The following is a 72,089-nucleotide window of genomic DNA, read 5'->3' on the forward strand; positions in this document are numbered from 1 at the left end:
ACATCAAGATCCCTCCTATGAGTCATAATATGCAAGCCCAAGCAAATATTTTAGCCTTTTCCTCAGAACAGTCGTTGCTCAACTGTCAAAATTTGTAGCCAACCATGATAACGGTATTCGACCACCGTTGAAATTAGATGGGATACCTCCAAGATACTCATCGCACAAGGAATGCCAATCACCATCCTCCACACCAAAAATGACATCCCCGTCTACCGAAAGCCCCAAATATAAGGAAACATCCTCCAATGTAATAGTTAACACTCCCTACATGGTAGATGGAATGTGTGTTTTTGGTCTCAATCTCTCGACTAGTGCAGAAATAAGGTTTGATTCAAGGTTACAATGCCCTTCATATCTAGCTATGTAATCGAATCCAATCTCGGTTAAATACGACCAAACATGATTTGGTATCTCTAACTTAGCGTTACGAATAAATGAATATAATATACAATCATTCCACTAATTAAATAAATAGTATATAAATTAAAATATAAACTAATACTAAAAAATAAATAAATAAAACATTCAAAATAATTAACATAACATAATTTCAAATTGTTATCGTATCCGTAAAATGGCTCGAGATATGATTCATATCTAAACGTAGCAACCGTCTTTCATTTTATAACTACAAAACATAAAAAAAATAGCATATTCAAATATAATAAAATAATACACTATTTAATGATTATAATCTAATAAAAATAATTTTACTGTCTAAAAGCAATAACATAACCCACTTGAAACTTGTTAGAATGAATGATAAAAGTAAGAAGGATAGTGTTTTTTTTGTTGTGGTTTGAGAGTTGTATGAGGTGGTATTTATAGGAGGAGTATGTGGTAATTAAGGGGAGCGACAGATGGTTCGGGGTATTTATGGAAGGCACGGATGGTGATATGCGACTTCTGTCGCATGTCAGTTTTCCCTTCAAAGGCACGGATGGTGATCCGTATTTTGCCTGCGTGGCGCCAGCTTGGACGAAAACCTAGGGAAGTTGCGGTCAACAAATGGGTGTTAGATCGGTAAAATTTGGTCAATGAGTGTCTGACAGGTAATTATTAATTGTTTGGGTGATTTTTGGGTAAAAATGCCTTTCATGTGCCGTTCAATACAATAATGGATTAAAATAAAATCAATATACAAAAAATAATTTTGTTTTGAAAAGTATAGTCGGAAAATAAAACGTTATCTTTAAAATTATGCTTTATACTTTATGTTTAAAGAATTTTTTTTTGTTAACAATAAGTGTCTAACGCTTTATTCTTTACACACTTAGGTGTCTACAGTTTTGTCCGTTATACTTTCAGGTGTATATCGTTATATTTTTTTAAATTTTTTTAATAATAAAAATTTTTATTTTTAAAAAAAATTAAAAAAACAAACCCCCTACACCGTTCCTCTCCCTCCCATCCCCCATCGTCGACGATGAAGGGTCATTGCCGATTATGTTTTATTCGGAGCATGACGAGAAACTCAGTGATGATGAGCGTGTAATGTACGGACGACTGTTGTTTTCAAAATCGTCGAAAAATAACAACAAAAAACCTAAAATTCTAGACCTTCGCAACATTTTCACAATGAGCATCACATTTCATGGTGGGGGACTGAGTTTTTGTCATGGCGCGAGGCGATTCTGATGGTATTAATGGTCACGGACCGACGGTGACAGATTGACAACTAGGGACAGAGCTCTGTTGGGGCCCTAACCCAATAAAAATTTTATATGTTCGATAGATTTTGGTCTAATCGTATTTTTGATTCATGTAAAAGTATTCAAATTTGAAAATACAAGAATTCATTTAATATTTAATTATGGGCAAAACTGAAGAATGATAATTTCATGTTCTCAAATTTTTGGTTTAATAACAATTTATGTCATTGTAAGTTTAAATATTAGACAAATTAGATTTTATCTTCTGAATTTTGAGTTTAAATACCTAATAAGTCATTATATTTTCTTAAAAAGTTCAATATTTCAGTCTATGTCAATATTTAGTCCTAACACGTCCTTGTCGGCAACAAAAGATGCAAAATTTGAGGGTTTTTTAATTATAATATTTAGTTTTTAAATAAAATAATTTTTAAAATTTTAAATGTGTGACACGTGTCAGATAATAGTCAAATTTAACGACTGTCACGGTCCAGACACCTAAAATTATAACATTGGAAAAGTTAGACACCTATAGTTAGCAAATAATTCTTTAGGCACCTAATTTATTTTAGGTATAATTTAGGTACTAAAATGAGTATTAAGTCTTAAAATTAATATAATTTTTTCATATTAATATATTCGAGTGAAAGAAGTTAAAATTTAAAAGATTATTTTTGCACGAATCAAAGACCTTAGTGATTAAAGGGATAGTTATTATCTCTAGAGATCTTAGATTCGAACACCATTAATTGTAGAATATTTCAACGTTCATTGACAAAAGATTGAGAGTCTTTACAATAGATAAACCACTTGAAATCACTTTAAATTAATAAAAAAAATATAATTTCTTTTATGAAAAATGAAATTACATGAAAAACGAGGTGAAGCAAATCGTTTTTTAAGTATGTAAAATCATGCATGTAAATGAACATCACTCTCAATAAAGTATTCGTATAACATTCATTTATATTTATTTATTAGATCCAATAAATAAATATTAACAATTTTTTTATTTATTTAATAAACAAAAGAACACGAATATAGGAGTATTTGATTTGTTTCTTTCCACGAATAAATTTATTTAAAAATTGTTTATTACTCTTTTCTAAATTCATTTATTGACTCTTTTATTTAATAATAATATTTTTTATTAAAATATTAAAATATATAATTTTTTATTTTTATATATGAATTTCAACTCATTAGTTTAGTTATACATAATTACATCAATGTATGTGATTTTTCTTGGTACATCGGGATAGTGGTAGATGTATCTATTTACACTGGTGTAAATATATATTTGTTTCTAAGTACCAAGATAATGGATGTACATCTCTCGAATATGTTTACGATCGTTAAATACTTGGTCACGAATATTAAATGAATATGTTAATGAGCGCTAAACAAATCAAATCTGAACATACCAAATAATAAATGGATCGACTTCTAAAGCGATATTAAAAATTTTGTTAAATATAAATAACTTTTAAAATAAATAAATAAATACGAATATAATCTTATTAGTTTGAGTCAAATATTGATATCTTTTTTATAGTTATGCCGGCGATGATAGGTGGATCTAGTAATTGGTTTGTTCCTCTGATAGATGCACCTGACATGGCATTTCCGCGATTAAATAATATTTCATTCTGGTTGTTGCCACCAAGTCTCTTGCTCCTATTAAGCTCAGCCTTAATAGAGGTGGGTAGCGGCTCTGAACGGACGGTCTATCCACCCTTAAGCAGTATTACCAGCCATTCTGGAGGAGCAGTTGATTCAGCAATTTCTAGTATTCATCTATCTGGTGTCAAGAATATACTTATTAGTTTGAGTCAAATATTGATATAAGTCAAGAAAGAATAGATAAGATAATAAATAATACAATGACAAATTTTAAAAGATAAAAAATAGCATAAATTCTCTCACGAAAACGTTAAGAAACACACTAGACGAGGTATTATTTTTTGTACCAAATTCATCTACGTCAATGATTACCTAATTTTTTCTATTAAACTAAAATGATTATAAAATAGTATTTATTTTAAATAATCTCAATTATTTGATAATGAATGTTCAATCATCTGTTGCAGTCGTTGCTGTTTAAACTATAACGTCTAGGAACGAGAATGATTCCTTTAACAACTGAAGTAAATTGATTCGTGTTGCTCACCAAATTTCTTAGAAGGGATGATTCCCTATGTGTCGTAATCGTCTTTCGGATGAGCCCAGAATTAGGCTTCGACTTTAATAAAATGTTAGAGCCATTATTTTTAAAAAATTTGGTTTATCGGACACCATCTTACATGATCTGGGTTTTACCAGAAATGTGTCGGATTCGGGAGTCGGTTACAGTCAAAGAAGGATTAGCACCCTTGTACTGCCCTTTCGGTACCATTTTAATTTGCCGGTTGTCTTAATTGTAAATATTTAAATTTAAATTGAAATTGAAAAATTCAATTCAAACTGATTACCTTTGATCGATTGAAATTATCCCTAAAAGGTTAAAAAGATTAGATTGAAAAATAAATATTAAATAAATCGAATAGAAAGGGAGAAAAAAATAAATAAATTGAGAAAATAACAAAAAAATGTTAAGAAAAATAAAAAAAAATAAAAATGAAGAAAATGTTTAGTCCTAAATATAATAATAAAATAAAAGAGTGTAAATATATATATATATATAACAATGTTTAAAAAATAATAAAAAATGAAAAAACATATTAAAATTAAAATAATAAAAAAATAAATAAAAATGTAAAGGATCTAATTGAAACAAATCAAAATTTTATGGATCAAATTGATGCTAAAAATAAATTGCAAGAGAAAAAACAAAAATTAGGGGGTTAATTTGCAAAATATAAAAAAATATAAACAAGGATTAAATTGAATAAATTTGAAATTTAAGGGTAAATTTATAACTGGTGACCAAAATGAATTAAGCATCAAAACTGTAGGGACTACGAAAATAATTTAAGAATTTCATATTTTCACTTTAGTCCCTTGCTTATAAATACCCAAACCCCAAAACAAATATCATTTTAAACCAAACCCCCCAAAAAAACCATTCTCTGCCTAAAAAACTCTCAACCCATTCCCCCGAAAAACCATCCACCTTCCTCGGTCACACTCCACCGCCCGACTGCCGCTCCGGCCACCACCACTGGTGGCCGAAAAAACCAAACTCGTCCGAAATGTTCTTTTCCTCATGGTGAGTCCAAAACCAAATCTCCTAAAAACCCTTACACCGGCGTAGATCTAAGCTCAAAGGTCGAGACTTTACCTTTTCCGACGATGGTATTTTCGCTTTCCTCGACAGTTGTTCTTCCTCCGACGCTTGATTTCCTTTTATGTTTTCTTGTATTGCTTGCTTTTTTGCTTTGCTTGAGTGGGGTTTTATAGTCCTAGAATCCTTCTTTATCGTTCGATTTAGTGTTTCACTAGAATTAAAATACATTCCTTCGGTTGTTATTGAATCCCATGAAATCATGTTTTTTGAGTGGTGATTGTGCCTAGAAAACGGGCTGTGGGTTATAGCTGGAATAAGGAATATTCAAACCATCTAGACCGTCGAATGGTGAGTTGATCCGACAGTTCAGGATATGAGGTGCCAAAAGAGAATGAGGATGTAAACCCTAATCCCTAGAGCAGGCCTGGTCTGTTGGGCCTAATGGGTTGACTTTCGGGTTAAGCCTGATCATAAAGTAAAAAAATAAAATAAAAATAAAATAAAAAAATAATTATAAATATAGGTTTAATAATAATATGTAAACTATATATATATAATGACATAATATACGTACTGTAAATATAAATAATATATGTATCATATATATAAATATAATGTATATGCATGCTATATAATGTAAATATACTATATAATATAAATATACTATAAGATATATAATCTATCATAATACTATACAGAGGGTCGGACAAAAATGTGTGTCTACAGTTGTCCCTTTTTTACCATAGTCGTATAACGAAAATGGAGCAAAGATTAAAAGACACTATTTTCGTCCATCATAAATGGATCATTGAGCTTAACATTCTCCATTATGGGGGTCAATTCCCATCTTATCGAATATCCTCCATCGTAAAGTTGAAATTCGATGTTAGTTAATATGGACTGAATTACGGATGACTCCCTCGTTGTGAAGTTGAGTCAATCTGGAAAATCTTGAGCACGATATCCCTCGTTGTGAAGTTAAAATCATGAATGTCTTGAGTGCGATAACTTTCGTTGTGTAGTTGAAATCGATGATGTCTTGAGCGCGATAATTTTTGTTGTGAAGTTGAAATCGAGCTCAAAGTATTAACTGGAAAGTAGCTCATGAATAGTCTTCTAGCTCAATACTCTTTGTATTGAAGTTGAAATTTGACCTGAAGACTTTGGTATGAAAATGGTTATGCATTGCTGAGTTGATTTGTGGTACATATGACCCCCATCGTCGTGAATTTGGGTCAACCTTTTGGGTACGATATCCTTTGTTATAAATTTGAAATTGTAGGTGACTCATTCGGTGCCAATCTTAGTCAACCTTGGTTTTTTTCTTGGTTTAAAGATCTTGGTATGAAAATTTGACCTGAAAGTAGTTCATTGTTGGTACCTTACGGTAAGTACGCCCTAGAGCTGAATGGACTCAAACTTGAAGGTTTTTGTTGACATATAGCCCTTATTGCCTTGAACTATGCTGTAAATTTGACAGAGATATAGTTCCTTGTTGCTAAATCGACCCATATCTTCTTCTTGACTTAAAGACCTCAGTTTAAGTTTCAACCGGAAAGTAGTTCCTCGCTGCTACCATGCGGTTGATATGTCATCGAGCTGAATGGAATCAAACTCAAAAGTTTTTTGTTGACATATAGCCCTTCTCACCTTGAGCTATGTTGTGCTAGGCTGGGAGATGACCCCCTGTTGTAGGTGACTCATTTTCTGTGAAATTAAGTCGATCCATTAGGCATGACATCCTTCTTCGTGAAGTTGAAATCATGGATGGCTCCTTCATTGTGAAGTTGAGCTTTGAGTTGGATATCATTCATTGTGAAGTTGAAATCCATTTTTGTGTAGTTGTATTGTTTCGAGTTCAATATCCTTCGCTGTGAAGTTGAGATCGACTCTAGCAAGAATCTGTAAAATTATGCATATATGCGATGCTATAGATGTAATGCTCTTATGTGTGCCTAAAATACATATGTGAAATATGTTATTTTAGGATTTGGAGGGAAATCTTCAATCTATGGTTGTCGGTCCTGATGAATCTTGGTTCTGGAATCTTAAATTTCTGATCTTGATCTTGGATTCTTCACTATGTTTAAATTCGATGTATAGAATTTTATTTCTAGTCTTGGTTTGGGAAACGCCTTTCAGTTATCTCAAGTATAGTGCATAAGCCCTTATCGGCTTCTGAATACCTGTACCTTTCAAGAAAATCTTTGTGCAGTAATATACAATTATCTTTTCAAGAGTGAATAAATCATTAAGTTTAAATTCAATCCAAGATGCTTAAAAGGAATTGGCTTAGAGAAATGGCCATATTTATTTATATGGAAAAAGGAACAAAGTATATGACAAACATTTTGGAAAGTCAAAAATAAATATAAGTAGATGCCTTAGATCTCAATAAAGCGGGCGCCTTTGAACTGATACACCGTTAGATGACTTTTGAGTACAACCTTTGTCAAGGGGATTTTGAAAATACGACAATGTTCGTAAGTGCCATATTTCCCTGAATTGTTAAGTCTGCAGAAAGATTTGGATGTCTTGACATAGAAATTTTCTTGAATCATCATCCAAATTGCCCTTTTGTGTTTTCAACTTGGATCCATCCTTGGTTTCAAGATGCCCTTTGTGGGTTTTCATCTTGGACCCATTTTTTTTAATTTAAGGCGCCCATTCGGGTTTTCACCCTAAATGTTTTTTTTTCAACTTAGGTCACTCTTTCGAGTTTTTACCCTAAGCGAAATATTTTTTGACTGCATCTGAATTAACGGGATTTGGTAATTTCGGCCTATCCATTTCAGCTAGAATCAGTGCTCCTTTGAAGAAAGCCTTTTTATGACATAAGGTCCTTCCCAATTTGGCATCCATTTTCCTCTAAAATCTTTATAGATTGGCCAAATCCTCTTTAGTAAAAGATCCCCTTCATGTAATACTCTTGGGCGCACCTTTTTATTATGTGCTCGAATCATTCGTTTTTGGTAGAGTTAACCATGGTGAATGGCTTCCAACCTCTTTTCCTCTATAAGGTTCAACTGATCATATCGAGTTTGGACCCATTTTGCATCATCCAGTTTAACTTCTGACAAGACTCGGAGTGATGGAATCTCTACCTCAATGGGCAATACTGCTTCCATCCCTTATGCTAATGAGAACGGGGTTGTCTCAGTCGAAGTTCGTACCAAGGATCGGTAAGCAAACAGAGCAATAGGTAATTTCTTGTGCCAATCCTTGTATGTCTTATTTGTTTTCTCCACTTTCTTCTTGATGTTTTTGTTTGATGCTTCTACTGCTCCATTCATCTTGGGTTTATAAATAGTAAAATTATGATGCTTTATATTAAATTGTTCACAAGCAGTGTCCATCATCTTATTATTCAGGTTCTTGGCATTATTGATAATGATTCTTTTAGGTAAACCATACCGATATATAATCTCTTTTTTCAGGAACTTGCAAATTATAGACTGAGTGACAGTGGCATACGATACAGCCTCTACCCATTTCATGAAATAGTCAATTGCGAAAAGAATGAAATGATGACCATTTGAAGCATTTAGATGAATTTTCCCGATAACATCCATGCCCCACATAGAGAATGGCCATGGTGCTATTATTACATGAAGGGGTTGAGGTGGAACATTGATTTTATCCCTATAAATTTGACATTTGTGACATCTTCTAGCATAATTGATGCAGTCGCTTTCTAATATGGTCCAGAAATATATGCATCTCATAATTTGCCTCGACATCATATGTCCATTCGCATGCATTCCGTAAACTCCGTTATATACCTTTTCTAATATCATATTTGCCTCTTATGCATCTACATATCTCTACAGGATCTGATCATGGCTTTTCTTATACAAGACTTCTCCATCAAAAACATATCTAGCTTATATCCTTCTAATAGTTCTTTTATCAGTTTCGATGGCTTATTCTGGATAACTTTTGTTTTTGATGTATTATAGAACATCATGATACCAGGGCTTAATGTCTCTTACTTTCTCGATTTGATAACAATGAGCTGGATACTCATATGACTACATTTTAATTAGCTTCATATCAAACTCCCTGCCAACCTTGAATGCAGCTGCCAAGGTAGCTTAAGCATTGGCCATTTGGTTTTCTTCTCTAGGCACATAATGGAAGGATACTTCATCAAATTCTTCGAGTAGATCCAATATTAGCTTTTGGTATTCCACCAGTTTTACATCATTTGTTTCCCATTCTCTGCGGAGCTGATAGATCACTAAAGCTGAATCTCCATATACCCGTAAGGTTTTTATATTTTGTCCAACAGCAGCTCGAATTCCTAAAACACAAGCCTCATATTCTGCCATGTTGTTGGTGCAATCGAAATTCAGTCTGCTGGTGAATGGGTAATGATTTCCTTCAAGGGAGATCAATATTGCCCCAATGTCATGTCCTAATGCATTTGATACACCATCAAAATGAATTTTCCAGGAATTACATGTGGAAATACTTGATTCTTCTAAGGATATGGCTATCAAGTCTTCGTCTGGGAAGTCAAATTCCAGCAGCTCGTAATTTTTAGCATTTCTGCTTGCAAAGAAATCTGATATGGCACTTCCCTTAATAGTTTTTTGGCTCACGTACTCGATTTCAAATTCAGACAACAGCACCTGCCATCGGGCTAATCTTCCACAGAGAGTAGGTACACCCATCATATACTTTAGTGGGTCTAACTTGGAAATCAACCAAGTGGTGTGGTACATCATGTATTGTCTGAGTCTACGCGTAGCCCAGACAAAAGCATAACAAACCTTTTCGATGAGAGGATATCTGATCTTACAATCAGTGAAGTTCTTACTCGGGTAGTAAATGACCCTTTCCTTTCTCCCGGATTCATCATACTGACCCAGAACACAACCAATTGAATTCTCGAATATGGATAAATACAAGAATAGAGGTTTGCCTTGGATGGGGGACATTAAGATATGAGTGTGAGATAAGTATTCTTTTATTTTATTTTTGAATGCAATATGACACTCCTTATCCCATGTTTCAGAGTTATTTTTTCGAAGAAGGCAGAAAATTGGGTCGCAGTTGTCGGTCAGTTGAGATATGAACCGCGCTATGTAATTTAACATGCCCAGAAAGCCTCGAACATCTTTGTATGTTTGTGAGGGAGGTAAATTCTGGATGGCTTTGACTTTATCTGGATCGACTTTGATATCTCTCTTACTGACCACGAAGCCTAACAGCTTTCCAGATATTACCCCGAAGGTTCATTTATTGGGATTCAATTTCAGCTGGAACTTTCTTAATCTTTGAAGAAGCTTTCTCATATTTTCGACATGTTTATTTTTGGTTTGTGATTTGACAATCATGTCATCAACATAAACCTCGATCTCTTTGTGCATCATGTCATGAACAATGTCACCATGGCTCTTTGATATGTTGCCCCAACATTCTTTAATCTGAAGGGTATCACCTTGTAGCATAAAATTCCCCACATTGTGACAAATGTAGGTTTTTCCATGTCCTCAAAATGCATCTTAATCTGGTTATATCCTGAGAATTCATCTATGAATAAGGAAAATGCATTCTCGGTAGTATTATCCACCAAAGTGTCTATGTGCGGTAGAGGAAAGTTATATTCGGGACTCGCCTTGTTAAGGTCTCGGTAATTGACACACATGCATATTTTTCCATCTTTCTTTAGAACTGGCACTATGTTAGCCACCCATTCTGGATACTCGACCACTTGAAGGAAGCCGCATCGAATTGTTTCTTGACTTCTTCCTTGATCTTAAGGAGCATTTCAGGTCTCATTCTTCTTAGCTTTTGTTTCACATGTTTGCATTCTAGCTTGATAGGCAGTTTGTGGACTACCATATTTGTATCTAGCCTTGGCATATCTTGATATGACCATACAAACACATCTTTGTATTCTTGAAGTAAGAATATTAAGTTTTGTCTTGCTTCAGTCGAGAGAGTTGTGCCAATTTTGATTTTTTTCTTTCTTCTTTTGTACACAGATTGAGGGTTTCAATTTTCTCTTCATGTGATAATATTTGCTTGTCTTCTCTTTCTACCATCCTTAATAATTTAGAGGGTAAACTGTACTCGCCTTCACTGTCACATTCATAAACTTCCCCAAGACAAATGAACTATTCAAAATTCACTTCCGAGTCAGTATCATTAGCGCCTGCATTACCATTATCTTAAAACCTAAAAGAGAAACAAAATATGTATGTGTGAGAGGAAAATATCCCACACAGAATGGACAAAGATTAAATTTAAAAGAGGATAAAATGAAGTACTGAATGAAAGAAAATTGAATTCAAAAGAAAAGTATTGAATGAAAGAAAATTGAGTTAAAAAAGAAATAAGAAAAATGTTTGTCGTGAAAGAAACTGTATCTTTTATTGAACTTAAAAAAACATTTATTCACCCATAAAAAAGATCACCTATTTCCCTATGTGTAGGAGAATAGGGATAATTTGAGTATTACTCTGAAAGAAATTTGAAAACCACATGTAATTCTTCATCCGTCCAGTTGCTGAGCACCGACCCATGCGGCCAAGGGCAGATTCCTGACTCATCCATATTTTGGCATTTTCTGTGGTTATAGTGTTAATACTCCAATCTTTCAAAGCATCCTTTTAATTTGGTGAGGTGGTCCCAAACTCATAACCATCGGATTTAAATGTTTCAAAAAGAGATGGAAAAACCATGGGTTCACATTGAAAATCTTTCCCATTTAATCTGGCCAACCTTCTGTCTCAGCCTTTCTGGATTTCCTTTATCTTCTGTTGTTGACTGGGCTGAAAATCAAGCCTGAACTTATAGGAAGAACATGACTAATCCTTCCTTGCAACAGACTCCCAAATCCCTTTCCTACCTTTGCACCTTTTCCTAAGGTCTGCTTGATCTCCATTTTAGTGCATTCAGAAAGCCCTGGTTTGGAAATCTTTCCTCTTTTAGCAAAAAATATGGCATTTAAAAACTCTAGGAAGAGGAATGGACATTCTACAGCCTCATCATTTACTTTTATGTATGGGGCATCAGTGGTCACACTCGCCACGATATCTTATTCAGTATTAACAATTACCAGAGCCCCGTCGATGACAAACTTGACTTTCTGGTACAACGTAAATGGTACTGATCCAACTTGATGGATCCAAGGCCTTTCCAAAAGGTAGTTGTAGGAAGGCATGACGTCCATTATCAGAAATTCAATATTGTAAGTAGTAGATCCAATGGTTAAAGGTATCTCAATCTTGTCAATTCCCTCCCTCTTGGTCCTATCAAATGTTCAGACCACTCTATGGCATGTTTTCATGTAGGAAACGTCTATTGGCAACTTTTTCAATGTAATCAAATACATCACATTAAGGGCTGAACCATTGTCAATTAACACATTCAGTAAGGTGTGCCCCTTACAATGAGAGGTAATGTGTAATGCCTTAGCTCGACCTTATCCTCCAGACGGAATCTCATCATTAGAAAATGAAATGAGATTATCAGCTTGAATATTGTTAACCATTCGATCCATCTTTCTGACTAGTATGGCTTGTGGCACAAACGTTTGATTTAAGACCTTCAAAAGTACTTCCCTGTGTTCCTCTGAATTTAGCATCAGTGCCAACATTAAAACACATGTCGACAGGCTATGTAATTGGTCTACGATGTTGTACTCACTGTGTTTTGAAATTTTCAGGAACTCTATAGCTTCTTCATCCTTTAGTGTCAGTACATCCCCTTTGAAGGGCTCCAGTGGTCTCTGGGGGAACTTAACCTTTTGTAAGTAGCGTTTCCCCATGGCATGTCCCACTTTGTTTTCATCCTCCTTCAGGGTGTTTACTTGGCATTCATACTTCCAAGGAACTTGCTTGTTGTCCTTGTAGGAAAAATATAGGGGTGTTGTGATCACCACCTTTGTTTCTGTTTTCTCTACTATCACTTTAGAGGTAATTACCAAAGGAAGACCCCTGTCATATCAGCTTTTAGATTTCTCTTCACTTACACAAACATCTTCTTTAGGAGAATCTTGGATTTCATCATAGAATTCCAGCTCCTTCCTATCCATCATGAGCTGGATCAAATCTTTAAATTCTGGGAAATCTTGCACTTTATGTCCTTCTTCATTGTGGTAACAACACTGGTTATCATCTTTACTCCTTGATATATCAAAATGTGGTGCAAAAAACCCTGCTTTCGCCATTTGTCTCCATACCCAATCCAGATGAGACTTTATTTTAGAAATGTTAGTCTTAACTTTCCTATTTTTATGTGAAATAACTGCATTAATCCCAGTCTCTTGATGGTTAGGCAAAGGATTTTATGCAATATTTGGTGCCCCTGAGTCGAAGTGGATCCAATTCTTGTTACACATTCTTTGTATGATCCTCTTGAATGCGAGGTAATTCTCAATAGTATACCCCGACACACCACCCTGATATTTGTAGTGAGCGTTCTCATCATACCGTATGGGGTATAAGGGCTTCATAGGTTTCACCGGGTATGGTGACACTACATGAGTGTCAAAGAGTTGTTGATATAGTTCCTTGTATGTCATGGGAATAGGATCGAAATGCTCATTTTCTCTTTCTCTCCTAGGTTCCCTCAGACTTTCACTAGAACTACCTAATGGTACAGTTGTACTTGTTTTTGAATTGGAGATTGTAACACCTTTATTGGCGTTGTAGGTGTTTATTTTATTAATTTCTCCCTCTTTCTTTTTCATAGGAGGTTTCTTGCTTGATTCTCCTCCTTAAATCTTGCCTTGTTTTATGGCCATCTCAATCATCTCCATAGCCATAACTAAGTCAAAGAAATTTCCTGATGTGATTGCAACAAGGTGCCCGAAGTAAGGAGTCTTCAGGGTTTGCACAAAAAGCTTTCTGGTTTCCTTCTCATCCAAAGGTGGATGGACTTGCACAGCTAAATCCCTCTATCTCTGTGCATATTGTTTAAAGTTCTCATTATGCTTTTTCTCCATGCATTGTAGTGTGACTCGATCTAGTCTCATATCATTTATATGCTTGTATTGTTCCAAGAATGACTTGGCTAGATCTTTCCAGGTCTTGATATGAAATCAATTCAACTGAATGTACCACCGGATGGCTGAACCAGACAGACTTTCCTGGAAGCAATGAATCTGGAGATAATCATTTCCTATATATCTTGTCATCTTCCGACAGAACATGGTAATATGGGCTAAAGGGAAACTGTTCCCATCATATTTCTCAAATTTATGAGCTTTGAATTTTGGTGGGATCACCAAATCTGGGACTAAACTCAGCTCTAGAGCATCAAATCCATAAAAATCATGGTCCCCCTTAACCACATTCATTTGGTCTTCTGGCAATTTAATCTTTTCTTCCATTTTTTTTGCCTTGTCTTCTTCATCAAAATCTGGTATAAGGTAATCATTCAGATTATTCTCAGGGTTGGATACAGAAGTATGTACCTTTAATGCATATGAGGTTTTTGATTTTGCATCGGATGAGTCCCCTTGTAGTCCTGGTAATATTCCATGTGAGATAACCACCTGCAGGGTAGGTGGCATAGCTCCCCCTTCAGATGACCCTGCCTTAGGCGCGCTTGCCTGATTAATGCCAGATAACCTGATAACAATTTGATCAACCAAATATTCTTGGCTTTTAGTGATCGTTTCCAGAGTACTTTGATTATTCTGGCTTATCTTTTCTTCTAATTCCCTTAGCAACTTCAACATGTTCTCTTCGAGTTGAGCAATTTTGTCTTCCATTTGTCTTTTCTTTGTGCGAGTGTTGTAAGGATGATGTATGTCCAGGGCTGGTGTTTGTTCCCTAGACATTTTTCTGTTAGTTAATGTGAATGTAAAAACATGAAATAAATGAAATGCAAGGTATGAAAATAATGTATGATGCATGAGAATTAGAGGCATTGATATAGGAAATGTGTCTATTATTGTAAAAAGTCTTTATTAAGAAAAAAGTGTTTTATTTTTTAGAGACAAAAATATCTTAAAGGTATATTCTAACTAAGTCCTCTAAACCCTGAACAGCTTCTAACAGGTTAACAAGTCATTTTTCTTCATCTGTCACTAGTTGAATACCCTGTCGGACCACTCCGGCTTCCCTTGCTAAACCTTGCAAGTGACAAGTTACTTGTTGTACTTGTTCTAGGAAATATCAAATAACTGCATCTCTAGCTTTCACTCTTTGTTGGGCCTGTTCCCAACAAAAACACCACTAAAATCCCCCATCAAAGGAAATTATCTGAAGCTCACTTGCTTGTTTCTTGAACCCGTCCACAATGGCCTCCAACTCAACTATGGTTTTGCCATCCTATTATTTCTTCTTTTGAAGAGATTTCTCTAAATCAGTTACCTGGATCCTCAAACACTTATTCTGGTGTTGGATGTCTAACAAATGTCTCTAAGAAGTCTTTAGTTGTTCTTTCAAGGTCTCTCTTTCATCCTATCCTTCAAACTTTCTTTTTAGGTTGTTAGCTTCACTTTTCCATTACTCAGAAGATCTTTTCAGATTAGAATTGCTCTGGACTTGTTCTTGATATCCTTTTATCAAATCCTCAAGCTCAAAACAAATCTTCTTCTCTTCCATCTCTAACTTGTCTGCTCGATCCTTCTGGGTATTGACATCCAACTTTCACTGGAATATTTCAGCCTCGAGTTCCCTTAGACTTTATTTCAACTCCTTCTTTTTGGCTTCAAATTCTTTCCTTACTATCTCCAGCTCGAAGGGAACATGCTTAAGATGTTCTTCTATGGTTCGAGTGTCTTCATGGTCTGGCACTGGGATGGTGTCATTTTTCCTTAACCTTCTCCATTCCCAATAGTTGGGAGTAATCATGTCTTTGGTGGCCATGACATCTATACAAAACATTTTCTTCCATGAATCAGTTCATTTTTTGACATTTTTCTTGTAGTTGTCCCCATGATATACAAATTTTGATCAAGTTATTCCATGTGTTGTTGGGACAAACTGGCGTGCTCCATACTGTCGAAGTGCCAAAAGTGGAGAGTATCCAACTCCTCCCCATAATCCGAGTAATTTCATAGTTTCTGAGTCTCCACATCGGAAGAGAATGTCATTATGGGTTAACCAGTGGGCTCTCCAGACAATATCCCTATCACGAATGTGTGTGAATACATTCATCCATTTTTCTTTTGGGACGTATTCTTGCCATTTCAGGGTGAGGAATTCCCCTAAAGTATAATAAATGGTGTTGAATTGGCGGTAAGAAATCTCGTTAGTCTTCCAGAAGTGACTATGGATTCAAACTTGGAGAAGTTGTGCACACCCTAAAAATCTTCCTCCGCCAATCTTTTTACAATGGTTGATGGAATAAAAAGTTTCAACTAAAATTGTCGCTTCTGGATTTACTCGTTTCAGGAGCTGTTCGAACAGTTCCACCACAGCTGCCTCAATGTATCCCAAAGTCTTTGTGAAGATAATCCAACCATAAATACCCAGAGTAAAAAGGTTCATTGCCTTCCATTCATCGGGTGATTCTTCATAAGTTGTTTGATATGGGTCCGAACAATTCTTTCCCCACTACCTTTATTTTGAATTCGATCAGTTACCTATTTCTCATCTACCCCTCCGCTTTTGCCAATCCGTTCTTGAAAGGCTGACTCTTGATGTGCTTGATGTAAACTCGATCCATTCTGATTCCTTTGCAATGCAGCAAAGCAGTATATTCTTCGATTATGGGTACCATGTCTTCTTGGTTAAATGTGAAGAAGTTGTACCCCGAATTCTAGAATTATACTAGGGCTAGAATTAGGGGCTCATTTGTCTTGACATAGAGTAGAAGTGCGATATCACTATACCGTTAACATAACCTCCTTTTCTGGTCACCTTTCAAGCTATCCCAAATACTCCGTAGTTCTTGAACATCATTTTACTTTAGGCTAACATAAGCATAACCAATCAGATTTGACACATAGTTTCTTTGCAGACTGTCTCCATTTTCTCTGAGTCTTTTCGGACCATAGTCGTACCTCAGCATTTTTCACCTCTTGCATTACAACCCCTTTGTCTATTAATGAGGATTATTTGCGTGTAACAAACACTTTTTGTGAATCATTTACCTCTTTTATGATGCAAATGATAAAAAACAAACATGAAAGAAAAATCAGTTAGTAAGATAGACATAATATAATAATAAAAGTAAAAAACGATAAGGAAGTAAAACATCCTAGATTTTGAAATGGAGTTTTGGGGTGGGCTTTAATTCCCTGTAGTCTCTCGGTTTAGGTTCTAAAGAAGGTACCCGAGTTCTCCTTACTGGTACCCGTTGGGCTTGCCAGGCCCTCAGTCCTAAGCTTATTACAAACTTATGTGGACCAAGTTAAACTCGAGAGGATACATTTCTTTATGTCTATACAGAGAATAAATTCACACGAAGACATAAGGTATATGAATCCTGAAGGTTACTTGCTAGGCCTATACGGAGAATAAATTCCCATGAAGGTGTTGCTTTCACCTCCACTTAAAAAGGGTTTTAGAATTGGACTTCGACTTAAATAAAATGTTAGATCCGCCACCGATCATTTTTTTATAAATTTGTTTGATCAGACACCATCTTACATGATCTGAGTTTTACCAGAAATGTGTCGGATTCAGGAGTTGGTTACAGTCAAGGAAGGATTAGCACCCTTGTACTACCCTTTCGGTACCATTTTAAATTTTCAGTTGTCTTAATTGCGAAAATTAAAATTAAAATTAAAATTTAAAAATTCAATTCAAACTGATTACCTTTTATTGATTGAAATTATCCCTAAAAGGTCAAAAAGGTTAGATTGAAAAATATTAAATAAATCGAAGAGAGAGGGAGAAAAAATAAATAAATTGAGAAAATAACAAAAAAAATGTTAAGAAAAATAAAAACTAAAAAAAGAGAAAATTTTCAATCCTAAAATTAATAAAATAAAAAAGTGTAATATATATATATAACAATGTTTTAAAAAAGAATAATGAAAAATGAAAAAAAAACATATTAAAATTAAAAACAATAAAAAATATAAAATAAATAAATAAAAATTTAAAGGATCAAATTAGAACAAATCGAAATTTTATGGATCAAATTGATGCTAAAAAATGAACTGCAAGAGAAAAAACAAAAATTAGGGGGTTAATTTGCAAAATAAAAAAATATAAACAATGATTAAATTGAATAAATTTAAATTTTGAGGGTAAATTTACAACAGGTGACCAAAACGAATTAAATACCCAAAAAAACCTTTCTCTCCCTAAAAATCTCTCAACCCTCTCCCAAAAAAAAAGCATCCGATCGAAGGCCGGTCACCTTCCCCAACCACACTCCACTGCCCGGCTACTGCTACGGCCACCACCACTGGTGGCCGAAAAATCCAAACTCGCCCGAAACGTTTCGCTCCTCTCCGTGAGTCTAAAACCGAGACTTAAATCCCCTAAAAAACCTTACATCGACTTAGATCTAAGCTCAAGGGTCGAGACTTTACCTTATTCGACGATGGTCTTTTCGCTTTCCTCGATGGTTGTTCTTCCTACTATGCTTGATTTCCTTTTATGTTTTCTTTTTGGTGCTTTCCTTCTTGTATTGCTTGCTTTTTTTCTTTGCTTGAGCGGGGTTTTATAGCCTTATAAATCCTTCTTTATCGTTCGATTTAGTGTTTCACTAGGATTAAAATACATGCCTTCAGTTGTTATTGAATCCCATGAAATCACGTTTGTTGAGTGGTGATTGTGCCGAAAAAATGGGCATTGGGTTGCGGGTGAAATGAGGAATCTTCAAACCATCTCGACCGTCGGATGGTGAGTTGATCCGACGGTCCAGGATATGCGACGCCGAAGGGGAAAGAGGTTGGAAATCCTAATCCCTGGAGCAGGCCTGGTCTGCTGGGCCTAGTGGGTTGACTTTCAGGTTAAGCCTGATAATAAAGTAAAAAAATAAATAAAATAAAATACAAAAAAGAATTATAAATATAGGTTTAATAATAATATGTAAAATACATAATATACATACTGTAAATATAAATAATATACGTATCATATAATATAAATATAATGTATATGCATGCTATATAAAGTAAATATACTATAAGATATATAATCTATCATAATACTATACAGAGGGTCGGACGAAAATGTGTGTCTACACTATGTTTATTATTTTATAATGATTATGCAAAAAATTGGTTCATTAATGATAACTATATTTGTTTTTTTAAAATACAAATCAAATATACCAATAACTAATTGGTTTAATGGGATGAGATATTAGATATGTTATGTAAGGTTAAAAATTTGAATGTTGGCATTTGCTAATGGAATAAACTGGGTTGGAAGAGTCGTCTTTATCTCTGCAGTATCCAATCCGAATTAATCAATTAAAAATTAAATACCAAGAGTTATACAAAAAATACAAAACAAATATAAACACTTATATCACAAACAAATAAAATAAAATGCATAGCACGAACTGACCGACCTCAGTGGTAAAGAAATTGTTGTTATTCCTTAAAGTCTTGGATTCAAATATCAGCAATGTCAGGAGTATGAGCATTCAATATCAAACGGTTAAGAGTTATCTTTGAACATATACTACATTGTATTTACCCCAAATTAATAAAAAAAAATACATATAATTATATTGTTAATCGTACAATAATCAAACAACATACAAATTTTAATTTTCTAAACAGACTTACAAATTTTTAATTTTTTAAAATGACTTTAAGCGATTGTATATAAATCTATTTATGCGCAAAATATATATTTTTTTATTTCGTTTAATAAATACTTTTATAATTCATTGAGGGAGTGACGTTCTCTTTAAGTCTTGAATTTGAGCAATTGCATCTGTAAGGTGTGTGCTGTTAATAACTAAAAAAATTATAAACAAATAATATCTAATGATTACTCCAAACTATTAAAGAAATCAAATACTTTTAAAATTTTATTTATTTAACTTGATAACTAAATAAAAAAAACTCAATATCATGATATATTACATTTAGATTTTTTGATATAGTCATCAATACCTAATTTATTAGTCAATTAATTTCGGTAGGATATTGTAGAGGTCGAATATAGAAGAGATCTTTTCAAATTTAATTTACTTCATTCATAGATATTAAGATTCGAATTTCTACTTTAACTAAATGATTTACTGTTTTATCTCGGTAAATTTGCTGATTATTGGTATAATATATTTTATCAATACGACATGTTGTAGGAAGATGATGTAAAAGTAATTAAAGACGCGTATTAAAATAGTATAGCCATTGATAGCGGATTAAAGTCTAATTAAGGAAGCAGGTGGCCGAAGAATCAAACACCACCATTTAACTTGGTCTGCCATTCCTCGCTTCTTAACCAATTCTTCCAAAGATTGCAAACTTTAACTTCTTTTTATTTTTTAGGGTAAATTACAAATTTGATAGGTGAACTTTACTTTATCTTATATTTTATTCACTATACTTTAAATCTTTTAATTTCCTTACTAAACTTAATACATTAAATTTTTTGGTCACTCAGTTGTTAAATAGTTAACAACTTTAAAATGGACAGTTATATAGATACAAAATGACGTCGTTTTGGCGAAAATTTTGTTTACTTTAAAACGTCATTTTTAATACCGTTAACTATTTAATGGCAGAGTGACCAAAATAGGAGAGAGAGTAAAATTCAGTGACAAAAAAATTCAATGTATTAAGTTCAATGAGAAAATTAAATACTTTTAAAGTTCAGTAAGAAAAATAAGAGAGAAAATAAAGTTTATTGAAGAAATTTATAATTTACCCTTATTTTATAATTTTTGGTTCCTAAAGGTGGACCAAACATAGGGATCAAATAAAATCGAATTAAGTTTGGGATTAAGGTAAAAAATACTTGACCTTCGAAGTAATAATATAATAGATCTTTATATGTTTAGAGATGATTACTATAATATTTCTATATCTATCTTTTTATATTAGGTTCATATTTTATCTAATAAAAAACATATATATATATATATATATATATATATATATATATATATATATATATATATATATCGGGGCCAAGTGCATCCTCATTATTTTGGAAAAGTGGTTAAATTTAACTTAATGTGTTAAGGAAAAAAGAAAAAAATTACAATTTTTGCATACCTATTATTTTTAAGAAAAGAAAATTAAAATTTAGAACTCCATTCTTAAATTTCTGGATTAAAAATAAAATTTAACTTAAGAATTGAAATAAATTTTCAATATTAAAATTCAAATGTTAAAATTTAAAATTTTAATTTTTTATTTTTTATTTAAAGATTTAATATTTAGAGTTTAAAGTTTGAAATTGTCATATTTCGTAAATGACTTCACTCTGCCAAAAGATTTCTTTAGTGGCATTGACCATTTTGTCTTCTAAAGATGTAGATGGTACCACATAGCAATTTTCATTAAAACTGTTGTTTTCTTTATTGATATTTCACATGAATTAAAAAAAAAAAAAAAGTAAGAAATCGATTTTCAAAGTTTTTTATTTAGTAAGTCCTTTGGGCCATCAACAAGTCTTTCAACATGATGATTAAATCCTTCAAGCCATCTGTAAGTCTTTCAAGCAAAATAATAAGTCCTTCGAGCAATCCAAAAATTATGCATTTGTGAATGCAATTTTCTTGAATGTTTTTTCGGGTGTCAAACTGAAATTCATATGATATCTTTGATCCATAATAAAAATGAATTTTTGAATTTGTCCTCATGAGAGGAAAAAATGTTCTTAAGAAAGGTAGGAGTCGTTTGATCCAACGGTCATAACCCATCGAGAGTAATCGATAACAGCACGTGAGCACCACGCGCCAACAAGGCCGAGATTTCCAGCACCGAAAACTGGAAAATCACAGCAATCCGGGACTAAACCATTATGAGATTTTCGATCAACAACGTCCTCAACCCCGAATAGATCGAGAAACAAGAAAAATGATTCCGGGATTATCGAAAATAGTCCTGTCATGGGCCTATATAAATATCACGCCGAGCATTGGAAAGATCACCAAGTAAACCCACGACGTAAGAAAATTGGGATCAATTGTACTTTCGGTTTGGAGGGGTTGTTTTAAAAAAATCGATTAAAAAGATTGAGTGTATTAGGTTCCTAAAACAAGCATTTTTAAAGGATAAGGAGCTAGAGTTCATTGGACTATTGTTTTCTTTTATATAATTAAATGAATTCAATTCATTCATATTATAAAAATCTATAATAAGATCGTTTTTCTTTAATTCAAGTCTTTTCATCTATAAAATCAGGATTTAATTTCTGACTTTACCTAAATGATTTTAAAACTCTATCTCACTATACCAATCGATAATTAATCCATTGCACTAATGTTTATTTAAGTATTGAATCAATAAAGTTATTTACATTCTAACTGTTTTTATTTTTTCTTTATATAATTTTGAGTTAATTACAATATTCCAAATTAGTTTCTCATCTCAATTAGATTCTTCTCAATGACAAAACTATGTAGGAACTGGGAGGGCTATGGATTGGCCCCTCAGCTTTTAAGGTCTAATAGTTCTTTTAAGCCTTTGTGAGTTTATATATTAATCAATTAATTATTGCTTCCAAAATTTTAATATTTAAATATTAATCAATTTAACCCTTGCCCTCTAATATTAATTCTGACTCCGTTTCTGATTCGTTTGTTAGTCTAATAATATGCTGTTTTCACAAAAGTCTAATAATATGTTTGAGCATTAAATATCATTTTATATTCAATATAGGATGTGCTTAATTTATATAGATCAAACTGTAAATACAAGTGACATATTGCATGGATAACTTAGGCCCGACAAGTAAAAAACTAGTTATTTGATTAAAATTTAATTTAAAATACCATATCCAAGTTGTTATTGTAGTAGGTGCACACTATTTAAAATTTGATCTATGTATTTTTAGATATACTTTATCTCATATCTAAACCGAAATATAATGCACTGCTTGATGGTTAAAAATAATATTAATAATTGAGGATTCATTTAAGATATTTTAAAAGTTGTGAACCAACTTATAATCTAGATATTATTAGAGGAAATTTAGTGTAAATAAATTCTTTAGATGTTATCAAACTTTTAATAGTTAATGTGTTAGATTTTGACTTGAATTCAAAGTTATACAAATTAATTAAATTAATTAGGAAATAGTAAGAAAACTATTTTGATTAGAAATAGAAACTTTATTTTTCCTTTTAAGTAGAAAATCTACTTAAATTGTATTTCTATTTTATAAGTTTACTTTGTAATTATCTATTTATCCCTATAAATAGATACCAAGGGTAAATGTTACATATAAAATTTTTATTTCTCCAGTATCCTCTTATATTTTCTTCCTTTATATTAGTGAACTTATTCTCCACTGACCGTGGTTTTTCCCTTTTGGGTTTTTCACGTAAATCTTGGTGTTATTTATTTTCTTTTTCGATTGTGTTTATTGATTTGCAAATAATTGTTCCGATGTTGGAACAAACTGGTGTCAGAGCTTGAGATTCAAGAAGATTATGAAAACAATAAAGTATTATGTACAATTATTGGATTCAAACACAAGGTTCTCATTATGGTAGGTGAAGATTCGGGATGTTCTTGCAAAAATTAGATCTAGACGATTATATAGAAGGATTTGATGAGAAGTCGGTAACACAATGGACGAATGAGGAAAAATATAAATATCGTAAATGTAACTTCAGAATGATACGGGTGACCCGATCTGATCTGAGGTGATCCACAGTAAAAATCTGGGGAAAATAAAATTTTATCATAAAAAATTTAAAATCATAAAACAATTTCAACATAAATATATAAATTCAGAAGGTGTTCATACGTTAAAACATAATACAATAATATATAAATATCAAAATAAGTTTCAGACACTGATATAAAAGCAAAAATGTGACCTACGCGCCCCTTAATTACATATTTACTGTACTATGCAAGTGACGTCGAAAGAACTCCCATTACTGATGTGGATAACTACATAGGATCGATTCTTTTTAGATTGAAATTGTGAATAATAGAGTGATCTTTGGGAAAGTTCAGTAATACGAAACTATCAAATGATGCTAAAGGACAAGCATATTTGTAGTAAGGCATAAAGTTTTCTTAATGAACTAAACATATATAGATTATAGTTATGAGTTGAGGTTCATTAATTAATTCTTTAGGTAACAGTAAGGAAACCTATAATTTAGAAGAAACATTCATAGAGACATATTCATGAGATTGAGTTAGGGAGTTTAGTGCGTTATGATAATTATCCAAAAGAGTTATCATTTAGGATCATTTTACCTAGGTTAAGCTTGAACTTTAACGCCATTATGATAATATTATGATCTATTTAGGTTAATTTTATTATATTTTACTTCATGTGCATTATGAGAGTAGTTGGTGGAACTTGGACTATTTTCGCTATTTTTTATGCTGAAATATGGTACGCTGATGTTGTGGCATTGCTGCATGTTATAAGTTATATTGTGTTGTGATGTTGCACCAAATCAAAGAGCAAAACTAGCAATAATTATTGAGTCATCAAGCGGTTATGAAAATTTTTGGAAGAAGGATAGCTGGAATGACAATTTTCAAGGAGGTTAAAATATCTAAAAACATGTGGATTTCTCCCATTGGAGGAAATATTGACCTTGCTAGCCTATAAAAAGGAGCGAGGATCATCTTTCACACCTCTATAATCTTCTCCTATTATTTTTAATACATAATTTACCTTTCAGTCATGGCCGCCTAAACCAGTTGCCAAGACGCGAAGCAGTAGTTAGGGGAACACTACCATGTAGCAACATGATCACGTAGGGTTCAACTTATCTTCTTGTTTCTTGTTCTAAAAAAGAGAAGTGACAATTACAAAGTTTAAACATTTCTTATTTTGGTTTTTTTTTGGATTTGAACTTAATATGTTTGATGAAATGTTTTTATTATTGATCTATGCGTAAATGATATTTTTATGAGCTGCATCTTTATTGGGATAATTTTAGAAATGAAGTTATCTTTAATGTATGAGATTTTGAGGATGTTTATAAATTAAAGTTGTTGATATTTCATGCTATTTTCTTATAAATTAAAGTTGTTGAGATTTCATGATATTTTTATGAGCTGCCAATAGTTGATGCTTTGTTAACTATGTGATTAATAGAATTGGTGAACATTGATTCTAATTAATTAAGTATTGTTAATCATTGTATCTTTCATAACATCATTGTTACAACGTATTCATTATATGAACTACCATATGACATATGCATCTTTTGAACCACTAGCCTATTGCTCTCATGAATGTTGTTACATTGCTTGACTTTACCATTTTGATTTTAATATTTTGTTTCCTTGTAGTTATTTTCTCATTTCAACACCTACAAATCTTTTATAACTATCTCAATAATTCTACTGTAGTTTTTTGTTTATGTGGGTTCGACATTTGATACACTTTTTGTATCTACTTTATTACTTGACATACGATACATGCACTTGCATTAAATGCTGTAGCCATATTCGTAGCATTAGATTTTTGGTATCGTTGTCAGGGAATTGCATTAGAGTTATTTTCTATTTATTTTTACTGACTTTATTTATTTTCAGTTTGCAAGTACTTTCTTGTTAGTTTATTGTTTTAGCCTGCAATGATTGTAAAGAATTAGAGCCTTTTGATCCTAAAATCGAACGAACACTTCGTCGAAGATGTAGACAAGCAAACTAAAATCAAACCAACATGAACGTTGGTGCTGATATCAATGCTTTGCCACCATTGCAAAATGGTGATGATGACTTACCTGCTGGAAATGGAGTATATCCATCAAATTTTTACAACATTGATGACTGCAACAGAAAAATCGAAGAGCATGTTGTGTCGACCTTAGACGATCTGAATCCTAGCATCATGAGACCTGCCATCCATGTTGCCCTGTTTGAGTTGAAACCCACAATGTTTCAGATGCTACAATCAATAGAGCAATATAGTGGTTCATTTACCAAATATTCTAGAAAACACCTTAGAGCAATCATGGAAGTATATGATTCTTTCGTGCAACTAGAGGTGCCCAAGAAAGCTTTGATGTTGAAACTGTTTCTCTATTCTCTTCGTGATAAAGCTAAAGTATGGTTAAATTTACTACATTTGGTGCTATAACATCATCAAATGAGCTTGCTAAAAATTTTTGCTACGTTTCAACCCTACAAACATGGAAGCTAAATTAAGAAATGATTTCAAATCATTCAAATAAATGGAGGACGAGAACCTAAATAAAGCTTGAGAGTGTTTCAAGGATTTGTTACACAAATGTTCGATACATTATTTTTAGCATTGGACGCAAATGAAAATGTTTTACAACGGATTAATTATGCAAACAAGAATGGTTGTTGATGCTTCTTCTAAAGGAGCATTATAAAATAAGACTTACAATGAAGCCTACTGTATTATGGAGAGGATATCCAACAATGATTACCAATATCTCAATACAATGATTATGTCGAGTAAACGTAATACTACAGCAGTGGACAATGATGTTATCAACACTCTAACCTCAAAAATCAAAACATTGATTGAAATGTTGAAAAAAATGCAAAAGCCCAGGGTATGTATGAGGTAAAGGCTACAATTATTGTATCTTGCATTTATTGTGGAAAGGATCATAACTTTGAACAATTTCCACAAAACCCCAAATCATTATACTTTATGAGAAATTATAATATAAATGGCAATACCAATGCTTATGGGAATACTTAAAATTACCATTTTCGAAATTGTCTCAATTTGTCTTACAAGAGCCAAAATGTAGAAAATCCCAATATATTGTTCTAATCAAACTTTAGAAATACACAACAACATTATCAATAATAGCAACGATATAATCAGTAGTAGATGATGCCCTTGCATCAATCATACTATCAGGTAGTGGAAACACAACAACGTCTCAACCAACAAAGTTATTAAGGACAATCTTCAAATCAAATGGGGTAATTGGTAAACGCTCTTAGCAATATGCCGCAAGGAACACTGCCAAATGATATTAAAGTTTTGAAAGCACTCGAGAAAGCTCAATGTAATGAACATTGCAAAGCCATTAAAACACGAAGTGATCTTCATATTGGGAAATCTAAGGAAGAACCCAAAAAGAATGATGATAAAAGGCTTGAACAGTAAGTTAAAGGCAAAGGTGTAGAAGTGGATAAAGAGACACCTATTGAGGATGTCACAGCAAAGGAGACAGGAGAGTGTAGTAATTATGAAACATCGTCAACAGCAATTCCAATAACATTTCCTCTTGTAATGCCACCACTAATGCCAAGACAACCAAATACAAGGCCTCTTCCACCATTCCTTCAACGATTCAAGAACACTAAAAAGGACTAACAATATAAAGCATTTATTGATGTGCTAAGACAATTGACAATCAATTTTCCATTAATTGATGCTTAGGAGCAAAATTCAAATTACATAAAGTTCATAAAGGAGATTTTTTCCAAGAAGAGAAGACTTGGTGAATTTGAAACGGTTACACTCACCGAGGGATGTAGTGTTATGGTTACAAGTCGATTTCCATTAAAACTCAAATATCTAGGGAGTTTTAATATTCCTTGCATTATTGGTGATCAATTTGTAGGTAAAACATAATGTGATTTAGGTTATAGCATTAACTTCATGCCTTTGTCAATTTTTAGGAAATTTGGAAGTGGAGAAGAAAGGCCCACCACTTTGACTCTTCAATTTGTTGATCGTTTTATCGTATATCCTAGTGGCATTATGAATAATATGTTAGTTTGAGAGAATAAATTTTCCCCCTACGTATTTTACCATATTGGATTGTAAAGTCGACAAGGACATTCCAATTATACTTGGACAACCCATCCTTTCTACCGACCAAACCTTGATTGATTTTGAAAAAGGAGAACTCACTATGTGCTTAAATGATGAACACATCACTTTTAATGTTTTAAATAATGTTTCATATGCGTGTGACAATGTTGAGTGCTATTCAATTGATGTTATTGACATTTTTGTGTAGAAACAATGAGATGATTGGCATATCGTTGATGTTGCCACAAGCATTGTTGTGATAATTATGGATGAGCATGTGACACGAACTTGATGGGTTTTGACCCGACCTGACCCTATTAGTTCAATGTTTTTTAAAAAAAAGGCCAGGTTGGATTAGGTTTTTAGAGGTTATGTTTGAGTCAAGTTGGGATCGGGTTTAGGGTGAAAAATGTTTGACCCGACCTGACTAAAAAAAGTTATAATTTTACCGTATATATTTAGGGATAATTACACTAATACTCTCTATATATAATTTTTCAATTAAATCCTTATTTTTATTGAATAAAAATAATATTTTTAATAAATATATTATTTCATGTAGGGTAAGGTCGTGTTCAGGTTATGTGAAAGGTGTATTTTTTTTGGGCAGAGTTTAGGCTAGGTGGAGGATGTATAATTTTTGGTTTTGGTCAGGTTTATAAAAAATTTGACCCAACCCATAACCATCCCTAGTGACAATCGAGGAACTAGATGATAGCAGTTAAGTCGAAGGAAGGTATACACATCATTTTGAATCATTAGAGCTTCCATCTCAGCCTATTCAAGTTCCTTGACCCTCTATTAAAGATCCTCCCACTCTTGAATTAAAGCCTCTTCCCAATCATTTGAAGTATGCATTTATTGGAAAAAAATGAGTCTCTACCTTTTATTATTGCGCCAAAGATGAGAGCAGTGCATGAAGAATAGTTGTTTAATGTTTTGAAATAACATAAGCGAGCAATTGCTTGAAGCATCGTTGATATTAAGGGCATTAGTCTAGTTTTTTGTATACATAATATATTGTTGGAAGATCTTAATAGCAGTTTAATTAGAAGGAAATGAGGTTGAATCCTATTTTGAAGGAAGTTGTTAGAAGGGAAATCATCAAATGGTTAGATACTAGAATAATCTACCATATTTTTTACAATATTTGAGTGAGCCATGTTCAATGCATGCCAGAGAATGGCGGCATCACCATTGTTTCAATGAGAAGAATGAGGTAGTTCTAATGCACATCACTATTAGTTAATGTATTTGTATAGACTATAAAAAGTTGAACAAATCCATAAGGAAATATCATTTTCTATTGTCGTTTATTGACCAAATGCTGGATAGGCTTGCTGGTAAAGCTTTATATTATTTTCTTGATGGTTATAATGTCTACAATCAAATAAAAATTACACCTGGAGACTAAGAGAATACTACTTTCACCTGTCCCTATGGTGCATTCACTTTTCGAATGATGCCTTTTGGCTTGTGCAATGCTCCAACAACGTTTTAACATTGTATGATCACTATATTTTTTGACATGATTGATGAGTTTCATGCTATGCAACCTAAATGATATGCAATATATGAAGTCTAAAGTATATGAACATCAGGCTTATCATAAGATGTACATCATAAAGTAAGATAACATAATAATACGTGATGATTAAAACATGCTTATATATATAAATAATGAATGACATATTACAAGTATGCATGAAGTAAGTAAAACAGGAATGTAAAAAGTGTATAAAGACTCCATTGACTTCCATCCTTGTAAAATAAGATGAAAGTATAAAGAAGATGAGTAAGTGCATGAGTAAGATTGTATCATTATATGTTCTCTAATTCTAGTCTATTGAAGTCATTTTGGGCTAAAGTGGATTCACAAACATGTTTTCTGATTAACATGTCTCTATCCATGGCTATTAACTAAAATACTCTACATGAGATATGGTCTGGTAAGAATGTAGATTATTCTAATTTGAATATATATAGTTATCCTACGTATGCTCATATAAACAATGGCAAATTAGAGCCTATATCCATATAGTGCATCTTTGTAGGAAATAAGGAGTAAAAGTCTATAAATTGTGGTGTCCCCAAACTAGAAAGATAATTATTAATAGAGATGTGATATTTGATTAATCTTGGTATGTTGTAAGGATCTCCTTTTAATGAAACTACCAAGAATTCAAATGAATCAGAGATTACACAGAAGAAGGTAGAAGTTAAGTTTGAAACAGATTCTGTGTTTGAATACTCACAGAGAATATAACTCATTCGCAATAGTCTATTTCATCGTCGTCTATTGTACAAAATAGACACAAAAGAGAAATCTAATGATCGTAAAGTTATAAGGAGGCTGATCTAGTCACGTACACTTTGAGCGTTGCAAAAGAAATTGATGCAAACTAAGAGCCATCATTCTATTCAAATGCTATTAGCTAGAAAAACTTAGACAAGTGGATAATCATAATGTAGGAGGAAATAGAGTCACTTCACAAGAATAAAACTTGGATTTTAGTGAAACTATCCAGCAGAAAGCAAACCATTTAGTGTAAGTAGGTGTACAAAAAGAAGGAATGAATTCTTGGAGTTAAAAAACCCAAATACAATGCAAAGCTGGTTGTGAAGGAATTTAGCCAAATCCTTGGTATTGACTTTAATATTGTGTTTTCTATGATGGCAAAACATAGTTTGATTAGAGCTTTGCTTAGGATAGTAGCTATGCGAGACTTGGAGCTTTAGTAGGTAGACGTGAAAATGACGTTATTGTATTGTGAACTTGAAGAGGACATTTACATGTAACAACCGAAGGGTTTCATGATTTCAGAAAAGGAGGATCATGTTTGTTCAGTGAAGAAATCTCTTTATGGACTTAAGTAGTCGTCTAGACAATAGTATATGAGGTTTGACTCTTTTATGATTTCTCTTGGTTTTAAGCGAAGTAATTTTAACACATGTGTTTACTTCAAAAAAGTTTTGATGTTTCACTTATATATTTGTTTATTTATGTTGATGATATCTTGATAGCTGCAAACAATAAAGAAAAGATTAGACATGTGAAACGTCGACTTAATAAGGAGTTTGAGATGACATATCTTAGTCATGCGAAGAAGATACTAAGAATGAATATTAGAAGAGATAGAAAAGCAGGTAAATTATACCTATATCAAACGGAGTATATTGAAAGGTTGTTTAATATGCAAAGGGCGAAGCCCATCAGCACTCTGCTAGCAACTTACTTCAAACTTACATCGGATTGTTCAACAAAATCAAATGCGGAGGTAGAATACATGTAATGTGTTCAATATTCTAGTACACTGGGATATCTAGTGTATGGTTTGGTTTGTATGCGTTCGGACTTAACGTATACGGTTAATTTAGTAAGTAGATACATAATGGATCCCAATAAAGATAGAGTTTAGATGAACTAGTGATGTTTGCTTATAGTTTAGATGAACTAAAGATGAATTCATAAGATACATATATTTTTATTTTGTGGGAGATCATGATAAGAGAAGATTACAAATGGGGTACATATTTGCGGTTAAAAGATATGCCATTAGTTTGAAAGCTACTCTACATAGCATAGTTTCCTTGTTAACTATTGAAGTGGAGTACATGGCAATCATTGAAACTTGTAAGGCGATTTGATTGAAATGACTCTTTGGTGAACTTAGTGAAGACCTTTAGATCAGTACGGTGTTATGTGACAGTCAGAGTGTTATATTCTTAACGAAAGATAAGTGTAATGTCATGTGTTCCAAATTCTAGTGCAAGGGATCTCTACTGTATGCTACAGTTTGTACACATTTAGACTTGAGTATGTTGTCATTTTAGTGAGTATATAGATGGCAAATCCCGGTAAAGATGGAGTTTGGACAAACTACTGATGTTTGCTTACAGTTTGGACGAACTATAGATAAAGTCGTAAGGTACGTAGATTCTGATTTTACATGAGATCTTGATAAGATGAGATCACTTACGGGGTACATCTTTGGGGTTGGAAGATGTGCCATTAGTTGGAAAAGTACTCCACATAGCACTGTCACCTTGTCAACTATTGAAGCAGAATACATGACGATCACCAAGTTTGTAAGGAAGCAATCTGGTTGAAGTGACTATTTGGTGAACTTAGAGAAGTCCTTCATATTAGTATGGTGTTCTATGACAGTCAGAGTGTTACAATCTTAATGAAAGATCAAATAGTTCATGATGATATCAACTACCACTTTTTGTGTGATGTAATTGCTCGAGATGACACTATTGTGAGCAAAGTCAGCACTCATGACAATCATGCATAAATTATGACCAAACCGCTCCTTACAGCCAAGTTTGAACATTGCTTGGCCTAGTCGGTGTCCATTATTGAAGATTACCCCTTTGAGAGGTGTTGTGGAAGATGTGGAGAATGTGTTCGTTAAAGTGATGAATTGTTTTTTATTGAGTTTGGGTGTCTCATCGAATTTGGGTGTTTTGATAAAAACCTTTTCACTTTCAGAATTTGCGTCAATATGGAGATTTGTTAGAGTTTAACTCGAATGCAAAGTAAAACAAATTAATTAAATTAATTGAGAAAAGTAAGAAACCTAGTTTGATTAGAAGTAGAAACTTTATTTTTCCTTTTATGTAGAAAAACTACTTTATAAGTTTCATTGTAATCAAGTATATAAGTTTTTTTGTAATCAAATATATATCTCTATAAATATATACCCATGGTGAGAGTTAAATATCATGTTTTTATTTCCTCAAAATCTTCTTTTATTTATTTCCTTAATATTAGTGAAATTCTTTTCTTGTGCCCATGGATTCTCTTTTGAGGTCTTATTTTTTCCTTTATTTTATTATATCACATCTTTGATTTCCCTTTGTTTTTTTAGTTTTAATAAGTTTGCCTTTATGTCATGTTTTCATCTGCCTTTGTGACACACTTTTCTCTGTATTTTAACACATTTTTAGTCGTTTGACCATTTTTTCGTTTATCATTTTTTGTTATGGTTGGATTTGACATTGTCACGACTGATCAAGATGACATTTAATTGTTATCATCATGATCTTCTCTGCTTTGAAACCTCAGATTGGATTTATATATGTGATTTGCGTTCGTTGATTGTTTTCTCACTTCGTTTGAATTTGATTAACAAGTTATTGATGATCATTTAATAGCTTGATCCATCTTGTAATTTTTTTCCCGATGCAATCAGATTTATTTGTATCTACCTTTCATTCAAGTTTATTTGGTTATATTTTTAAACCTTTTCTTGTATGGTTTGATCCTTATTCGATTAAGTATCTAATTTCTTACTTTAATGATTATAGTAAGTGTTCTATTATGCAATTAGTTTATATATAATTGTAAACATTCATTGTAATTCTAAATATTTTTTATTTTTAATAAAATTAACTTCTTTACCTATTAAAATATAATTAATGTAAATTTTATTAGTTAAATATTATTAACAATTCAATAATTACAGTACAAATAAATATATTTTTCAAAAAATAAATTAAATATAAAAGTATTTAAAAATTAGGACCGCCCGGCTTCCGGTCCAACCGTATCCCACCACCTCAATCTCAGGCCAACCTTTAGATCAAATCAAACCTTCTCTCTCTCAGTTTTATTTCCTTCAAAGAACCATCTTCCATGTTAAACAGCTCGACCAGCTGACTCTCTTTACTTTTGTTTCTGTGTTCGTCATCATCCACTATAAACAGTTATATAAAAAAACAGATGTTTTTCTCATCTTCTACATGTCCCACAGTTTCTTTCTTTTTCTCGGGAAATTGTTTTGATCTTTACTAGAATCCAATGGAGTTCTGAGATCTCCGCCGGTGATCCGGTTGTGTTTGCAGAAATTCCCTACAGAAACAAACGGTACAACACTTCCATATTTCCATCTACTTGTTTGTTTTCTGTTTCTGTTTTACGTATGCATTTGAAATGAATATGCTTTGAATTTTTATTCTTTTCTTTCGTTCGACCTGGGAAATCAAAAGACGTGATGATGGCGATGATCTCGTCCTGCAAATAAGGGAACAGGATGGCAATGGATAACGGGAAATACGTGCGGTACACGCCCGAGCAAGTCGAGGTTTTAGAGCGTCTCTACTACGAGTGTCCTAAGCCTGGCTTGGTGCGCCGCCAACAGCTCATTCGAGAGTACCCGATCCTCTCCAACATCGAGCCGAAGCAGATCAAAGTTTTGTTCCAAAACCGCAGGTAACCTTTAAACATATATAGTACAGCTTTAATGACTTTCAGTTGATGTGTTGTTTTGGTGGTTTAGTCTTCGTTTTCCTTTCACACAGATGTAGAGAAAAACAAAGGAAATAGTCTTCCCGTTTACAAGCTGTGAACAGAAAGTTGACAGCCATGATCAATCTGTTAATGTAGGAGAATGATAGGTTACAAAAGCAAGTTTCACAGCTTGTTCATGAAAAAAGCTACTTCCGGCGACAGACTCGAAATGTAAGAGCCATGATCTTCTTCTTCCCTTAACATGATTTGAAGTATTTTGGGATGAACCGGTGTTAAATGGCACTGGTTTGTGTTTCCAGGGGGCATTAGTTACCACAGATACGAGTTGTGACTCAGTGGTGACGAGTGGTCATCATCAGCAACGCCATTTGAGTACTCCTCAGTATCCTCCTCCAAGGGATGCCAGCCCTGCAGGATTAGTGGGAAGTTTTTGCTGGTTTTCCATTGCTATGTACCTTTCTTTCCTCGTTTTGATTTGTTTTTAAATTGCTTATTGTGTGGTTTCTAGACTTTTGTCCGTTGCAGATGAAACTTTAACAGAGTTTCTCTCAAAGGCCACTGGAATTGCTGTGGAGTGGGTCCAAATGCCTGGGATGAAGGTCACTGCTTGCTCTATCTCCTCTCTTCTGTAATTATTCGTTTTATTCTTTATACTCATTAACCTATATACTCCATTATTATTTCTCATTGTCGAGATCAAGAATAAGGTGAGTATTTGATCGGATCGAATTGAAAAAAAAATAGTTGAATTAATGAGTTATATTTTATGATTCAAACTTTATTTGAATTTTGTTTTAGTATTTGATTCTAGTTTAAACTACTTTCTATAACAATATATGATACACATATATATTTCTTCATATTTTTTGTCATATGTGATACACATATATCATGCAGAGTTGAGATGCTTAACTTGAACATGAAAATAAATCCAGTCATTATTAAAAAAAAAATTAGTTATTTGAGTCCTATTTAATAACACTGTTTTTCTTAAAACAATTTTTAAGGAGACTAATTTATAAAATTACAAGTCAAATTTTTTAATATCCAGTGGAAATGAAAATTTCGATTTTTTTTTAATAGACTCTAACTTTACTCGCTCCTAATGGAGTTCTAAGATCTTAACTCCATAATAAAGTGCAAAATCTTGCTAATCTTCTAAGCAAAATCATAACCCCATATCTTTTGTTATGTCCATATCTGGGATAGCCCCACTATCCCACTTTCTCTATTGATTAAAAGATCTGTCCTTGAAAAACCCCTTTGAACTGTGCAGCCTGGTCCGGATTCCATTGGAATCGTTGCTATTTCTCATGGTTGCACCGGAGTGGCAGCACGTGCATGTGGACTTGTGGGACTCGATCCCTCTGGGGTAAGTTTCATTCTTTGCTTCCCCGTGAAGAGGACTTATCTCGGTTCGAACTACCGATATATATTCATTGCAGGTCTCCGAAATCCTTAAAGATCGGCCTTCGTGGTGCCGTGATTGCCGAGCCATGGATGTTATGAATGTGTTGTCCACCGGAACCTGTGGAACCATTGAACTACTTTATATGCAGGTAGACTGATGAGTGATCTCCCATTTGTTTTGCCTTTTTCCTTCCACAATTTGCTATTCATTGCCTTGTTTCAGCTCTATGCGCCAACAACATTGGCCCCAGCTCGAGACTTCTGGCTGCTGCGCTACACATCTGTTTTGGAGGACGGTGGTCTTGTGGTATGTGAAAGATCACTTAACAATACTCAGAACGGTCCGGAGTACATGCAGCCGGCCGCGAGTTTCGTAAGAGCAGAAATGCTGCCTAGTGGTTATCTAATTCGACCCTGTGAAGGCGGTGGATCAATCATTCACATAGTTGATCACATGGATTTGGAGGTACATATATGTATATGTACGTATATATGTATTTATGCATGCATTGCAACTTTCCCTTGCTCCCCATTGTTGTTAAACTTTGCTTTTATATGTAGGCTTGGAGAGTTCCTGAAGTGCTGCGTCCTCTTTACGAGTCCTCGACATTGCTTGCTCAGAAGACAAAAATGGCGGTAAGACTATCTCTTACTAGTTTTGTGAAACAGTTGAGTATTTGATGGTTGGACATATGAGTTTAGAACCTTGATATGCATGAATATATATGTAGGCTTTGCGTCATTTGAGGCAGATTTCTCAAGAAATATCTCAGCCGGATGCTACCGGATGGGGAAGACGACCTGCACCTCTACGTGCACTTAGCCAGAAATTGAGCAGATATGTTCATCTAACTCTTCATTATTTGGTTAAACTACCAAGCATTAGCTTACCAGGTGGAATTTGCACGATTTAGAGAAATGTTCAAAATAATTCTTGAAACTTTAAAAATTTCTAAATTTTACTAAAGAAATTAAAAGTTTATGGAAATACCACTTGACAACAATCACGATGTGACGTATGATACCAATTAATCTATTTTTTTAAAAATATGGATATCATTCAAAAGTTTGAAAGCTTTTGTCACCATTAAAGTTTTGAAAATTAATTAAAAGCTATATTTGACCCTCATTTTTTTCAATTTAATCCTAATAAAATCGTGCTCAATTTAATCCTAATAAAATCGTGAGCACAAATATGATCACATGGTCTATATCCAACCTACGCAGTTCTATATCTAACCTATAGTAAACAAACACGTCACTCATTATACTTCAACATATATATTTTAATTATTTTATAATAAAAATCAAAACTTTAGTGATTTATAAAAAATTTCAACAGTTAAGCACAAACATTATTTATAACACTTGGAAAATTCAAAAAAAAATTATTATAAACTTTATTATATATTATTGGTAATTTAAATAGTATAATAATACTTGAGAGTTATTTGTATAAGAGACTCCTAAACTATGATTTTCATTCTAAATTTGTTTCTAATTTTTAAAATATTTTATATCAATTTCCAAACTATATCTCTAATTTTAAATTGGTCCCAGAACTTGAAAATGATAAATTTTTAAAACCAATAGGGTTAACGACACAATAAAGAAAGGATAAAAATAGAATAATATTGATAGTTTGAGGATTGATATTGAACATCTTAAAATTTAGGGATAAGTTTAAAATAGGAGTCATAATTTAAGGATTGATATAGAATATTAAGAAGTTTAGGGACCAATTCAAAATGAATGTCATAATACGAGGATATCATATGCAATTATCTCAAATTAAATATGATTTTTCTTGATAAAACTGCTTACTTTGATAATATAGAGACCTACCAAGTAGTTTAACATTGTAACTCCGATTTTTGGGCAACATTTGATCAATTCTTACTTGGGTAAGGTTGGGTTTTTGGTCTATCCGAATTCGACCCGGAAATTAAACCCTTCTATTCGCACTCGCATCCGATCCAATTTGGGTTTAGGAGGACATCACCTTACTCAAAAAGCGATCTGATTTTGAATCAGATGCTTGTCCCTTATTCTTACTGTCTGTGTATGTGGCAATCTAAACTTGTTTTATTGTCCAGGGGCTTTAATGAGGCTGTTAATGGATTTCCTGATGAAGGATGGTCTGTTTTAGAAAGTGATGGTGTGGATGACATTACCCTGCTCGTCAACTCTTCTCCCGGCAAGATGATGGTCATGAATCTTTCTTACAGCAACGGCTTTCCTCCTATCGGCAACGGGGTTCTTTGTGCCAAAGCATCCACGCTATTGCAGGTATGTTTCTAATTCTAAATGCCATTGTAAATTGACACAAAGATAAAACATTCATGGATATCTTCCTCTTCTTTCTTTTGCATTTGTTAGAATGTGCCTCCAGCAATACTTCTCCGATTCTTACGAGAACATCGATCGGATTGGGCCGACGGTGGCATCGGTGCTTACTCTGCTGCTGCTGTCAAAGCCGGTCCTTGTAGCTTACGGATGTCTCCAGGTGGAAGTTTCGGGGGTCAAGTCATTCTTCCATTGACTCACACGATCGAGAATGAAGATGTAAGTACTCCGACAATGCCATCGAATCCTCAACGTCGATTCAGATTATGTAGTCTGAAGAATGCTTTCACTTTTTTGTTGTAGTTCACGGAGGTCATTAAGCTAGAAAATATCGGCCACTATCGAGACCACATGATCATGTCGGGCAATATCTTCCTCTTGCAGGTACTTAAAGTTCGAGTTATTTAATGGCATGGACTGTTATTTAGTTTCCTCATTTTCCGTGTGTGAATCTCTCAGCTCTGTGGTGGAGTTGATGAGAATGCAGTTGGTAGCTGTTCTGAACTCATCTTTGCCCCCATCGATGCTTCATTCTCCGATGATGCTCTTATTATTCCTTCGGTTTCCGTATCATCCCCCTCGATTCCGGAATGGTAAGTGTCTTTCTTGTTATCTAAAGATTCACTCTTTCCTAATCCATTAACAACCGAAGTCGATTCCAATGCAGGATGCATCCAATCCTAGCCGTACACTCGATCTCGCTTCCACTCTCGAAGTAGGGATTGCGGGCAGTAGAACAACCGGCGATCGAACTAGTCGATGTACAAAATCTGTGATGACAATAGCGTTCCAATTTGTGTATGAGATCCACCTTCAAGAAAATATAGCAAACATTGCTCGACAGTATGTCCGTAGTATCATCGCCTGTTCAGAGGGTGGCATCGGCATTCTCCCCTTCTGACTTCAGCTCGCATGCCGAGTTTCAGACACTGCCTGATACTCCTGAAGCACAGACACTAGCTCGTTGGATTTGCCAAAGCTATAGGTGTGTCAACCAGTCTTTCCCATCATATTTTTTTTCATCAAAATTTTCCAGATTTATCAATCCAATTCTTTGCTGTTAATAGGTGTTTTCTGGGGATGGAACTGCTCAAACATGAAGGAAGTGAATCCATTCTGAAAAATCTTTGGCATCAGTCAGATGCAATTCTATGCTGCTCTTTGAAGGTCTTGAGTCATATCCTGGGAAGAATCCCAGGCTATTATTAGTTTGTTTACCTGGAAAATCTTATATATATAGTATAGTATAGTATAACATGCTTGGTAATATACGCAGGCACAGCCAGTTTTTATATTTTCCAATCAAGCAGGACTTGACATGCTTGAAACAACCTTAGTAGCACTTCAGGACATAAGCTTGGAAAAAACATTTGATGAAAATGGAAGAAAAGCCCTATTTGCAGAGCTCCCACAAGTAATGCAACAGGTAAAAATATATTCTTTGAAATGAATGCTCAATCTTGTCCCGTATATATATATATATATATATATATATATATATATATATAGAGAGAGAGAGAGAGAGAGAGAGAGAGAGAGGCCAAATTCAATTACACAATGTAAAACTCTTTTAGTTTTATACCTTTTTATGACTATTGAATGAGAGAAATTAAATGTTGAGAAAAAAATGAAAAGATATTCAGTGGTTGCAATGAAGTTGAAGAAGAATACCATTAGGGTGATTATTATCTTTCGATGAAATGGCTGCTACAACAGTGGATTACTTCGCCAACTCCATTGGGACTGTGGATTCGGAGGTTGGCATTTGTGATGTGGATATGCTTAAGGAACTTCTCGGGTTTGATTTGTCTGAGGAGGAAAAGGAGAGGCTGACTAGAGAGGTTACTGTTAAGGAGATTACGAATTCCATCTTCTGCCAGGGAAAGATAAAGCCCCTGGTCCTGATGAGTTCACTTCTCTTTCTTTTTTTTAAAGAAATGTGGTCGGTTGTTTGAGAGGATTTCATTGCGGTTGTGAGGGAGTTTTTCGAGACTTCGTTCCTCGTGCCTTATTTTAACGTAACTACTTTAATTCTGGTTCCCAAAATCTCTAATGCTAGCATGATGAAGGATTTTCGTCCTATTTCTTGTTGTTCGGTGGTTTATAAGACCATTTCTAAGATTATTGGTGATAGACTTAGGAGGATCTTTCTCTGATTAGTTGTGTTAAATCATATAGCCTTTGTGCAAGGGCTTGATATAGTGGACAATATGCTTCTTGCTCAAGAATTGGTTAAATGATATGCTAAAAAGTTGCTCTCCCCTCGATGTGTTATGAAGATTGACCTGAGGAAAGCGTTTGATTCGGTAAATTGGGATTTCTTGCTTGGTGTTCTGGAGGCGCTTGGTTTGCCTCTGAAATTTCAAGAGTGGGTTCGATCTTGCTTTACTAGTGCTCAATTTTCTGTGTCATTTAACAACCAGCCTGGTTGGTTTCTTCGGAGGAGCTAAGAGTATTAGACAAGGGGACCCTCTCTCTCCTCTGTTGTTTGTCTTAGCTATGAATGTTTTATCCAAGTTGTTGGATGTGGCTATTTCTAATGAGGTGTTTAGGTATCATCCTAAATGTAAGAAAGTGGGGTTGACCCATCTTTATTTTGCTGATGATTTATTGTTTTTTTGTAAAGGGGCTTTGGAGTATTTTGTTGATGTTTGTTGTGTGCTGGAAAAGTTTCATATGATTTTTTGGCTTAAATTGAATGCTTCTAAAAGTGATATTTTTCTTTTTGGAGTGGTTTTTTATCAAGTTGAAGCTATTAAAGGTTTTTCGGGGTTTAAGGTTGGTTTACTGCCTTTTCTTTACTTGGGAGTCATACTGGTTACAAGAAATTTAACTGAAAAAGATTGTCACCCTCTCATTGATAAGATTAAGGGTAAGTTGGACTGTTGGGCTAATCGACATCTAAGTTATACTGATAGATTTCAATTGATTCGATCGGTTCTTTTCAGTATCACGAATTATTGGTGTAGACAAGTTATTCTCCCTTCGGCGATCATTAAAAGAATCGATAAGCTTTGTATTCATTATTTTTGGAAGGGTAAGGACTCGACTGCTGGTGGGGCTTGGGTTAGTTGGAAGCTATTTTGCTCACCTAAGTCTGAGGGTGGTCTTGGATTGAAGGAGATTAGATGTTGGAATAGATCCTGTATGTTTTTTATTATTATGAAGATTTTTGCTGGTAGTGGTTTAGCTTGGATTCAAGCCTGTGTTCTCAGAGGGGATAATTTTTGGGGTGCTCAGAAGAAGGCTTCTTTTAGTTGGAGTTTGCAGAAATTGCTGGATTTAAGGGAGGATATGTAGTGCTACTTTGAGGGTGAGCTCTCACTGGGTGTGGGATGTTATTCGGCCGAGGGAAAATAAGGTTGGTTGGCACAAAATTCTCTTGTTCCCTTTGTATATTCCTAAATATTCTATCGTTGGGTAGATGACTATTCTTTGGAGACTTACTACGAGGGATAGGCTTTTACGAATGAGGATAGTTGTAGGAGGGAAGTGTGGGTTTTGTGATGAATTGGAAACCAGGAACCATTTGTTTTTTGAATGGTGGTTTGTTTGTAGAATTTGAATAGAGGTCTTGGAAATGTGCAACCTCTGCAGAGATGTTATGAGCTGGGAGGAGGAACTTGAGTGGGCTTTGATGCATTTTAGGGGTAAGTCTTTGATTTCTTTTATTCTTAGGACCGCTAGGAATGATGTTATTTACTGTATATGGGAGGAAAGAAATGTTAGACTGTTTAAGAATTGTAATAGGGATTGGAAGGTGATTCTTGGGATTATTTGTGAGATTGTAAAAGGTATACTTGTGAATTGGAAAGTGGATATGTAGGATATTTTTAATAGAGTTCTTTGTAATAATTGGGGGTTATTGAGTAAGGTGTTTGTATTTTGTTGATCTGTTTGATTGTAGCAGGTGTTGCCTGCTTTTCTTGGATAATATACACAAAACTTATCCAATATATATATATATATATATATATATATATATATATATATATATATATATATAAGGAGTTAATCTCAGTTTTTGATGTCTCTCAATCTAATGATCCTAAAAAGATGTAAAACTAAAAATATTTTACACCCAGAGTAAATTAAGAGTTTACACATTTTTAGGATCGTTGGATTGAGGGAAATCAAAGGATGAGATTAATTTTTTGTTTTTTTGTGTGTGAATATCTTCTCATTTCCTACGGTTAATCTCAACCTTTGATTTTTCTCATCCAATGATCCTAAAAATGTGTAAAAAAACTGGGTGTACTCTCATCCAATGATCCTAAAAATATGTAAAAAAAACTAGGTGTAAACGGATCCTGCCCTATATATATTCTGTTTTGTTCCTGTTTGAAAAGTTCACTTAGTGACTTATGACCACCTTGGTGGAAGAAATGAATTGAAAGAAATATCGTCCTTATAAGATTGGATTTGATTGTATCGATTTTGGGTTTAAGATGAAAAATACTTTACTTAATCTGAACTGAGAATAATAGTATAATTGACCTATCTATATATTATTATAATATCTCTTTATTTCTCTATTTATATATATTTTTTCAATTATGTCCTTATTTCATCTTATAAAAATAAGAATTATATATATATATATATTTGTATCAAGTTGGATTGGATGGAACTTCTCTAAACTCATTTCGAATGATGGGTGAATGAGTGTAATACTCATGTCGGTTCAAGTGGACCCAAAACCTGTCTACCCCCGACCCATAACCATCCTTTGTTCTCGGGTATAAGGGTACCACTGATTTATACTTGTTCTATTATCTTTTGACTGAAAATAGGAATTCTTATTAAAGAATACTTCTCGAAATATTAGATCTGTTTTCGATCAAGCTTTTAATTCTATAAATATATAATAAAAATTAGATTATTGATCAATCAATAGCTTCTTCTAATTTCAACATTAAAGCGAATTTCTGTTCTTTATCCGTATCTTAATGTTTTTTTTTTTTAATCTTGTTTATTTTATTCGTAGTTATTTTCCTGTGTTCCATAACATAATTGATGATTGTTTCCACTGTGATTTGGTTGGGTAGGGCTTTAAGTGGCTTCAAGGAGGTGGGATGTGTATATCAAGCATGGGGAGGCCAATCCCTTATGAAAGAGCAGTGGCTTGGAAAGTGATAAATGATGAACAAACTGCTCACTGTATCTGCTTCATGTTCACCAATTGGTCGTTTGTATGAACATTTCCAAGAAAATTATAGGATCTAAATAGCAAATGGATTTTGAAAAATCTCCCCTTTGATTTTTTTTCTTTTCTTTTTCATATTTTTTTAGTTTGGAGAAACCTTCTAAGTGTTATGATACTGATACAATGATGTTGAACATAATGGTACCTTGGGATCTTGATTTTGATTTACCTCGATTTTCTTTCAGTTATTATTTGATACACTAAAGACCTTTTTCCCCCTTCAAATTCCTTCCTTCTTTGCTCTTCTAAATCTTAAAATGTCATGTCAAGATTTGTATGTGCTAATGAGAACATTGCTAGAGTTCAAATGCTCCCAAAACTTCCTTTATTTTTTGGGAAAAAAACCCCATAATTTTGAATTTTCTTTCATTTTTTGATGATAATTTTTTTATTAAATTTGACCAACAAGAAGGTGAAGAAAGAAGAAACGAAATTGTATTTCTTGATTCCATGTTGATCAGATGGTAGTTTCACGAGTTTTGAACTTAGTGTTGAATTTTATGAGTTTTAAAGTAATTTAGGCACAAATCTAAATTGATAGAGTGATATGAGATAATGAGATGATTTCATCGATGTCTTGAGTGGTTGAAAAAGACATTAAAAACTTATAATTGTAGTGCCAGTGACACAAGGATAAAACTATAAAACTTTCATCTTTGAAAGAAGATAATAAAATTAAAAAAATAACTTGAATGATGCATAAATTTCATGTCAACATAATGCAGTTCGCATAAGCATATATGATTGTCATATCATCATTTCTAATTTATCATTTTTTATACTGTATTACAGACTAATATATGTGTGCGCGTACGTGTGCGCTTTGAAACGTGTAATGAGACAAGGAATTATGAAACCCCACCATGATGAAAATGTCCAATTTCTATTGCTTCCTTTGGTTGAGATCACTATGTCCTACAATTGGAGGACAATTCATAATAATGTGCTTTTGCTAAAGACTTCCAATAATAATAATAAAAACAAATGTTACATATCCTCTCAATATTTCACAGACTTAGCTCAAAGTACATTCATCATTAAGATTTTCTTTTCCGCTTTTTGACCATTTCACATTCCTTAATCATTTCCACAAATACAATAAACTATGCTGTCCTTAATCCACTAATTAGTTTTATATTAGAATCATTTGCTCGGTTTCCATTCACATCTTACAGCAAGAACAGAGCTAAAATCTTATTGCATTGATTAGTTTTAACCTTAAATCTTAACAATTTTTATTGAGATATTAAATTATGATTCTACAACGTAAAATTCGCATATTTTTAAAGATTTGTTAAAAAAAGGGTTACTCCAAGATTGGTCAAACTTAAACTCCATAGATTGTTTTCAAGTGGGTTCTTGTGAACATCTCCAATGGATAACTTTTGTCTTAGAACAGAGAAACAAATAAGAAGGATGTTATGTTCTTGTGATTTACAAAAATATAACTTTTGAAGGACAAAAGAGAGAGACAGTGGGAAAACATTCAAAGAGATCAACTTTGAATCATATAAGAGATTAAATGTTAACAAAAATAAAAACTTTTTAAATAGAAGAAAGCATAATTTGTTCCAACAAAATCATGATTCATATCTTGAGGCTTTTAAGACAAAACACATTACTTAAAAAAAAGCACCATTATCTATGACAGCAAAACTGAGCTTATTTGTCTTCCTTGAAATGTCAACCAGGTGGCTTGTATGTATATTTATTAGGGTAAATTATATAAGGTTGTTGCTCAAATAATTATTTTGTAATAGTTTGATAAATTTAATGATCATTTTTTTAAATTCCAAAAGTTAAATGGTCGAAACGATTATTCAAACACAATTCAATAACATCTAGTGTACTTTACTCTTTTTAATATAGAATAGGCAATTAAGCCAATAACGCTAGTTTTTCGGCTAAGTGAATACGAATCAAGTTACTTTCAGGTTTGATTCTTTTTGAGATCGAATCATTAAGTGTAAAGTTTAATAATTTTAAAGAGATTTTGTGATCATTTTATAACATATAGATAAAATTCAATGACCATTTTATAGAAGTTTGATAAATTTAATGACTCTTTTATTATTTTTTAAAGTTTATTGACCTAAACAATCATTTTGGCACAGTTTAATCATTTATGTTATCAAAGTTTTTCATAATAAAATTAGATTGAATTCTATTTAAATTAATTAACTTAAAACTTTAAAATGTGGTTAAAATCAACAGATATAATAATGTATATATAGTTGTGAATTCCATCCAGCATTGGTAGGAGAGAATGGAAGTGAAAAGGAAAAAAGAAAAAGCCTCTCTCAACTATCATCATTACCACGTTGAAGGGCGAAAGTTGTTGACAAGAAAGATAACACTTTCACTCCCATCCATTTTGCCTTCTTCTTTCGACCCTTTTTAACATTTTTGCAGCAATGTGAAATAGCAGCAAAGTCTGCCACTTCTTTTTGTTTCTCTTTTTTTTTTTAGATTCCGACAATTGGAGCAACGACATGACCAGGATTCTGGTCCCAATCCGGCATGAACAAACAATGTTGCAGTTCTGTACGCCTTTGACCTATCTGCCTTATGCTCTTTTCTCAAATCGAGTATTGTACATTTGTACTAGGGAATATTTGTAGATGCCGGGGCGTAAACCAGCCTGTCACTGCCCTCCGTACTAAAATTTAGGTTCAAATTGGCCCTTTTATTTGACTACTTGGTTTAACTGGGTAATTGTATTTGGCTTATTGGATCAAATAGGTTAAATAACATAAGTACCGAATTAAATGAAGAAGCATTCATATGACAATGTTAAAGCGACTTTTTTTTACTATATGCTTTAAAATTTCACTGTTCTATAAGGATAGCAACGGAGTCATGAACGTTACTCGTTGTTCAATAATCAAATCTATAAAGCTTTAGACTCAATCAAAGAATGAGAGAGGAAGAGTGGATGATGTCAGTGGCAGTTAGAGTTAAGGGAGTTTTGGTTTGCTGGAAAATTGAACAAGAGAAGAAAGACAAAGACTATAAATATAGAATAAGGATAATGAAATAAATCGAAGACGACTAATGTAATAAGATAAGAATAACTTAGCTAAATTAAAGTTTTTGGTAAAATTATTCCTGACACGGAATTAAGCAAACAAATACTCGTTATGATGTGATCCAATTCAGGCCACAAGCCTTACAACTACTGTTGCTAATAATGCCTCTAATTTGGTCCTTTATCAAGATGGAACAAAGGGGAGTTCTGCACAGTTTTTCTTGTTTTCTAAATCTATTTTAAATTTTCTTGACCATGCAAATATTCCATTCTATGTTTATCATCATTTAAGAACATGTTCCTTAATGCATGCTAGACCATACGTTATAATCGATGAACCACATCTTTATTTTTAATTATATAAGTTATCTTAAGCTCTACATATTTACTTATGTTTTGTTTTGATTTGTAGGAGTAATTCAACCATACATATATGTATACTCATCCAAGGCATGTGAAGAGCCAAGTTCACATTTGATGCATTTCCACCTCCTTGAATTCAATAAATGGCGTGAATGTACAAGGAAGAAGAAGCAAGAATCTCATTATGGCGTGAACAATGTACATTCATCCAAGGCAGCCAAGAGTCTTGTTCACATTCAAGAGAGATGATTGCATTTAATCTAAATTCTTTCACCAAGCAAGTTCATGCAATGCAAGTAGCTGAATGGTTGGTTAACAAAGGAGATAGATTTGCAACACTTATGCACGGTACGGAATAATGAACTTAATTCAATACATTCATCCAACGCACCTACATTAATGAATGCACTTCAAGTTTCCAAGGAGGGCCGTATTTGACATACAAAAAGGGAGCTGAACTTGTGTTCACATCAAACCATCAAAGGGGGATGCATTCGGCCAAGAATATTCAAAGCCTTAAGGAGGAACATGTATCCATTCAATGCCTTGTTTGTGTTCACATAGGCGTGCAATGAACCTACAAGGATGATGAACATTCATTAATTAATGTTCATCCATTAATTGCTTTATATTTATCCTATGCACTTAGGCCTATAAATAGCTTAGCATTTTTCATTTGTAAAAAAACAACTTTTATCAATCAAACAACTTTGTGAGTTTATCTCTCTTTCAAGATCTTTTTAGAACTATATTGATTAAGCAAGTTCCCATACTTGTGGCATCGCTTCTATTCACCCTAATAAATTTAATTCATAGATTTCTATCTAGTGGGTTTAAGTCACTTTTACCACCCCTCAAGTAAGTTTTTAGAGAACGGGTTATGCTGCTCTAGCATAGTTTCTTCTTTAGCTAGTTTGAGATACTATCATCATCATCATATCTATCCATCCTCATCAACAATTCCATCTACCATCTTCTTCCGCAACCATACTTTGATTATCAACTTTATCCTTTCCATTTCATTTAACTTATCTTTATTTCATTACCATAACTATTCTAATCCAATTCATTTTCCTTATTGCAACCAAAACTTCAATTATGGGGCAACACTTGTTGTCTTTCCTAGATCGGGAACCAATAAGGCTATCTATTCTTCTTTATCCTAGGAGGAGTATAGGTCGTCTTACATCAAGTGGTATCAAAGAATTAGTGGATTGGCAACAAGTTCGCATTAAACATTGCAACAACATCAAAGAAAAAAAAGTACAAAGAAGAGAAAACAAAAGAAGACTACTACATCATTCCAAAGGAGTTCAAAAGAAAGAAAAAAAAAGCACAAAAAAGAGGTAATTTCCAACAAAAGGAAAGTTGCAAATAAAAAAAAACAACATTGAGAGAACATCACCTACCATTAACAACCATACTTGAAGAAATATCTTTGTTGTTTCTCGTGAAAGAAGGTTGTTAAGTGTTAACATTGATTTGTATGTCTCCCAATTCTTTCTTTTATTCCTCTTTCTAAGCATTTCTTTGTATCATATCTTCTTCCTACCCTAACCAACATTGCAGCCAATGCACACAAAGTTGTAGACATGTTATAATCTTGAGTTAGTTATACAAAAAGCTCAACAAGAGGGAATGAGAGGAAAAAGGAAAAAGAGTCAGTGAGAATAGAAGGGGAATTGTAAAAGCCAACAACATATTCCCAAGTGAATCACGAGCGTTTGAGTGGAGTGAAATCAAAGTTTCTGTGGAGTGAAATTTGTGAGGTTTGTTGAGTATGCTGGTAAGATTTTATGTAACATCCTAATCCAATTCGACCCGAAGGTCATTAAATTTTGATGTTGCACAGAACCACGTGAGTGGCTAACCATTTTTTAAAATAAGTTTCATGAAGGTACCGTCCAGAAAATTTAATTACCAAATAAATACGAAACATGTGTTTAATACGGGGGAGCTCCCAACATAAGTCTCCAAAATATATCATAAATTTAAAATGTAAAGTTTACGACTCAAGATACAAATAAGGGTCTATGACAGTACATGCCCTCTAAAACTCTCGAAATGTATTTTGAAGAAGTCGTGTCTGGAATCCAAGTCTAGTGAAGAGCTTCTTGGCTGGCACCTACTGACCTGCGCACGGAAACACATTCCATTCGCAGAGCTCACAAGCTCAGTGCCACAAAAAATAACCAAGCTATACTATATGCATCCAATATATAAGCATGATACAATATAGTCATGAGCAATGCAAAACTCCAAGAAACGGTAAGTATCATAGTGTAGTTCGGGGTCACATAGCATCACAGAACTCACACCACTCTTTGCTCACAACACTTAAGAAAGACCTGGGTCACACAACATCAATGTCTCCTTAACACTCGGGTCAAGTCCGGGTCACGAAGCATCGACACATGCTCGACTAGCCTACTTCTAAAGAGTACTCAGGATGTGCCCGGGTCACGTAGCATCGAAACGACATCCAACTAGCATTTTAAGTGACCAAGTACTAGATTGGATATATATGAATATTGTACACACGTAACTCTCACGTTGTTAAGTGACTAGAGTGTCCTCGTCGTTTCCTCGAGTATCAAACAAGGCTAGTTTTATGTCACTTTATTTCGTACTGTTATTAGTCGAGCTTGGTTATTATCATTAGCTTTTGGATTTAGGGTTTAAGTAATTGGGTAAATCAATCAACAGACCAAACTGAACTTATTCAAACATGTTAAGGCCAAGACAACATTTCATAACACTTTAGACCACTATTGAATGAAATTCTACCCTTTTCCATCGGTAAAACAATGAAAGGATCTATCCTTTATTTAGAGCAATCTATTCTTTTCCCCGAGGGATTGATCCTTTTGAAAAGGGATCGATCCTAGGCATAACAAAAATTTTGGGATTGATCCTTTTGGATCGATCACCAATCCTTTTGGAAAAGGATTGATCCATTGCTGGATAGAAACTTTAAGATTGATCTCTTTGGTCGAAGGGTCAATATATTTATAGTAATGACTTACTTAAGCTCGGAAAACATCCAAAAATCAACCCAACTATTTCCCCTAAGGCTAGTAAACATGCTTAACGTCTTATTTAGTGTCTTAGAGGTCAAAAGATACTAAATTTCATGATTACAACATACAAATAGGAATCTTGCCATGAAAATTACTCTAGCATGCTTCATGAACTAAACCATACCATTTATGCACATTTAATGAACTACATATGGTATGGACAAGTTAGAATTGTGTTACCTTAAGGTCCAAGCTACTGAAAAACGTCTAAAATCACCCAAGAGATTACTTTTCCTTGCCTCTAGCCTTTGAGCTCTCTCGTTACTCTTGAACTAATCAAAGCCATGAAAATGAATTGTTAACTCATTTTAAACTTAAAGGAACATTAGAAATAATTCTTACAACCAAAAACCGGGCTGAAAGACAAGGTTCATTAAACTCCTCTAAAACTTGTTTTTGCCTAAGATATCTAAACCTTGCAAATGAGGGTTCAACTTGAAGCTTAGGAAGTGTCGGTTAAAGTCTTACATTGGAAATTCTGATTAAAGCTTGTAAAACAAAAAAAACTTGGACCATTAACTTTCATTGGAGAGGAAAAATATGAGGAAGAGGAGAGGAATAAGACAACAAAGGGATGAAAAAAAGAGCTTGGTGCAGACATGATATCATCCCAAAATAAATGGGATTCAATATTTGTTTCAAAAATTAGGTTACTTACTTCCCTAGATTTCCTTCATTTGATGCATGATTAAAAACATCCCTTTTCAAGTTTATTAGGCTCATCCCAAGCCAAAATCAAATCTACTTGGGTCCAAAACTTCATATACTAAAGGAAAATTATTCTAAATCCCATTCGTATAAACCCAAAACTCCTAACCCATATTTCGAGGTGTTACAACTCTCTATTCTTAAGAAAAAAAATTATCCTTGAAAGTTACTTGAGAATAATAGATACAAAAATTGGATTCACATGTCCTCTTCAGTTTCCCATGTAGCTTCTTCGACCCCATGATTCTTCCATAGAACCATCACCAAGTGAATCTGCTTGTTCCTTAAGTCTTTGGCATCTCTATCTAAGATCCGTATTGGTTCCTCCTCATAAGTCATATCTTGACTTACCTTGATCTATTCTAAAAGAATAACATGGTATAGGTTTAAACGATATCTTTTAAGCATCGACACATGAAAAACATTGTGGATGTGCTCCATATCCGACGGGGAATCCAAACAGTAGGCTACAAGTCTGACCCTATCAAAAATCTCATAGGTCCAATGAAACGCGGAGCTAGTTTCCCTCTCCGGCCAAACCATAGTATTCTTTTCCATGGTGATACTTTAAGAAAAACCTTATCACTGACCTCAAACTCTATATCCTTTCACTTCAAGTCTGTATACGATCTTTGTCGATCGAAGGCCTCCTTCAGTTATCCTTGAATCAGTCGAATCTTCTTCTCTGCCTCACGGATAAGATCAGACCCAACTAGCTTTCTATCACTGAGTTCTGTCCAACACAAGGGTGTCCTGCATTTCCTCCTATACAATGCCTCAAAATGCACCATTTGGATGCTTAGCTTGTAGTTATTGTTGTAGGCTAACTCAACCAACAAAAGATGGTCCTCCCAACTACCCTCAGATCAATCACACAACATCCAAGCATATCTTCCAAGATCTGGATTACACGCTCAAACTGGCCATCAGTTTAAGGGTCAAAAGCGGTACTAAGATGCAGTCATGTTCCCAAAGCTTCATGAAACACCTTCTAGAACCTCAACTTAAAACATGGGTCTCAGTTAGAGATGATCGATGTCGGAACCCCATGTAACTTCACTATTTTTTAAATGTATAACCTAGTCAACCTCTGTAGGGTAAAGTCTATATAAATAGGTAAAAAATGAGTAGAATTGGTCAAACGGTCGACCACCACCCAAATAGCATCGTGCTTCATTCGTGTCATAGGCAATCCCATCACGAAATCCATGTTACCTTGTCCCACTTCCACTGCGCAATCTGGATGGGCTAGAGTAATTCTGATGGAACTTGATGTCCTGTTTTTACCTTTTGGCACGCTAAGCATCTGGAAACTAACTCGGATATTTCTTTTTTCATGTCTGGCCACCAGTATAATTTTCGGAGGTCCTAATACATATTGTTTCCTCCCAGGTGAACAAAAAAGGGACCATAATATGCCTCGCCCAAAATATTGGATCATAACTCACTGACTAATGGAACACAAAACCGTCCCTGATAGTACAATACATTATTGTCTTTTAATTCAAAACTAGGTGCCTCACCCTGACGGGCTTGCTCTACCTTGCTCATTAATCGGGTGTTAGTACTCTAAAGTTCTTTGACTTCATTAACTAACTTGGATTCCACTCGTAATTCTGCTAGTAGTCATCCATAGATGGTCAAGCTCAGGTGTAAAAACATAGCTCAAAGAACATATACAACCTTTCTTCTCAAAGCATTGGCTACTAAATTTGCTTTACTCGGATGGTAGTCGATCACACAATCATAATCCTTAAGAAATTCTATCCACCATCGCTTCCTCAAATTTAGCTCTTTTTTGGAGAGCATATACTTTAAAGTCTTATAGTCAGTGAAGATGTAACTCTTCTGTCCGAATAGGTAGTGCCTCTAAATCTTCAAAGCGAAAAACACCTTGGCTAATTCTAGATCATGAGTAGGGTAGTTGCGCTCATGCGGGACGCATACACAACCCCTTTTCATTATTGCATCAATACACATCCCAATCCGTCTAGTAAAGCATCACTAAACACAATGTAGTCCTTATCCTGTTCTGGTTGGGTCAATATTGGGGCTTAGGTCAAAATCTCTTTTAACCTTTCAAAACTCTACTTACATTTTTTATCCCAAAAGAAATACACTCCCTTTTGCAGCAGCCTTGTCATCGGAGCGTCAATCACAAAGAACCCCTTAACGAAACGTCGATAGTAACCAGCAAGTCTCAGAAAGTTGCACACTTCAGTTACATTCTTTGAAAGTTCCCACTCAACTACGGTTCGAATCTCCTATGGGTATACTCGAATACCCTCAACAACCACTACATGACCCAAAAATAATACCTCTGCTAGCCAAAACACATATTTACTGAACTTGGCATATAACTGGTGCTTTCTCAAGGTTTGTAGAATGATAAGGAGGTGGCAATCATGTTCCTCTTCAGAACACGAATACACCAAGATGTCGTCGATGAACACCACCATGAAATGATCTAAGTAATGATGGAATATTCTATTTATCAAATCCATGAATGCTACAGGGGAATTGGTGAGGCTGAATGGCATCACTAAGAACTTATAGTGACCATAACGTGTCTGAAACACAGTCTTTGCTATGTCAGCCTCCTTAACTTTCAACTGGTAGTATCTTGACCTCAAATTAATTTTTGAGAACACTCTAGCTCCTCTGAGTTGGTCAAACATGTTGTCAATCATTTGAAGCAGATATCGATTCTTCACGTTTAACTTGTTTAACTGGTGGTAGTCAATGCCTAACCCCATTGAACAGTCATTTTTCTTTACAAATAATATCGGTGCTCCCCATGGTGATATGATCGAGCGAATGAACCCGCACTCTAGGAGTTCTTAAATCTGGTTCTTAAGTTTCTTCAACTCTGTTGGTGCCATGCGATAGGGAGTGATGGACACCAGAGCTGAACCTAACATCACCTCAATGCCAAACTCTAGTTCTCTGTCGGGTGGTAAACCTGATAACTCTTTTGAGAAGACGTTGATAAAGTCTCTCACAATGCTGATCTCCTATAGATTTGGACTAAGAATTTGGGTGTCAACGACGTGAATTAGGAATACCTCACAACCTAAGCTTATCAACTTGTGGGCCTTCAAGGCTGAAATAGTTTTTTAGGTACAATTAAGTCCTTACTTGACATAACAACCTTGGTAATATCTGACTTATGCAATTTGAGCTACCCCACTTGATACCTCAGACTCGCATCATGCTCAGTTAGCCAATCTATCCTAAGGATTACATCAAACTTGCAAAACGGTAACTCCATCAAGTCAGTAGGGAAGGTTTGATCTTGAAGCTCTACAAAACATCTACGGTGGACTTTATCCACCATCACATCTAACCCCAAAGGACTTGACACACAAACCTTAACCTCTAAATGCTCAGCTGAAATGTCTCTCTCTAGATTGAGGTAATGACAGATATAAGAGTGGGTTAGCCTGGGATCTATGAAAGAAGTAACCAACATACCAAAAACTGTAAATATACCTGAGATGATATCAGTTGGCTCATAATCCTCATGAGCCCTGACAACGTACTGGCGGAAAGTAACTCTAGCTTCAGGCCCAGCTACTGATCTTGTGGTACCTCTGCTCTACTGTTCGGAAGCGGTACTACTTCTTCCCTGATGATGTCCTCGACTCTCTACAGACTGGGTCAACCTCTGAGTAGTTGGTGTGGTACGCCCAGACTAATTGGGGCAATCTCTAGTAAGGTGCTCCATGGACCCACACTCATAGAAAACTCACGAAACCGTATAGCACCCTCATGAGTGCCTCCTGCCACAAAGTCTACAGGTCAGTGGTTGCATGGTCCTGTTTGATCTGTCGGTACTCGTCACAAATGCTGAAGTTAAATGCCTCCTACGATTCCTAGATCACTATCCACACTTAGATGTCTGTCCCAGCCTCTAGGACTAAGATGAGGATGGTATCCACGATCCACGAGAATCTCTGGTCCTATTGAATGTTGTATGCGATGGTTTGGTAGTGTCAGGTGCTCCATGACTCTTCTCGCATAATCGCTCGTCAAACTGGCTCTCATTCTCAAAACTCGGTCAATCGCATTATCTTGGTGTGTCAGCTCGACAAATACCCTCGATGGGTCGGATGCTAGATGCGTGAGAATATCAATATGAAGTACTCCTTAGTAGACACTAGCTCGGGTGCATATCAGCTCAGGCATAAAACCTCGATCTCATACTCATAGACCAAGTAATCACCCTGAGGTAGATGAATAAACCGATCTCTCAAGTCATCAGTGTGGGTCTGGTCTATGTACTTTCCTTTGAACTCAGAAAGAAAAAGCTCTCACATCAGATGCTAGGGCTTTAGCGCCATCTGTACCGTCTCCTACCAGTCAGTAGCATCATCTTTTAGTAGAGCAGTGATGTACTAGAGATTACCCTTAGGGGTAAGATGAAGCTATTGTAGGATGCAGAGGGTTTCATGGAGCCACTGGTCATTTGCCACAGGATTATCCTCATCTGATCTGAAGAAGTCGGTGGTCATATACCGATGGAGACTCTCAACGGGGGACACCTGAGGGGTTACAAAAAGTGGAACGGGTGGTGGGGGTGCAACAGTTGCTCTAGGGATAACTCTAACTATGTGCCTTAAAGCCTGTATAAGGTCACTGAAAAATGTTGCCTCATCTATACTCGCCCCTTTAGGACACCTATGTCCTCGTATTCAGGAACAAACTCATCTCTAGAATCCCAAACTAACGAGGCCTTGCTCTTCTCACTGCCCTCCTTAATGTGGGTGGGATCTTCATCCATAACCTATAATTTCAAGAAGAAGAAAGGAGTCAACATCACTATTTCTAGACCCATAAGTACGCTTGACACTCTTGAGGCATATACTTCACGGACGTTTAACAACTCTAACCTGCGGGTCATAGGAATGACTAAACTTGACGATCTGATACCACTAAATATAACATCCTAATTCCAATTGACCCAAAAGTCATCAAATTTTGATGTTACACAGAACCACGTGAGTGGCTAACCATTTAAAAATATATTTCATAAAGGTATCATCCATAAAATTTAATTGCCAGAAAAATACAAAATATAAGTGTTTAATACGAAGAAGTTCTTGACATAAGTTTCCAAAATATATCATTAATTTAAATTAGAGAGTTTACGACTCAAGATCACCATTTCTAAACCCATAAGTATGCTTGACACTCTAGAGGCATATACTTTACGGAAGTTTAACAACTCTAATATGTGGGTCGTAGGAACGACTAAACTTGAGGCTCTGATACCACTAAATATAATATCCTAATCAGAATCGACCCAAATGTAATTAAATTTTGATGTTACACAGAACCACGTGAGTGGCTAACCATTTAAAAAAATATTTCATATAGGTATCATCCATAAAATTTAATTACCAGAAAAATATGAAATATAAGTGTTTAATACAGGGAAGCTCCTGACATAAGTCTCCAAAAAATATCATTAATATAAATTAGAGAGTTTACGACTCAAGATAAAAATAAGGGTATATGATTGTACATGCCGTATAAAACTCTCAAAACGTATTCTGAACAAGTTAAGTCTGGAATCTAAGTCTAGTGAAAAGTTCCTCAGTTGGCACATACTGACCTGCGTACGAAAAAACATTCCATATACTAAGCTCACAAGCTCGGTGCCAACAAGAATTACCAAGCTATACTACATGCAACCAATATATAAGAATGATACCGTTTAGTCATAAACAATGCAAAACTCTAAGAAATGGTAAGTATCATAGTGTAGTTCGGGGGTCACATAGCATCACTGAACTCACATCACTCTTTACTTATATACTTAAAGAAGGCCTGGTTCCCACAACATCAGTTTCTCCTTAATACTCGGGTCAAGTTCGGGTCACGAAGCATCGACACTTACCCGGTTGGCTTACTCCTCAAGAGTACTCGGGATGTGCCTATGTCACATAGCATCAACATGACATCCAACTAGAATTTTATGTGCCCAAGGAATAGATTGGATATATCCAAATATTTTACACACATAACACTCATGTTGTTGTGTAACTTTAGTGTCCTCGTTATTTCCTCGAGTATCAAACAAGGCTAGTTTTATGTCACTTTATTTCATAGCATTTTTAGTCGCACTTGATCATTATCATTACTTTTTGGATTTAAGGTTTATATAATTGGGTAAATCAATCATTAGACCAAACTGCACTCATTAAAACATGCTGAGGCCAAGACAACATTTCATAACACTTTATACCTCTGTTGAATGAAATTCTACCCTTTTCAGTCGGGAAAACAACGAAGGGATCAGTCCTTTATTTAGAGGGATCGATCATTTCCCCCGAGGGATTTATCCTTTTGAAAAGGGATCCTAGGCACAACAGAAAGTTTGGGATCGATTCTTTTGGTCAATGGATCGATCCTTTTTCCTGAGAGATTGATGCTTTTGAAAATCCTTTGCTGGACGGAAACTTTGGGATAGATCCCTTTGGTCAAGGGATCAATCTTTTTTCTGGGAATGACTTACTTAAGCTTAAAAAACACCCAAAAATCAACCCAACAATTTCTCTTAAGGCTAGAAAACATGCTCAAGGTGTTATATAGTGTCTTAGTTATCAAAAGGTATTAACTTTCATGCTTGCAACACAAGAATATGAATCTTGCTATTAAAATTACTCTAGCATTCTTCATGAACTAAACCATACTATTTATTCACATTTAATATACTACATGTGGTATGGACAAGTTAGAATCGTGTTACCTTGTATCCAAGCTACTAAAAATGTCTAAAAGCACCTAAGAGCTTACTTTTCCTTGTCTCTAGCCTTTGAGCTTTCTCATTGCTCTTGAACTAATCAAAGCCATGAAAATGAGTTGTTAACTCATTTTAAACTTAAAGGAATAGTAGAAATAATTCTTACAACCCAAAATTGGACTGAAACAGAAGGTTTCTTAAACCCCTCTAAAACTCTTTTTTGCCTAAGACATCCAAACCTTGAAAATATGGGTTCAACTTGAAGCTTAGGAAGTGTTGACTAAAATCTTACCATGGAAATTTTTATTCAGGCTTGTAAAACTAAAATTCTTGGAACTTTAACTTGCCTTGGAGAGGAAGAAGATGAGGAAGGGGAGAAGAAGAAGAAGACGAATGGATGAAAAAGAGGAGCTTGGTGCAGACATGATATCATCCCAAAATAAATGAGATTCAACCTTTGTTTCAAAAATTATGTTAATTACTTTTTTAGTCCTCTTTCATTTGATCCATGATTAAAATCATCCCTTTTTAAGCTTGTTGGGATCATCCCAAGCCTAAATCAAATCTACTTGGGTCCAAAACTTAATATACTGAAGGAAAATTATTCTAAAGCCCATTCGCATAAACCTAAAACTCCTAACCTGTATTCCAGGGCATTACATTTTATTTCTATATTTATTTTAGTAATAATATCTCAAAGTCCTAGGAACAATGAGGGGCGACCTATTCTGCAACTGCAAGTATTGATTGGTCAACTGATGTGAATGTTTCGAGAGGTGTTTGATGCTTTACATGAAATAATGGATCAACAAGAAAGAACTCAGTAAGGACACAACAATGTTGATCATAGGAGATAACAATAGCCACAACAAGAAGACAGTACATAAGAAAACTATGTGGACGATGTCCAAGAAGATTAGAACAAGCATCCTTACAAGGCTCGAGGTGATCAAATTCAATCATTGATGATAACATGAACAACATCCTAATCAACATTCCATCTTTCCAAGGGAAGACCGATTCTGAAGCATATATAGAATGGGAAAGTAAAGTGTAGCATACTTTTAGTTTTCATAACTAATCGGAGATTAAGAAAGTCAAAATTACAACCATGGAGTTCACTGATAATGCATTGATATGGTGGGACCAAATTATTATCAATCGGAGAATAAATAGTGAAAGACCTTTGTCTACTTGGAACAAGTTAAAAGGTATAATGAGAAAATGATATGTTCCTATTCATTATCATCGAGATCTTTTCCAAAAATTACAGAATCTTAACCAATTATTTAGAAGTGTGGAGAATTATTATAAAGAAAAGATGAACAAATTTCATGAAAATTATATTCTTTATTTTTAAGCCATTTGTCATCTTTTTAATAAAATGAATTTAAAATTCATTTTATTACAAAATAACAATTTTACTATTAAATTCAAAGATTACCATCATGCCACATGTCAAGATATTCATCCAAAGGCTATAATCAATCAAAGAAGTTAGTAGACACCAACTTTTCCCTTGAAAAATCTCAAAATTACAATATTGCCATTTTCAACCAACAGTTTAGATTTAACATGGAAAATCAACTTAAATCCAATATTCCATATTAAATCTTATCATTTTAAGGAATTTAAATGAAATTATTAACCTTGCCTTATCATCTATCAAAATATCTCAAATATTCGATTCGATCCGATTATCCAAATTTTTCTCAAATTTTTAATTCTTTATAGTCATTAACACAAATTCCGTATAAAAAATCCACGTAACATGAAAATGTCATTCCTGGGGAGTAAACTATTAATTTACAAGACTAAAATACATAAATTTTAAAAATTATCATTTAGTCCTTAAACTCTTCTAAGTTTATACTTTATCACCAAACCTTCAATTTATTCATTTTGGTTACTAACCAAAATTTTGGAGTATTACAATTCTCCCCCATTAAGAAAACTTCATCCTCAAATTTTTGTACTTACATGATTAAAAAAGATAAAGATATTGTCATGTCTTGTTTTCTCTGTTTCCCACGTAGATTCTTTGATTTTGTGATTCCTCCAAAGTACTTTAACTAGTGGAATCATCTTGTTCCACAATTTATTAACTATATATATACTAAGATCTTTACTAGTTCTTCCTCAAAGGTCAAATTCGATTGAATTTCAATTTCATCCGATGTAATAACCTTAGAAGGATTTGGATGATATCTTCTAAGCATTGATACATTAGATAGATTATAAATCTTATCCATCCGTTTGAGGAGAAAAAACAGTGCTAAAATTAAATTGAGTTCCCAAGGATTTACACAAAGATTTCCAAAATCTTAACGTGAACCTTGGATCTCTATTTGATACTATCGATACAGGTACTCCATGCAGACAAACAATCTCTTAATATACAACTCAATATACTTATCCATAGAATAATCAGTTTGAACTAGAACGAAGTGCGCTGACTTGGTTAGTCTATTAACAATCATCCAAATTGAATCTTTTTTTATTGGTTGTTAAAGGTAATCACGTCAAAAAATCCATCGTAACTCTTTACCATTTCCACTAAGGAATCGAAATTGGTTGCAATAGTCCTGAAGGCACTTGATGTTTTGCTTTAACTTGTTGGCATGTTATGTGTTTACAAACAAACTCAGTTATGGCTCTTTTCATGCCTGGTCACCAATATTGATGTAATACCCCAAATATCGAATTAAGAACTTTATTGAAAAGATTTTAAATTTGAGGATTTATTTGACTAAGTGATAAAAGATGAGAAATAATTTAGATTAGTGGTTTAGACTAAAGTGTAACAAAGGATAAGTAAAAGAGCATTTTAGTCTTTTATAGGAGAATAAATTTTAAATTCATTTTCTTTAGTGAGTATTAAAGTAAAGAAAAGGGGAAATTTAAGGGATCCAAAAGTTATCTCCTTTTCATTCTCCTTCCCGTGGAAAAAAGCCCTCATCCATAGATAAAGGTGAGTTTTCAATTTACTAGTTTATTCCTTCGTTTTTGTTAGGTTTTGAAGCATTGAGTATATTAGAAGCTTAAGGAAGAATTAAATGGGATCAAAACTAAGTTATGGATGAGATAATAGAGAATGAAGAAAATGAGTTTTTGAGTGATATGTTAATATATGAGTGTTTATTGATGTTTACTGGTAGATTTGACTTGTCAAAGAGGTAAATGAGAGATTAGAAACATTGAATAGGATAAAGAACATATTAGGAAAAGTGGTGTGATTCTTAGAATTGAATGTTCTTGGAAGATTTAGATGTTTTAAGAAATTAAATGAAGGAAAGTTAGTATGGATAGGTAAAGAAGAGTTTACTAGTATTGTATGGTATAAACATAGCAAAATTTAACCCCATTTGGGTGATAATCAGGTTGAATTCTAGAAATTATGGGCACGGGTATCAGTACTGATAGAACAGTACCGATACTATAGGCTTAAAATTAGTAAAATCTACTAGGTAGTAGTGATACCGATTCAAGTGGTATTGATACCAAGAGGGGAGTATCGATACTATGGAGATGGTATTGATACCATGGATCACAGAATGCAAAAATGATATCAGTACCTAAATAGAGTATCAGTACCATAGTATTGTAGTATCGATACCATGGTAGGGGTATCGATAATATTGAGCCAGAAATGTTAAAAATAGGTTGATATTGTTATAAAAAGTTAATGTTTTATCCTTTTGAGTATTGTTTAAGTATAATGGTTAGGATATATACTAACATTGGGTATGGTACGTGTTTTAATAGATGCTTGAGTAGATCGAAATCAAGCTCCCGAGACAAGCAAAACTAAAGGCAAAGACAAAGTAGCAGAGTAATCAGCTTCACATTTTGGATACATAGCGAGGAAATCCATGTAAGTGCATTTAATTGTGTAACTAGATGTTGTGTAACTATATGTTATACTAGTCATATATGTTTGATTGATTAATATGTGTGCGATGATTACCAAATAGGCACTAAGTGTGCAAATCACGAAATTCATCATATGTTGATGAATAATCGTTTCGGCACTAAGTGTGCAAATTATGGAATTCATCATATGTTAATGAATAACCGTTTCAGCACTAAGTTTGTAAAGTACGGAATTCATCATATATTGATAAATAACCGTTTTGACACTAAGTGTGCAAATCACGAAATTCATCATATGTTGATGAATAACCGTTTCGAAACTAAGTGTGAAAAGTACGGAATTCATCATATGTTGATGAATAACCATTTCGGCATTATATGTGCAAACCACAGAATTCATAATATGTTTATGAATGAACATATGGGCACTACGGGTGCATTACAAAGAAGTGATAATGACTGGAAAATAATGAATTGGTATTTGATCAATAATAAATAATGATATAATGATTTCATTGTATGGTTAGTTTTTGCCTACTAAGTAATACTTAACGTGTGTTTATTTCATGTGTAGGTTTAATACAAGTTGAGTAAAGAGATCATCGGGCATCAAAACCAGAGTCACCTCGTTAGTAACAGTATGACATACATGTCTACTTTTGATATATTTTAGTTGTCATGTAATAGGTTTAGTGAAAATACTTTGAAAAGAATTTGAATTAAATTGTTGTAAATTGTTGAAGTGTTTGAACATCTCTTTTTGTTTGTCTATTTAAGTTTAATTCATGTTTTATTATAAGTAAATTAAAATGTTTTCTAAAAGGAAACAAAATTTTACGGGTTTTCAAATGAGGAATTTTTTAAAAAGTGATGTGACATATGTATCACGTATACGGAAAGATATACGGGAGATGAGTGTTACATTTATTGGTATCAGAGCTACAAGTTTAGCCGATTCTCGGTCGAAATTGAGTGTATTTTGATTTAAAAAGAGTTTACATGCCATTAAGATGTCAAGGTTACTGATAGGGTATAGAATGAATATGATATATGTCTCTCCTTACTAACTTAAGTATTATCTTTATGTATGTTACAATAAATGTCGGATTCTACGAATTCGAGAAGAGTGGCTGGACAAGAGAGTAGAGATGGGTCGGGTAGTAAAAGCTATAAAGAAAATAGAGAACACCCGATTCTGTCTGAGAACGTCAGTGCATCGACACCTCAGGTTATGTCTGTTCCAGAGTTCAGAGCTTTTATGCAAGCTCTCGATGACATCTTGACACTGTTCCAACCTCCTCCACCTCCCACTGCTCCTCCAGCACAACGAATGTTAATTCCTATTGAGTTAAGAAGTTTAGGAGCTCCTGAGTTTCGGGGGAGAAGAATGTGAGGGTCCGATGGATGTGGATTTATGGTTAAATAATGTGATGATGATGTTGGAAAGTCTGCAGTGCTCCGATCATGAAAAAATTGGACGGAGCTGTATCGTTACTCCGAGGTTCAGCTCCGGTGTGGTGGACAAATACAACTATGTATGCGTCACCCAAATAAGTGCAACGGAAATTCTTCCAATATGAGTTTAAGAACAAGTATATCGGGGAGCAGTTTATGAGATCAATGCTGTTGAAGTTTCTTAACTTGAAACAAGGAGATCGAGCGGTGCATGAGTATGAGGCTGAATACAATAATCTTAGTCGGTATGTTATCGATGTGATTCCTAATGATAAAGATCGATGAGATTGGTTCAATGAGGTTCTGATGCCTAAGTTAAAAGAGATGATGTTGACCTTAAACTTGCCTAGCCTACAAGAAGTTATAAACAGAGCTAAGGCTATTGAAAGAGCTCAAGAGGAAACTTTGGCAGCAGAGCAAATTATGTATACAGAAAAAAGGATTGAGATGTCTTCATCTACACATCATGCTAAGAGAGACAAGGGCTCAGGTTCTCGGTATACTGATAGGGTTGATTCTATTGTAGCTACACTGAAAACTAAGCAGTCCCATTCTTTTACTGCTAGATCGGGTAGAGCTTTTGGATAAAGAGGTAACCCATGTCAGATATATGGAAAATTTCATCAGGAGTATATAGAGTGCTCTTTGGCGCTTGCTTTATTTGTGGAGGAACAAGTCATTATGCTAGGAGTTGTCCGCAAAGATCAGGGGATAAATCAGTACAATCTGAGAGGTCAGTAGTAGTACCTAGTAGAAGTAGAGGAAGAGGAAGATCAGACAGACAAATTGAGGCTAGCCAAAGACAAGAGACTTGGGGAGTGGCCCGAGTTTATAATATAAAGACCAATGATGATCGGGATGATCTGAAGATCATAATAGGTACATTTCACCTTTTTGATAAGCATGTTTTTGTTCTAGTTGACCCTGGTTCTATGCACTCATATATTAACACAAAGTTGGTTAGAACTAGAGGAATTCCTTTAGAACCAATTTCTAGTGAAATGGTAGCGGTAAACCCTATGTGTCATAGTACAAGGGTAACACGGGTGTGTAGGAAATGTCTGATCAATATTCAATGGATTGTATTTCCGACCAACTTAATGGAGTTTCCTTTTGACGAGTTTGATATCATTTTGGGCATGGATTGGTTGTATCCACATCATGGATGGGTGGATTATCGTAGGAAGCAGTTATTTTTTAAGGTTGCGGAAGGCTCCGAAATAGTAGTGATTGGAGAAAAATCGAAATCACCCTCCAATGTGATATTAGCCATGACAGCAAAGAAAATGATGTCAAAAGGATGCGTAGCTTTTCTAGATAATTTGATAGACACTCGAGTGTCAGAAGTGAGATTGAAAGATATTCCAATAGTTAAGGAGTTTCCAGAGGTTTTTCTAGAAGAGCTACTGGGTTTGCCTCCAGATCGTGAGGTAGAATTTAGAATTGAGGTTTACCCGGGTACCGAACCTATTTCTATGGCTCCGTATAGAATGGCTCCAACACAGTTAAGGGAATTAAAAGCATAGTTGGAAGAGCTACTTGATAAATGATTCATCAAACCCAGTGTTTCTCCTTGGGGAACACCTATGCTATTTGTGAAAAAGAAGTACAGGTTTATGCAGTTATGTATTGACTATCATCAGTTGAATAAAGTAACGATAAAGAACAAGTATCCTCTTTCGAGGATTGATGACTTGTTTGATCACTTGAAAGTCGTAATAGTGTTCTTTAAGACATATTTGAGGTCGGGGAACCATCAGTTAAAGATCCAAAAGGAAGATATTTCCAAGACGGCTTTTCGGACTCGATACAGACACTATGAATTTGTGGTAATGCCGTTTGGATTAACAAATACTCCTGCAGCATTTATGGATTTAATGAACAGAGTATTCTAACCATACTTGAATCTGTTCGTGGTAGCGTTTATAGATGATATCTTGGTATATTCCAAGTCAAGGGAGGAACATGATGCTCATCTTCGAGTGGCTCTTCAAACACTGCTTGATAAGAAGTTGTATGCGAAATTATCCAAATGCAAATTTTGGTTAGCTGAGATTACTTTCCTTGGTCATATAGTCTCTAAAGAAGGCATGAGAGTCGATCCTAAAAATATTCAAGCCATAGTGGATTGGAAACCCCCTAAGAATGTTATTGAAGTTCGGAGTTTCTTGGGGCTTGCTGGTTATTATAGGCGATTTGTGAAGAATTTTTCAATGTTAGCTATATCGCTAACTAAGTTTTTATAGAAAAATGTGCCTTTTGTTTGGACGGAAAGATTCCGGGAAAGTTTTGATATGCTAAAGAGAATAGTAACGGAGGCTCCCGTTCTTGTGCAACCTGAGTTATTCATCAACTCATGATGAATTACGTGGATTTGCACACATAGTGCCTGTACGGTTATTCATCAACTCATGATGAATTCCGTGGATTCATACACATAGTGCATGTACGGTTATTCATCAACTCATGATGAATTCTGTTGATTTCCACACATAGTGCTTGTATGGTTATTCATCAACTCATGATGAATTTCATGGATTTACACACATAGTGCCTATTTGGTAATCACCACATACATATTAAACAATCATACATAGTTGATTACTCAAGTACTTTGTCTTTGCCTTTTGTTTTGCTTGACTCGGGAGCTTGATTTCAATCTACTCAAGCATCTATTAAATACATGTACAATATTAATTGTTAGTGTATTTCTAACAATTACTCTTAAACATTGTTCAATAAAACTTATTATTAACTTTTCTACAATATTATCAACCTATCTAACAATTTCTGGCTCCTTAGTATCGATACTCATACCATGGTATCGATACTACCATACTATGGTACTGATACTATGATATGGCATCGATTCCATTTTTGCATTCTGTTTCGAAATGGTATCAATACCTTCCCTTTGGTATCGATACTCCCCCTTCAGTATCGATACTGATTAAATCAATACCGATACTACTTAGCATATTCAACCTATTTTAGCCTGTAGTTTCGATACTATTCTATTAGTACCGATACTCGTACCTAGAATTTCCATTTTTCAACCCGATTATCACCCCAATAGGGTTAACTTTCATTATATAAACACCATACAATGCTATTAAACTATTCTTTAACTATCCATACTAATATTCCTTCATTTAGCCTTTTAAAACATCTAAAATCTTCCAAGAACAATAAATTATAAGAATTACACCACTTTTCCTAATGTGTTCTTAATCCTATCCAATGCTTCTAATCTATCATTTACCTCTTTTACAAGTCAAAACTACTAGTAAACATCCATAAACACTCCCATTTTAACATATCACTCAAAAACCAATTTTCTTCAATCTCTATTATTTCATTCATAACTTAGTTTTGATCCCCTTTAAACCTTCCTTAAACTTCTAGTATACTCAATGCTTCAAAACCCAACCAAAAACAAAATAATAAACTAGTAAATTGAAAACTCACATTTGAGCTATGGAAGAGAGTTATGCGCGGGAAAGAAGAAGAAAAGAGAGATGAATATGTTAACTTTTCTTTCCCCTTTTGTTTTTTTAAATCACTAATAAGGGATAAATTTTAAATTTATTTATCCTTAAAGGACCAAAATGCCCTCTATATTCATTCATTTATACAAATTGGTCTTAAACACTATTCCAATCATTTCCTATCTTTTATCATTATTCAATTTAATCCTCCAATTTTAAATATTTTCAATGAAGTTATTGGCCTGATATTTGGGGTATTACAATTCTCCACCTTAAGAAAATTTGTCCTAGAATTTAAAGACTTTATGTTTTTACCACAACACTTCAACTAGAGGAATCGTTTTGTTGTGGGGTTATTGATTTCTCGAGTCCATATCTATATTGATTTTTTCATAATTAAAATCTAATCGAAACTTTATTTTCTCCCATGTAAGAACATGCGATGGATATGATCGATAATTAATAAGCAACAACACACGAAGACATTTTAGGTCTTGTCCATTTCAGGAGGCAATAACTAACTGATAAAATCTCATCATATTTATCCATCGACTACTATGCTCGTACCCAAAATGAAGTGAGTTATTTTAGTAAATCTGTCAACAATTACCCATATTAAATCTTTCTTGATAGGTGTTAAAGGTAGCCTTATAACAAAGCCCACAGTGACTCGTTTCCCTTTTCCATTCATGAATTGAGATTGATCGAAACAATCCATAAGATACTTAATGTTCAATTCTCCTCTAATAATATGTCAAACTCTTTGCTAAAATTTTTATGATGGCTCTTTCCAAACCAAGCCACCAAACTAACTCTTTAATTCTTATCACTTCTTGTGTCTACCTGAATGCATCGTCAATGAACTTAATGCCTCAAAACAATATCTTTCTAAATTCTTAATCATCGGGAATACAAAGTCTCCCACGATAATACAAACATTCATCAAACCTGACCTCAAAAGTCCTTAATCTCTTCATTTTCTACTTATAAATTCTTATCCATAAATTTTCATCTTCCCTTTATAATTCTTTTTATCAGTTCTAATAAAAACATCATCTTCATCTTTGATTCAACCCACAATGCCATTTTCATTCAACACTAATCGCCTGTCCATAGCTTGCAAAATTATAAAAGGTTTTTGACCAAGTACCTCTTTAACAACATTGACCTTTCTTGAAAGTTAATCAATAATTACTTCAAAATCCTTTAAAGGTTATTTCCATCTTTTCTGTTTCAGGTTCAACTCTCTTTAATTCCACCAATACTTTAGGCTTTTGTAATTAGTAAAACTATAGAACCACTCACCATACAGATAATGACGTCAAATCCCTTAAGGCAATCTCGACTACTATTGACTCTAAATCATGCATAGGGTAATTCCTCTTGTTAATCTTTAACTTTATTGAGGAATATGCCATAACCTTACCTTTTTGCATAAGCACCCTTCTCCTTCCAACAAAAGACACACCTTTCTTTAAAAAAAAACTCGATTAGCAGCAAAGCTAACGTATAAATGTTTCCATTAACCTTCAATAGTGACCAACAAGAACCAAAGAAATTCGAACTTCATGATCATTCTTTGGGAGTTTCCAATTTTACCACAACATAAGTTTTTCTTAAGATCTAATCTTATACCTTATGTTGAAACAACATGGCCAAAGAAAGCCATCTCTACTAACCAGAATTTTGGATTGGAATAGTTTGACATACAAGTTCTTCTCTCAAGAAGTTTTATTTAACTGAAAAAATCTATGCATAATCCAATATATTTATCTTTCTTTTCGCTAATAACATAAATACTTCCCAAAATAAAATACTCGGGCTGATAAAACTTTGATTAATCAACTCTTATTATTGAGCCCTAATTCTCTTAACTCACTTAAATCATTAGATACTAAACCATTGAAATATATTCAGTACCTTAATAACCATCAACCTGAAGAGATGATTTTACTTTCTAACTAAAAACTATAATTTCCATACCCTCTGCATCTTTATGAATTAATCGTCTTTAGAGAAAAACAACCTATACACAATATGATCTTAACTCATCAACTGATAATTCCATCAGGTTCACCGGAAACATAGCCCCTGGAATTTTTATCAATGTTTACTACTTGTCCAACTCACACTTGCACCATGACCCACTAGGGTTTACCGCTATCATCTTATTCAAGATTATGTTAAATAGAATACTTTTATTTTAAAATCTTTCATTTCATTCTTGAGAAAACCCGTGTAACTTTTTCGGATCCAATTAAAATATTTTCGAGCAATTGAAAGATTTTATATCTCATTTATGTAAGTCTAATTATCCACATCATTAAATAAGAATACTTGACAACTTTGTAGCAATAACTTCATAGTAGTTAATGCTAAAATTACACTAGTAACCAAATTTATTCTTTTTCCTGTCATTACAAACTTGACACTTTTCTAAGTTCTCGAGAATTAATCTCGATTCTAAATAATAATTCATTGAGGTATAAAATGGGTAGAAAATCCATTTCACCATTTACCCAATAAAAGTAACTCTATTAGGTCCATAAACTTAACAGTTATTCTTAAATTAACTCATAATCACTTGATCCACTAATAACTCATCTTTCTATAAGCTTTTAGCAGTCAATGTATTTACAGCTTACTCATTTCCCCTTACTCAAATTAATAATATTTTAAACAATTTAATGCTTCACTTAAATCTTTCTAAATTATGAAGAAATCTCGGAATCATCACTAGATTCGGAAATCTCCTCTGGATCCTCATCCAATTCAACTTCTCTCATAAAATCGTTCAAACTTTTTAATAGATTCCTCTTACGCAAAAACTTCATTAAAAGATGGGGTATTCCTTCCACAAAATGCAGGAAAATTCCTAGCAGCTTTTACCCTTATACGGCATGATACTAAAATCATGTCAGATTCTCTTGGGTCGATTTTGATCTCGACCTTTTTTTAATATCATCTACTTTCTTACATTTTTCCTTAGTTTCCAACATCTATTAGGACATACATAAAAATAACATTCAATTTACTAAGGAGTGATCTCATTCATACTCTAATTGACACCCTATCAGTAACTTTGATAATCTTAATAACATGTAATCATTTTTATTAATTCAATTAAACTCGGTTTTGGTCGAGAATCGGCTAAACCTGTAGCTCTGATACCAATAAATGTAACACCCATCTTTCGTATACCTTACCGTATACGAGATATAGATGCCACATCACTTTTAAAACATTTTTTCTTTTGAAAACCCTTAAAAGTTTATTTCAAAATTTTTAAATTAAAACATTTAAATGTAATCATAAAACAATCATTGAAATATATTACCAAAATTCCACTTTATATATATTCAGAGTATTTTTCTTTAAATTTGATTACATGCCAGCAATTGTTCAAAATAAACATGATTGTCCTACCGTTACTGATGAGGGTTAACCTTAATTGATGAAATCTGATGCTACTGCTGCACTCCCTACTCGACTAATCTCTTCTTTGTCCTATGCGTGAAATCAACACACGTTAAATACTTATTTAGGGAGACATAAAATTGTAAAGAAATATTTCTATATACATAGGTATACCATGCTTATTTATTTTTGAACTACTTTGTATCATCAATAAGGATTAGATAAGTCCCTTTTATTTAAACCAAATTCCTTTCATCCCATCATCATAACCATTCATAGTATATCTAACATAATATTCTTTCTGTACATTTGTCCTATTATTCTTTAGTAATTATTTATTAATTTTGTTTATACATCTTTTCATGCCTTTTATACACCATGATACATTTCATTTATGACATCCTTTCATGCCTTTTATACACCATTATGCATTGCTATACATCAAATCTTTTACTCAAAGGCATTTAACCTTTCGTCTAACTGGCATGATTGACACCTTTCTGTCAAATGCACAACTAGGCCATTAAAATTTTATCTTGGACTAGTTTCTACTATGATAATATAAAATAACTCTTTATAATTTACTATAAACCTTATACATTTGCACTCTTAGTGCTAACATGGTAATTTACCAATTTTCTATTCATGTCCATTTATTAAGATGCACTCGTAGTACCTATACGGTAGTTCATCAACTCATGATGAATTTTGTGGATTTGCACACATAGTGCCTGTACGATTATTCATCAACTCATGATGAATTCTGTGGATTTGCACACATAGTGCATGTACGGTTATTCATCAACTCATGATGAATTCCATGAATTTGCACACATAGTGTCTGTACGGTTATTCATAAACTCATGATAAATTTCATGGATTTGCACACATAGTGCATGTACGGTTATTCATCAACTCATGATGAATTCCGTGGATTTGCACACATAGTGCCTGTATGATTATTCATCAACTCATGATGAATTCTGTGGATTTGCACACATAGTGCATGTACGGTTATTCATCAACTCATGATGAATTCCGTGGATTTGCACACATAGTGCATGTATGGTTATTCATCAACTCATGATGAATTTCGTGGATTTGTACACATAGTGCCTATTTGGTAATCACCATATACATATTAAACAATCATACATATATGATTAGTACAACATAAAATTTCACAATTAAATGAACTCACCTGGATTACCTCTCTATTATATCCAAGACACAAGTTGATTACTCAAGTACTTTGCCTTTTCCTTTTGTCTTGCTTGACTTAGGAGCTTGATTTTGATCTACTCAAGCATCCATTAAATACATGTACAATATCAATTGTTAGTGTATTTCTAACAATTACTCTTAAACATTACTCAATAAAACTTATTATTAACTTTCCTACAATATTATCAACCTATCTAACAATTTCTGGCTCCTTAGTATCGTTACCCATACCATGGTATCGATACTATCATATTATGGTACCGATACTATAATATGGTATGGATACCATTTTTTTGCTTATGTTTCAAAATGGTATCGATACTCCCCCTTCGGTATCGATACTGATTCAACTTAGCATATTCATCTTATTTTAGCCTGTAGTTTCAGTACTGTTCCATTAGTACCGATACCCGTACCCAGAATTTCTAGTTTTTAACCTTATTATCACTCCAAATGGGGTTAAATTTCATTATATAAACACCATACAATGCTATTAAACTCTTCTTTAACTATCCATACTAACATTCCTTCATTTAGCCTCTTAAAACATCTAAAATCTTCCAAGAACAATAAATTCTAAGAATCACACCACTTTTCCTAATGTGTTCTTAATCCTATACAATGCTTCTAATATATCATTTACCTCTTTGACATGTCAAATCTACCAGTAAACATCCATAAACACTCCCATTTTAACATATCACTCAAAAACCCATTTTCTCAAATCTCTATTATTTCATCCATAACTTAGTTTTGATCCCCTTTAATCCTTCCTTAAACTTCTAGTATACTCAATGCTGTAAAACCCAACCAAAAACGAAGGAATAAGCTAGTAAATTGAAAACTCACCTTTGAGCGATGGAGGAGAGTTATGCACAGGAAAGAAGAAGAAAAAAGAGATGAATATGTTAACTTTTTCTTTCCCCTTTTGTTTCCTTAAACCCCTAATAAGGGATAAATTTTAAATTCATTTCTATATTCATTCATTTATACAATTTGGTCTTAAACATTATTCTAATCATTTCCTATCTTTTATCATTATTCAATTTAATCCTCCAATTTTAAATCTTTTTAATGAAGTCACTGACCTGATATTTAGGGTATTACAAAATCGGTGAATCGCTAATTTTATTCTACAAAATTTAATTTAAATTATTGTTATTTCAACATTTCCAACTAAAGGGAAGCACCACCTAATATGAGGTAGAATGTTGATTCCCCATATTCTGAAGGAAATAAGAAATATCATATTCATGGTATTTATTTACCTAAATTTGTGCAACAAACAAAAGTTTTATTAATGGAAAGTTACCAAGGCCTTTAAGATAGATATAGGATGTTCAAATATTTATAAGTATCAAATCTAAACCTCCGAATAAGGTCGAGAGGCTCATTTTTTTTATAAATTTAAATATAGGAACATTTTCCTTTCTACTATCCTCATCAATTTCAAATGTTATCATTGTTTAATTTATTTTACTGGAGGATACACATTCATTTTAAATCATCAAATTAAACTACCCATGTGGATTAGGGTAGCTCTCTTTGATAATTTAAATTGAATGTGCATGACCTTTTAATTTATTATTGTAAAAAGTTTGAGTAATGCATATGAGGTTTTCATGCTTAAAAATAATTAAAATGCTAAACAATCAACCAATTTCAAATAATCTGATTAATAATTAGTCGTGCTTGAATTACCTAACTAATTAATCATGTTAAGAAAAATTCACATAAACACATGTCATTAAAATAATTAAAATCAATTAATAATTAACAATTATTCCAAAAAATGAAAAAATGAAAAAAAAAGACATAA

General features: G+C 33.8%; 1 non-coding gene and 1 pseudogene across 1 annotated transcript; one reads left to right on the forward strand and one right to left on the reverse strand.

The window, feature by feature from the left end:
- Positions 1 to 26,061: 26,061 nt before the first annotated feature.
- Positions 26,062 to 26,168, reverse strand: LOC120197759. Its single transcript, XR_005523296.1, has one exon. It is a non-coding gene; the product is annotated as a small nucleolar RNA R71 (small nucleolar RNA).
- Positions 26,169 to 33,667: 7,499 nt separating this feature from the next.
- LOC120197490 lies at positions 33,668 to 43,003 on the forward strand (annotated as a pseudogene).
- Positions 43,004 to 72,089: the final 29,086 nt, after the last annotated feature.

This window comes from Hibiscus syriacus, unplaced genomic scaffold, assembly GCF_006381635.1.
Source record: "Hibiscus syriacus cultivar Baekdansim isolate YM2019G1 unplaced genomic scaffold, ASM638163v2 tig00117048_pilon, whole genome shotgun sequence".
Taxonomy (NCBI): Eukaryota; Viridiplantae; Streptophyta; class Magnoliopsida; order Malvales; family Malvaceae; genus Hibiscus; species Hibiscus syriacus.